The sequence below is a fragment of the Juglans microcarpa x Juglans regia genome, chromosome 3D (assembly GCF_004785595.1).
Source record: "Juglans microcarpa x Juglans regia isolate MS1-56 chromosome 3D, Jm3101_v1.0, whole genome shotgun sequence".
Classification (NCBI taxonomy): Eukaryota; Viridiplantae; Streptophyta; class Magnoliopsida; order Fagales; family Juglandaceae; genus Juglans; species Juglans microcarpa x Juglans regia.
The window spans coordinates 21054996-21118594 of NC_054598.1; the positions used below are offsets into that span (position 1 = coordinate 21054996).

Consider the following 63599-nt stretch of genomic DNA (forward strand, 5'->3'; position numbering starts at 1 on the left):
TCCCACATCACTCCAAGAAAGATTTGGAATTTTTTCATCTCAAATTGAATATCCACATGCATTGGAACACTGTCATCTTCTTCTTCTATTTTTTCTAAAATATAAAATTAAAGTGGATTATGAAATAAGAGTATATCATTACTCCACATTCTTCTTGCAACAATATCAAGTTCTTAGCATGCCAAGTCTCAGAAAAATGGTGAAAAATTATAATTATGATCATGCTGTCAAGATGTTCTCGCAAGTTATCAAAACTCTTGGAAGTTTTAGTTTAGCGTAGCAAATTTCAGACCCAATTAGTCTCAATAACAAGCAAAAAGGAATTAAAGAACTTAATAGAAGTCATGTCAAAAGTTTCTAATAATTAGGATGAAGAAAGTCCGCTATCAAGTCATTCTCAACAGAACCAATTATCTCTAGGTCTAGGCCTCTCTAGCCGAGGCCTCCCCTTCACTAGGTTTTCCTCTCCAACCAACACAATTACTCCAAGATGCTCAAGACCTACTTGATTTGGACTTTTCAGATTATGATCCATATCTTCCGCCATAAAACAAAAAACGAAGATGTAAGATTTTCAATTATGAAATGGTACAATTATTCAAGCTAGACATCAAGACAAGAATAGTTATCATTACTATTTCACCGTTTCTGCTGATATATTAAAACAAAACAACTTTTAGCAACCATTATCATATTAATGTTCAGCTTTTACTATTTTGCCGAGACATCAAAACAAAACAACTTTTGACAACCATTATCATGTTATTGTACACTTTGTACTGTTTTTGTCAGGTGCAATTATCAAATACACTATTAATATGCCTATAAAAAGAAGACTTGTCAAAGGAGAAGGGCATTTAGAAAACCTTCTCTTGAGCATCATTTTTTCCAAAAACATTCATTCCCTATCCTTGGTAATATCTTCTTCTTTATGTCTTCTATATAGTACGTACTCTAAGAATTCCTCTTCCAAGTATGTTTAGTTTAATAATAAACTTGTTTATCATTTATTATATTTATCATGTAGCTCTCCTTCTTACATTATTTATTTCTATATCTTTATACTTACCATTATTTTTTTATAAGCATTAAGGTAATAGATATGACAATTTCAATCATATGACTTTTATTTTTTAAGGCCTCGTTTGGTTGTCAGATTCAGCTGAGATCAATTTAGTTAAGACTAATTTTAAGCTGAGTTTAATATCTAAAATTATTAAATTTATCTCAATTTAAAATCTATTTATATATGAGATCTATAATTTTTTTAACTTCTCATAAATACATCTAAATTCATCTTAATATTTAAATATATTTAAATTTATCTTAGATAAATATTACAAAATTTATTCTATCATTTTAACTCATTATTATTTATAAAAAAATAAAATCAACTCAACATGCAAACATAGCCTAAATCACGCATACACGTAAGCGGTTTTAGAGTAAACATAACACCTGAAAACAAAGCGACAGAGAGAGACAGACGCAGACGAATCGAAGTCTGTTCTCCCTCCGCCCATAAAAGTAAAGGTCCATGATCATATTTCCCACAAAATTCACACCAATCTCATCATTCTTACCCCAATTTATCACCCCGTCATTTCGATGGTCTAACCTTAAACCCCTCCCGTAATATATACTCCCCTAATTCGCCGGAAAGGATTTACAAGATGGCGTCTCCGGCAACTCCGGAGTCGATCTTTCTGGAAGATTTCGGACAAAAGGTTGACCTGACCCGTCGAATAAGGGAGGTGCTGTTGAACTATCCGGAGGGGACCACGGTGCTCAAGGAACTCATTCAGAACGCTGACGATGCCGGCGCCACAACTGTCCGCCTCTGCCTTGACCGCCGGCTCCACGGCTCCAACTCGCTCTTGTCTGACACCCTGGCGCAGTGGCAGGGCCCTGCGCTTCTGGCTTACAATGACGCCGTTTTCACTGAGGATGATTTCGTTAGTATTTCCAGGATCGGTGGGAGTATTAAGCACGGGCAGGCGTGGAAGACCGGCCGATTCGGGTAATGTTTTTTAAATTTCACTCGCACGCGCGCGTGTATATGTGGGTTGGGTTTCTATATTTTTTTTGACAAGTAACTTGTGGGATGAAAGAACAACTTCTATACATATTATAGACACAGTGATTGCTTTCGTTGTTTGTTAGAAAATGTTTCAAGAATCTTTTTAGGTTTCTACTGTATGCGTCCATATGTTGAGTTAGTTTTCCTTTTATGCTAAGAAATTTGGATCCCAGTGAGCTTGAATTTTCAGAGAATTGTAGCCATCAGGTGCAGCTGCCTAGTTAATTGTAACACTCTTTCCGTAGGTCAGGAATGTTACGTACATTCATAACATAATGCCTGGCAAAGAGATTCAATCACATAAAATACACCATCTATTGGATCATAAAACTAACTTAGCATGACAGTCTTTCATTACATAAAAGCTGAAACATAAAGAAATGATCTAAACTAGTTCTCTGTCATGCTAACACTGCTTAAATGTCTAAATCATACTCTTAAGTCTCTGGAAATTTATTCTACTTTTGGCACTCCTGCTTTGTATCCACAAAATCATCATCTGGGATATTTAAACATAAAACAGCGAAACAAACAAATGAGTCGAAGACCCAGTAATAGCACATTATACTGTAAACTTAACTTAGTTTAACATTAGGCTTAATTTTGAAAACTTGCATAAATCATCACAATATACATCTAACTATAGATCATTCTTTAGCAACATAAGCGTAATCAAACATATCATGGCAATACATGTAACATGGATGCATGAATGACTGACTCCATGCATTTCCTATCATTCGAACATAACTTATTCATCTTGTCTTTCACTTACTTATTGGCCATCATAACATGTGTGCATTGGTCCAATTGTTGTTGACCGTATATAACATATCGTAACATGGGGTGAACCACGCTTGGGTTTGTGGCACCGTATAACATATCATAACATGTAGTGAAACACACTTAGGTTAGTGTTATCACATAACCTTTGGTGAACCATGCTTGAGTTCGTGGCACCACATATCATAACCTGTGGTGAAACACGCTTGAATCCGTGTCACCTCAAAACATCATAGCTTACATGTGGTGGACCACGCTTGAGTCCGTGACTCGCACATCCACCCATAACATGAGGCCAATCTTAAAGTTTGCTTCTCATTCATGTGTTTTCACACTAACTTTCATAATGCATGTGAACATGTTTGCCTTCATGAATTTACACGGCATGACACTCTTGTGCATAGCATAACATAAAACATGGTAACCCTAAGGGGTTGGGCCCAAGTGGTGAAGGCTTTGGTCTTGGGGTATCACTCCTTTCAAGGTCCAAGGTTCAACACCTCATAGGTGCAAACAATCCTTTGGGGCCACACCTCCTGGTGAAAAGCCAGCGATTTAACCAGTTCCGTATAGGGAAACTTTCGAGGGTGCGGTGCACGGGACCGGAGTTTGCTCTGCAGGGATGGGTTCGAAGGGCCCTGCCTTGGAGAGGTTCCTTGACATAAAAAAAGAAGAAGCATACCATAAAACATGGCATATTGTTATGAGTCTTACACAACATAGCATAGCATGGGCATGACATAACATGATCTAAACATTACATGAACATTACATGGCATACGTGTGATTTTCATAATATATCATCCATTCTAGCAACAATCCATATCAGCATAGCATACAAAGTCTCATTCACAAGCATATCATTGTAATTCATAGAGGTTTGTGAAAAGGGGCTAACCTTGAATTGGCTCGTATCGTAGCATAGGTAAACATCACATTTTTCATGCAAAGCAGAATATTTATAGCACACATAAAGTTATGATCATGCTATTTACCTTTTAGCGTTACTTTTTGGATCCTACTTCATAGCTCATTACTGAGAGAGAAGGAGAGGTGCGGTGGTGGAGGTGAGTCGAGTTCGACGGCGGCAACTGGAGGATCCCTCGGAATAGTGGGGATCCGACGGAATTTGGCTGGCAGGTAGTTTCTGGGCAGCGTGTATGGTGTTCTGATGTTCTTTGTGGTCGACGGTGGCCTGAGCAAAAACACGCAGGAGCTATCTGGTTATTGACAGGGGAGAGAAAGCAACGTAGAGGGGTTTTGGGCGTCGATGCACGTCGTGGAGGAAGGAGGGCTTACTGTCGGCGTGCTCTGAGGTGGTTTCCGGCGTGGTAGGTGATTGGTTTGCTGTGAGGAAGGCTACGGGGGAAGGCTATGGGGCTTTGCTGTGTAGAAGAAAATTAGAATTTATGTGGGGAAGGTTTCTGGCCGCAAGGATGCTGCTGGTTGATGGAGGAATATCGTGGGGAACAAGAATATATATATATATATATATGTATGCGCGGGTTTTTGATGTGCGAATTGGTTTCCAATTAGGAAACTATTCAAACTTGGGAAACCAACAGAGGAATATACAGGGTGTTGATAGTGGAAGAAACCCAATCAAATAAAATCTCTATTTTAAAACTGATCTGTTAAAATATTTACTAAAATAATAATAATAATAATAATAATAATTCTAAACCCTGATTTTTGACCCTTATGTTACATTAATGGTCAAGGGTTAACAGGGCTCTACTCACCGGTAGGGTCGTGTATATGTTCACTCTCCAGGTGTGTGTATAAAGAGCCCTGCATTGTGATAAAAAAGAAATTCAGAGAATTGTCAGAGGGGAGTTTATTCTTTTTTTGTTGATAAGTAAAGTAAAAATTTTATTGAATCAGTAAGGCATAGCCCAGGGAAATTTATTCTTTACATACACTCATATATGTAATATATATTGTTAGGGAAATTATTTTCTTTCAAACAACTCTTCCAACACTTTTATATGATCTGGACATTCTTCATTTCGCTATGTACCTTTTCAGAGTAATCAGGTATGCTTCATGGCTCCTACATATGCAAGGAGCAAGCCAAAACCAGCTGAAGTGTTGATGACGATGATTATGACAAGCTAAGGGGGCTGAGAGTTGCAAGAATCAAGAAGTCCATTGAACTGAATAGGGTGGGAAAGAGAGGTTCAGAAAATGATTGGATTAGCAAGGAGAAATTCAAGACCCACTGGGTGCTAATGTAAAATAAAAATTAAAAAATGGAAGATACGAAAGAATAAATAATAAAACCCATGTTGTTGTTGAAGGTGAAAATGAACCTTTTTGAGAAGGTTGCAGATGGTGTTTAGACTAATTCTTAGATTCGATGTAGGTTGTCTCATATGTCCCGGTCCTATTTCTTTTGTTAAGGTTATGTAGAGAGAGGTAGAGAGAAGATTTTGATTGTATATTCTTTTCTTTCCCACTTCTATTTGAGCAACGTTCAGTACTTGTATGAAGAGGAGGTGTTTGTAAAAGAGGAAGAGAAGTTGTTTTCTCAATGTAGTGAGGGTTGAGGTCAGCCTAGAGCTCTCCGCAACACAATTACATAACAAAAAACTACAACTGAAATGTCAATAAGAACTACCTAATTGATGCTGGATAAACCCTAAGGACGGTGTAGGACTGCATTCTTCAACCAAATAGAAGTACCTAGTCTCTATTCCGAGTTCTTCTCCGAAACCCATCATTCAAGATAGAAATTTGAACCCCATTCTTGAAATAACTATGGATGGTACTTGTGGTCTAAGCTCGTCAACTGAGGGCAAAATAAGGGTTTAGAATCGGGGTTTTATTTTGCAGGTTGATTATTTGTTAGAGAGGCAAAAGAAGAGCAAGATGGAGCCTTTTCTTTTTGAAGAAAGCAGGTTGCAGGAATTTACTGACAACAGCTGTTTGAAATGTTTTGGGTTGGATTTAAAGGATTACATAGCGGATAAATGCTGGAAAAAAAAAGAGGGTTTTGAGATTTTAAAAGTTGTGAGAGAGTGGGTATGGTCAGGGGTTATAAATAGAGAAGAAAAGGGAAGTTCAAGGATACTCAATAGTCCCTGTCAGAAATCTGAATCATTGGGGTACATTGAGTAGATATGTAGAGACTTAAATTGCATTTGGACACTTAAATTTGGCAAGTATACTGAAGACTACATGAAATCCAATAAATAGTATCAATAATAGGAAAAATTCTAGAATATCTAGATCCGAAGTATTTAGGAAAACAACCCGAAAAATATAGTTATTTGTAGAAATGTTATGTAATTATATGCTTTTGCACATAAAGATATCTTCAACTCTTAAACTAGTTATCCTAATTAATAACTATTTTAATTCCAAACACTTATTGACTGGATGTAAAAAACATACAAGACTCCTTTCAATCCAATGTTATACGTGAACCTCATGAGGAAAAGCTTAAGTCTCCAAGACTGAAAGCTACTCTAAATACAGAAACTAGAGTCCTAGACTCTATTCTATCGCTGCAGTCATTCCCTCAAGCAATGTTCTCTAACCTTACCTTTAGTTTCTCTCACTGCATCTCCTTTTCCAAACATCTCCTGTTTTTTTTATATAAGTATTATAGGAAGTGACAAAAAAAATTTATAATTGGAGTATTGTCAAAATTTGTTTATTTTTTATGCATATTCTTTTAAGCCTTTTATGAAGTATGTGAGTATTCTTGTGGTCTTAGATAGGACCAGGCAATTTGAATTCGATTGCAATTCCATTATAATATTGGTTTTTTTGAGCCAATATTACTTCATAATATTATTTTTACCAATGAAAAAAATATTATGAAATAATATTATATTATCTTATCGTGTTGTATCATTTCTGATGTAACGTCATAAAGTTACTAAATTATATATGTAATAATTTTCTATATTACTCTTAGTTCCAAACATAAGGTAGAGGATCTAATTAGACTACTGCTGTAAGTAGATATATAACATGTTCATTTCTGGAGTAAAGAACCAGTCCTGCTATTTATATTCTTTCTCCTCTTCTATATATATATATATAATATGTATATATGTATATATCATGCTGCAGTTTTTTGTTGGTGTAGTTTTCTGTGATTTCAATGCTTATTTTTCTGAATTTACTTTGTTAATTTGCCTTTTTAGGGTTGGGTTCAACTCGGTGTATCATTTGACTGATCTGCCCTCATTTGTGAGTGGCAAACATGTGGTATTATTTGATCCTCAGGGATTTTACCTTCCCAAGGTTTCTACAGCTAATCCTGGAAAGCGAATCGACTATGTTAGTTCGTCAGCCATCTCACTATATAAAGACCAATTCTTTCCGTATTGTGCTTTTGGTTGTGACATGAAAATTCCTTTCGCTGGAACTTTATTCCGTTTCCCTTTGAGGAATGCAGATCAGGGAGTCAGAAGTAAGCTCTCGAGGCAGGCGTACTTGGAAGATGACATATCTTCCATGTTTGTTCATCTTTACGAGGAAGGAGTGTTCACGCTACTCTTCCTAAAAAATGTTATGTCCATCGAAATGTATGTGTGGGATGTTGGAGAACTTGAGCCAAGGAAGCTTTATTCGTGCTCCGTGAGTTCGGCAAACAGTGACACTGTGTGGCATCGGCAGGCGCTACTGAGGTTATCAAAATCGATAAATTTTACTAATAACGAGATGGATACCTTTTCATTGGACTTTTTGAGTGAAGCCACAATCGGAACCCAATCTGAGAAGAGGGTAGATAGTTTTTATATTGTGCAAACAATGGCTTCGGCATCCAGTAGGATTGGTTCTTTTGCTGCTACCGCTTCCAAAGAATATGATATTAACTTGTTGCCATGGGCATCAGTTGCAGCATGCACATCAGATGATTCATCAAATGTAATTTTCAGTATTCAATTCTTTCATAGTGCAAGCATTGCTTTCGATCTCTCTCTCTCTCTCACTCACACACACACGCACGCACACACAGTGACTTACACAGCATTTCAGTTTGGTACATTTTGGCTATTTTTGTCGCTATATGTTTGAGCAATTTAAACTCAAAAGTATGAATTTTAATCTTAATTGTGATATTATAGGCATGTGCATATATATGGTAACCTGTACTTTAACTATTGTACACTGTTGCTTTTAGCAGTTGTTCTATCCAGTATGAAAGTCAAATTTAATGGATATTTTGAAACCTTTCAATTATATATTCTGTGCATTGTTACCATCTAATTGCCTCTAGATTGGTACTACAAGCTGTAGATAATGCTTTTAGTGCATCTTAAATAGATGTAATTAGCTGGCATGTCGTATATTTTTGCCCCTGTTAATTTGGATATTTAATTGCCATATAGGTTTTCCATTTGACTTTTGGTTTAGCGAGAGAGGCATTCGGTGAGCCTGCCATGTGAAACTTTAAAGGATGTTCGTTTATACATCTGCAATAACCTTGTGATGTTGTACTGTGGAAAAACACAGGAAACCAAATGAGACATTCTTTTCCTAGAAGTAATGGGTGGGGACCTAGGCCATGATTTCAATTCCTCTTGGTGTGTGAGTTGGCCATTACATAACTGTAAAAAAAGCAAGGGAAAAAAGGAAAAGGAAAAGATACAAAAAGAAAAGGACCATGTTATATATATATATATATATATATATATATATATAAAGTGTAGTTATTAGCTGTTTAAGATGGTTCTAAACATGGCTGTTTGTCTTAGAATGCATTTGATAGTGTTTAAGAGGTTTTTCATTTGGCTTTTGGTTTAGCAAGAAAGAGCATTCGGTGAGCCTGCCCTGTGAACTTCAGTTGCGACGTGCATGCTTTGTCAGCCTTGGATGTTAAATTTGATGGTGAACGTCATATTTGATCAATGCACGTTCATTTTTAAGGCCTTAAGTTACCAAATTGCTATCGCGTCAAGTCTCAAAAGGCAATATTAGAGGTGAAAGAAATTTGGTTATTGTAGTCCTTAAAAAAGGATGTGTGCTATATGTTACGAAAGTTTCTATCATACATCAAGGATCTGCTGATGGAGAGTCCATGTTGCTCCAGAAGCTTAGAATTAGGGTGCCAGGTGCCGAAACTGGTACTTTGGAGGTCTCATTACGAAAGAGGTAGTAGTTATGGGGCTTCAGTGTAAGTTTTCCAATCATTTATTGTTGGTGCTAATCCTGTTTGGTAGTGTAAATGAGCCATTGCTTTTTATGAAAAATCACTTTTAATGGACTTCATATTTCGGATTAGAGTTGATCCTCACAATTCAATTTGAACAACAATTTGGGAGAGATTTCAGAAGTCTCTTTCTAACCATTATCAAACATCTTGGCTGAGGTCTTTTAAAGCTCGTGGTTGGGGTGTTAAATTTAGACCTTCCACTTGGTTGTCTACATAATGCTAACGGTGCTGTTTTTTCTTGTTTTGCGGAGCAAGTGGTTGATGCTAGAGATTTCATATTGCTGGGTAGTTTGGTTATCTTGGTGTACGTTATGAATGATCTCTTCATGGACACGGAGAGGACAAGCTGCAGTGGATTTCGGATTTTGCTAAACTGTATCATGGGCCTGAAAACTTTATTTCTTTTTTCTGAAATGATGATACTGGTAGATGGGAAGCTAAGGTTGGGGAAGTAGGTACTTTTAGCAAGATATTTATAAAAAAGGAATCTCTGAGATCATGCAAACGCTAGTCTTTTATGCGGTTAAACCATATACCGATGGGACGTGGGCCCTAGAAATTGTTTGCAACCAAGGGTTTGAACCTTAGACCTGGAGGAAGCATACCCAAAGACCAAGGCCCTTACCAGTTAAGCCAACCCCTAGGGGCTTTGCAACAAATATAACAGAACATCCATTCCCTCATGTCTACTAATATAATCTTTGCAGCTATGGATGGTTTTTTTGCCCAGTGCATGCTTCACTAGGCTGATGTTTTTTGGGCCCACAAGTATTTGTTTCTAATGTTAATTTTTGTATGTTGTACTTCTTGTTTAGAAGATTTGTTTTGCTTGTTCTGTATCAGTGCTCATGTTGTTCTGTATGCATGTTTGTGAGGCTGACCTGCCGAGTACTCTTGAACAAATAAATTGCTGCTTTTAGTTGTGCATTCCCCTGTTTGAAATCTTTTTTTCCCATTTTTCTCACTATACCAAAAGATTCACATATTGTTACAATATGATTTATAACAGAATGATGTTCTTAAGCTTGGTCGGGCATTCTGTTTCCTTCCACTGCCTGTAAGAACTGGATTGACTGTCCAAGTTAATGGGTACTTTGAGGTGTCATCAAACCGTCGTGGCATTTGGTATGGGGCTGACATGGATAGAAGTGGAAAAATTCGTTCTATCTGGAACAGGCTTCTTTTAGAAGATGTTGTGGCTCCTACATTTACACAATTGCTGCTTGGTTTGCAAGGGTTGCTAGGTCCTACAAATATGTACTATTCCTTATGGCCCAATGGTTCTTTTGAAGAGCCGTGGAACATTTTAGTCAAGCAGATATACAGAAACATTCATAATGCCCCTGTTTTGTATTCAGAACTTGGAGGAGGAAAATGGGTTTCACCAGCTGAAGCTTTTCTTCATGACGAGGAATTTAGTAAAAGTAAGGAACTCAGTGAGGCTTTGGTGCAGCTAGGACTTCCTATTGTACATTTACCCAGTACTTTGTTTAATATGCTTCTTAAAGATGCTTCTGATTTTAAGCAGAATGTGGTCACTCCTGATATAGTACGCCATTTTCTTAGGGGATGTAAAGCTCTTGTTTCATCAAGTAAATCCTACAAGCTTGTACTGTTGGAATACTGCCTTGAAGACGTGATAGATGCTGAAGCAATTACACATGCATATAATCTGCCTTTGGTTCCTTTGGCAAATGGTGATTTCGGATTATTTTCGGAAGTTTCGAAAGGACTTTCTTATTTTGTCTGCACAGAGTTAGAGTACATGTTACTTCAACGTATTTCTGATAGAGTAATTGATCATGATATACCTCTCAACGTGCTGAATAGACTCTCTGGTATTGCAAAGTCATCAAGGTCAAATCTTGTTTTTTTCAATGTTCATTATTTCCTTCAGTTATTCCCTAAGTTTGTACCTGCTGACTGGAAATATAAAAGTAAAGTTTTCTGGGACCCAGGGTCTTGTCGTGATCATCCGACTTCGTCATGGCTTGTGTTACTGTGGCAATATCTTCAGAATCAGTGTGAGAAGTTATTGTTGTTTGGTGATTGGCCTATCTTGCCATCTACATCTAGTCATCTGTACAGAGTTTCCAGACAATCTAAACTAATCAACGCAGTAAAGCTTTCCATTAAGATGCAAAACATACTTGTTTCGATTGGATGCAAGATATTAAACCCCAACTATGGAGTTGAACACTCAGACTTATGTCACTATGTCTGTGATGGTGATGCTGCTGGTATTTTGGACTCCATTTATGATGTTGTCTCTTCAGATGGTGGCAGCTTAGTGGAAACTCTTCATATTTTGGGAGTGGAAGAGAGGGATGAGCTTCGTAGATTTTTTCTTGATCCAAAATGGTATATTGGAGATTGTATGGATGGTTCTAACATAAGAAATTGCCAGAAGCTGCCTATTTATAGAGTCTATGGTGGAGGATCTGCTCAAGAAATCCAATTTTCTGATCTAGAAAATCCTCGAAAATATTTACCACCATTAGATGTCCCTGAATACTTTTTGGGAGGCGAGTTCATTATTACCTCATTGACTAGTGAAGAAGAGATTCTGTTAAGGTATTATGGAATTGAGAGAATGGGGAAGGCATCTTTCTACAGACAGCAGGTTTTCAATAGAGTCGGGGAGTTACCACCTGAAATTCGTGACAGCATCATGCTCTCTGTTTTGCAAAACCTACCACAATTGTGTGTCGAGGACTCATCTCTCAGGCAATGCTTGAGAAGTTTGGAATTTGTCCCAACCCATAGTGGTGCTCTTAGGAGTCCTGACAGACTGTATGATCCTCGTAACGACGAATTATATGCATTACTAGAAGACTCTGATGATTTCCCTTATGGTCCTTTCCAAGAATCTGGAATTTTGGACATGCTACAAGGTTTGGGCCTGAGAACATCTGTATCTCCTGAGACAGTTATACAAAGTGCTCGACAGGTAGAACGATTAATGCATGAGGATCAACAAAAAGCATATTCAAGAGCCAAAATACTTCTCTCCTACTTAGAAGTTAATGCTATAAAGTGGCTACCTACTCCACCAAATGATGATCAAGGAACAGTGAATCGAATAATCTTACGAGCTGCAACTTCATTTAGACCTCGCAACCTTAAATCTGACCTTGATAAGTTCTGGAATGATCTCCGGATGATCTGCTGGTGTCCAGTTTTAGTTTCTTCTCCTTTCCAGACATTACCGTGGCCTGTTGTGTCATCCATGGTTGCTCCTCCCAAGCTCGTAAGGTTGCAAACAGACTTGTGGCTTGTTTCTGCGAGCATGCGAATACTGGATGGAGAATGCTCTTCCACAGCTCTATCACACGGCCTTTGTTGGTCTTCTCCACCAGGCGGAAGTTTGATTGCCGCACAACTACTTGAGCTTGGGAAAAATAATGAGATACTGAATGATCAGGTTCTTAGGCAGGAACTAGCCCTGTCAATGCCGAGGATGTACTCAATTCTGACCAGCTTGATTGGCTCAGATGAGATGGACATTGTAAAGGCTGTTCTTGAAGGTTGTCGGTGGATATGGGTGGGAGATGGATTCGCAACCGCAGATGAGGTGGTCCTTGATGGTCCACTTCATTTGGCTCCTTATATACGTGTTATACCCGTTGATTTAGCAGTTTTCAAGGATTTATTTTTAGAACTTGGCATTCGAGAATTCTTGAAGCCCACTGATTATGCTAATATTCTGTGTAGAATGGCTGCGGAAAAGGGTTCCTCCCCTCTTGATGCACCAGAAGTCAGGGCAGCCATACTAATTGTGCAGCATCTGGCCGAAGCTCATTTTGGTGACCGGCAAGTGAAGGTCTATTTACCCGATGTTTCGGGCAGACTCTTTCCTGCTGGTGACTTGGTTTATAATGATGCTCCCTGGTTACTTGGCTCAGAAGATTTTGATAGTTCATTTCATGCTTCCTCAAACCTGACATTGAATGTGAAGAGAGCAGTTCAAAAATTTGTACATGGGAACATATCCAATGATGTTGCTGAGAAACTTGGTGTCTGCTCGCTCCGTAGAACCTTGCTTGCTGAGAGTGCTGATTCGATGAATCTGAGTTTGTCTGGAGCTGCTGAAGCTTTTGGACAGCATGAAGCCTTGACAACGAGGCTTAAACATATACTTGAAATGTATGCAGATGGGCCTGGGATTCTATTTGAGCTGGTGCAAAATGCAGAGGATGCAGGAGCTTCTGAGGTGACCTTTCTTTTGGATAAAACTCAGTATGGGACTTCTTCTGTTCTCTCTCCTGAAATGGCAGATTGGCAAGGTCCTGCATTGTACTGTTTTAATGACTCTGTTTTCAGTCCTCAGGATCTTTATGCAATCTCGCGCATTGGTCAAGAAAGTAAACTAGAGAAGCCTTTTGCAATTGGAAGATTTGGGCTGGGTTTTAATTGTGTCTATCACTTTACAGATATTCCCACTTTTGTTTCAGGGGAACACATCGTTATGTTTGATCCTCATGCTTGCAATCTGCCCGGGATCTCTCCATCGCACCCTGGCCTGCGTATTAGATTTGTGGGTAGAAGGATCTTGGAACAATTTCCCGATCAATTTTCTCCATACTTGCACTTCGGGTGTGATTTGCAGCATCCATTTCCTGGAACCATATTCCGTTTCCCACTTAGGACTGAGACTGTTGCTTCTCGAAGCCAAATAAAGAAAGAAGGATATGCACCTGAAGATGTCCTTTCTCTTTTTGCTTCTTTCTCTGAGGTTGTGTCTGATTCTCTGCTTTTCCTACGCAGTGTGAAAACTATCTCTATTTTTGTGAAGGAGGGACCCGGACATCAAATGCAGCTTATACATCGTGTGGACAGGCATCGTATCAGTGAACCAGAATATGAATCCAATGCACTACAGGATATGTTTAGCTTTATTAATGGAAACCAACATAGTGGAATGGATAAGGATCAGTTCCTGAAGAAACTGAGAAAATCCATCGATGGTGGCCTGCCATATAAATGTCAAAAGATTATTACTACTGAGCATAGTACATCTGGTGATATATCACACTGTTGGATAACCACTGAATGTATAGGCACTGGGCAAGCTAAGAGCAACTCTGCAGCATGTAACGACAAATCTCATAATTTTGTACCGTGGGCATGCGTTGCTGCATATTTACATTCTGTCAAGCTTGATAAGAAATTAAATGACATCCCAAAGACAGAGGATTCTTTTGTAATTGGGCCTGATTTATTTCAGTTTCCTACAACTTCCACTCAAGAAAGGAAGGATTTTGAAGGCCGTGCCTTCTGCTTTTTACCACTGCCAATCAGCACTGGTCTTCCATTACATATTAATTCCTATTTTGAGTTGTCATCAAATCGTAGAGACATCTGGTTTGGTAATGACATGGCTGGTGGTGGGAAAAAACGCTCAGACTGGAATATATACATCCTTGAAGATGTTGTTGCCCCTGCTTACGCTCGTTTGCTCGAGAAAGTATCATTGGAGATTGGCCCCTGTGATTTATTCTTTTCATTATGGCCTACAACAACAGGATTAGAACCTTGGGCATCAGTAGTACGGAAACTCTATGCTTTTATTGCTGATTTTGGTCTTCGTGTATTATTTACAAAAGCTAGAGGGGGGCAGTGGATTTCAACGAAGCAATCTATTTTTCCTGATTTCACTTTCCACAAGGCACATGATCTTGTAGAAGCATTAGCAGATGCTGGTCTACCTCTTGTAACTGTTTCCCGGCAACTTGTAGAGAGATTCATGGAGTTCTGCCCTTCATTGCATTTCCTGACACCGCAGTTGTTAAGGACTTTGTTAATTCGGAGAAAACGTGGATTTAAGGACAGAAATGCAATGGTTTTGACCCTTGAATATTGCTTGATTGACTTAATAGTACCTGTTCAGTTTGATAGTCTGTGTGGTTTGCCGTTGTTACCTCTTGCTGATGGTTCATTTGCAACAATTGACAAAAAGGGTTTTGGCGAAAGAATCTATATTGCACAGGGGGACGAGTATGGTCTTCTCAAGGATTTAGTTCCGCATCAACTAGTAGATTGTGGGATCCCAGAAGAGGTTCATCAAAAGATTTGTGACATAGCCCATGGTGAGGACTCAAATATTTCTTTTCTGTCATGCAATTTGCTTGAGAAACTCTTTTTGAAGTTACTTCCAGCAGAGTGGCAGCTTGCAAAACAGGTGTCTTGGACTCCCGGTCATCAAGGCCATCCAAGTTTAGAATGGATAAGACTTCTGTGGTGCTATCTGAAGTCATCTTGTGAGAACCTTTCTGTGTTTTCCAAGTGGCCTATTTTACCTGCCGGGAATAATTTTCTCCTGCAACTAGTTGAAAACTCGAATGTGATTAAAGATGATGGGTGGAGTGAGAACATATCCTCTTTGTTGCTGAAAGTAGGGTGTCTATTTTTGAGGCGTGACTTGCCAATAGATCATCCACAGTTGGAAAACTTTGTGCAGCCACCAACAGCAACTGGTGTATTAAATGCATTTCTGGCAATTGCTGGTAAGCCAGAGAATATAGAGGGGCTTTTTCATGATGCATCAGAAGGGGAGCTGCATGAACTTCGAAGTTTTATTCTTCAGTCCAAATGGTTCTCCGAAGAGAAAATTGAAAACATGCATATTGACATCATCAAGCACCTACCTATATTTGAGTCATATCGAAGTAGAAAGCCAGTGAGTTTGAGTAAACCTATCAAATTGCTTAAACCTGATGGTGTACGTGAGGATCTTTTGAATGACGACTTTGTACGCATGGAATCAGAGAAGGAACGAATTATTTTAACAAGGTATTTGGAGATTACAGAACCCTCCAGGGTGGAACTCTACAAAGATTATGTGCTCAACCGCATGCCAGAGTTTGTTTCACAGCAGGAAGCTCTTTTAGCCATTCTACATGATGTGAAGCTTTTGATTGAGGAAGATATTTCTATCAAATCTGCACTGTCCACAACACCTTTTGTTTTGGCAGCTAATGGATCTTGGCAACAACCATGCAGGTATGGTTTTTCATTCTCTTGTTGCTGCTGCTGTTGCAATTAAAAAAAAACAACATTTGAATAAAGTGGGTTTTCTTGTTATGTACTTATAAACTAGTGGCACTCAATATTGGACATTTATGAGGAACCGCCTGGTTTAGGCCTCGTTTGGATGTTGAGCTGAGTTAAGTTCTTTATGAATAGTAGTGAGTTGAGATGGTGGAGTGAGTTTTGTGAAGTCTACCTAGGATGAGTTTAGATGTGTTTGGATGTTAAGATGAGTTTAGATGTATTTATGGGAAGTTGAAAAAGGTTGTGGGTCCCGCGTGTAAAAAAGTGTTGAGTTGAAAAAAGTTGTGGGTCCTACTGTAAAGAGGTTTTGAGTTGAGATGAGTTTAGTGATTTGAGAATTGAATGTTTGGATGTTAGACTCTGCATAAAATTAGACTGAACTCTCAGTTCAGTCCAAGTTTCAAACGGGGCCTTATTGTATTGTAACCAATATTCTATTAGATAGACCTCTATGCCTGTGGAAAATTTACAGGATTAGTTGATTTGAATTTGAATTAATTTTTGTCATGTCATCCTTAATTGTTTTTTGTAACCAATATTCTATTACATTTGCTAGCAAGTTAGGTTGCATATGGATGTGTGTAATGTCCAAATGGAAGGCCTAAATCACATGGTCTATACTCCAAAAAGACTAGTCAATGATACAATTGGAACTCCATTGGAACATTATAAAGAGCAAGAACTTCTCATTTCCAAACAATGTAGGATTCTATACACCACTTACTCTTATTTTTATCATATGGATATCACAATCTCCCCCCGCTTAAGGACGTCGAGCCCGTCTTTCGTAGGTGGCACGACTCAAGTCCCACATTTTTGGTTGGGGTAGGCTTTGATATCATTTGTAACGCTCCAATGGAAGGCCCAAACCACATGGCCTATACTCCAATGATACAATTTGAGCTCCATTGGAACATTATAAAGAGCTAGAACTTCTCTTTCCTAAGCAATGTGGGATCCCATACATTACTTACTCTTATCCTTATCATATGGGGTATCACAATGTGGGAGTTTTTCAATAAATGAACTGTTTAATGAAGTTTTAAGTTCTGTTTTTGAATAATTTTGTTTGGAATGTAGTATATAAATAAAATAGTTTATGATAGATTTTTTATGTAAGTAAAATAGTTTATGATAGATGTGCATATTTTTATATAAGGTTGGAGAAATTTCCTGATCACGTGTGCCCGTTCTTGCTTTTGTGGGTTCATCACTAAGCTATGACCTTTCTTTAGTTATTGCATGTAAACATTTAATTTTCCATTCTTAGTTTCAATTTCTCCTATTTTCTTAGAAGAAAGTGAAAGGATCTATTCTATTTACATTCTTCCTCACTTTTAAATTGACATTTTTGGGCCTGTTTGAGGCCATACTATTAAAAGATTTTTGAGGTAATTTGATGTATCTTTCCTTTTGAGGGTTCATTTTTGTTATTGATTCATTTTGTTTTCAAGATTGAGTCTAGATACATTCTAGGAGTCTGTAAGTTTGGTCTTGAATTGGGTTTTACTCAGACTGGAAATTGTGATATGAATTTGATTTAACTTGTTTGGTTAATAGGAACTTTGGGGTTGGTCTATGGAAAAAACATTTGAAGGGGTTCGGGTGAGTTTTCCCAGTCCACTTAATATGAGGTGGAGAGGGTCTCAAGATAAAGTTCAAGTACTGTAATACCCCCGGTGAATGGGATTCACATTACTTGGGATGATGAAGTTATTGTCCTTTATAATAATTTAAAGGACTCTTATTGTAACATATACTAACTAGTAAGAAGAAAAATTGCTAAAACTTCTTCAAGTAAGAAATACAAAAAGCAACACTATTTGGGCCATAATCCGATGAAAGAGGGTATTAATATAGAAAACTTGAGCCCCAACATTGATATCTTGTAATCGTTGAAACCATAGTCATTCTTTCCAAAGACAAACAATTAGCATGGAAAGGTCATCCTCCACAGCAGTGCACAATGATGGCTACCTAATTCCACTTTCCAACATGTTAAGAGATTCCCCACTTGAGAAGACATAACCCAATTTATTCTAAAGAGGCTAAGAACCATGTTCCACAAAAGGCTAGCAACTTCGCAATGCAGAAGAAGGTGATCCACTAATTCCTCAATCTTTTTATGCATATTTTTTTTATAAGTAAGAAGTAATTTTATTATAAACGAATGTATAGGCGAAACCCATGTACACTAGAAGTATACAAAAGAAAACATCTAAATTCATTCTAGGAAACAAATAGCGACACTAGAAAATCATGAACAGAAGCTCTGTGAATCACTAAAGCATGCACAAAGAAATTCCGGAGTTGCTCCAAAGTACACTGCTTGTCATTAAAACACCACTCATTCCTTTCCATCTAAATGCACCACATAAGACACAAAGGAACCATCTTCCAAGCCGCATCTACTTGAGAACAACTATGAAGCCTGTTCCAACATGCAAGAAGATCAACCACTCTCAAAGGCATTACCCAAACCAAGCCGATTCTACAAAAAATGCCATCCCACAACGCCCTTGCCACCTTACAATGCAAAAGTAGATGATCCACGGTTTCCACAGTCTTTTTACACATGAAACATCAATCCATAACTATAATACCCCGCTTCTTTACATTATCCAACGTTAAAATTTTCCCAAGAGAGGCAGTCCAAATGAAAATAGCAACTTTGGAAGGCACGTGAGACCTCCAAATACACTTCCAAGGAAAAGGAGGACTATTCTGAAAAGTCAGTAGCTTAGGAGATACTTGGGGAATGAGATAAGATGATAATTTTGTAAATAGTAGTAAGATAGTTTGAGTCGAGTATTTATTGGGTTTTGAGAAATGAGAGAAAAAGTTAAATAAAAAATATTAGAAAATTAAAATATTGTTAGAATATTATTTTGTTTTGGGATTTAAAAAAGTTGAATTGTTTTTTGTTTTTTATTTGAAAGTTTGAGAAAATTGTAATGATTAGTTTGAAAAAATTGTAATGATTAGTTTGAAAGTGTTTGTGTTTGAATGATGTTTGGGAAATAGATGAGATAGGATGAGATGAAATTTTTTTCCAAACATCCCCTAGTATGAACGAACAATGAACTTTTTACGCCCTTTGGACTTCCACAACATCCTATCCTCATCATTACCACCAAGTCTCAGAGTATAAAAAGCTAAAGAAAGCTGAAATTTCGTCAATGTCCCAATCCTGAACAGCTCTACTTAAGCAAATATACCACTGAATCAAGCCATTAGAATGACAAAGCAAATCAGATACAGCAACAAACTGATTGGAAGCCAAACAAAAGATAGCTGGAAACACACTATTGAGGGCTCGATCACCACACCAAATGTCAAACCAGAAACGGATCCTTGATCCCTCTCCAATAGCATAACTAACATGACTAACAAAACTCTCCCAGCCCTTTTTAATGAACTTTCAAAGACCCACACCATAAACCCCTTGAACTTCATTAGAACACCAACCTCGCCAAGCACTTTCATACTTCCGATCCATGACCTCCCTCCAAAGCGACTCTCCTTCCGATTGATATATCCATAGCCACTTCCCCAATAAAACTTTATTAAAGATCCTCAAATTGCCAACCCTCCAACCAAAATAGGAGAATAAACTTTATTCCAACTAAGAGCACTAGCATTGATTTCTTTATATGCATCTTCAAAATCATATCTTTTGAAGATTGATGTTGCATATCAAGAAAAACTCTTACATTGGATTATGCATTTTTGAACCAAATAATAATAAAATCTTATTATTTTTTTCTTAAAATTATTATTTTTATATATTTTACAATTAGCACCATGTGCTCAAAAATACCAATTCCATATATCTAAATATTACCAATTTCATATATCAAAATGACCAATTTTATCAATAAATATTAATATGTACTAAAAAACACTTTGTATCATCAACTTATACAAATTTTATATATCAAAATCATCTTAATAAAAATTCCACAAAGTTGATTTTAATGGGTAGGAGATAGAAAAAATAGTAAAATAATGTTTGGAGAGTGAATAATGTTTCTTCAATTTTGAAGAAATACTATTCATAGCTATGCAAAATTTTAAAGATGCATAATCCAATGTAGACCAATTGAGAGAGATATTATGCAAATATAAAGATGAATATGAAGATGCATAAGCCATTGCCAATACTCTTAACAAGATGAAATTTAGTTTCCTCTCCCATACCACCCAATAAAAAAGCACGAAACAACTTCTCAATTTGGTTGGCCACCCCCCATCGGTACCGTCTCCGACTTTCCAAGGTTCACCTTGAGGCCTAATACAGCTTCAAAACATAATAACATAGCCCTTAAGGCTTGAATCTAACCATGATCCGCATCACAGAAAATGAGAGTGTCATATGAAAAAAGAAGATGCGAAAGTGTGAATTAGGCTTGAAAAATCCGAATCGAGTTTGGAATTGGAAAATGAATGATTCAATGAATCGAACTCTTGGATAATGAAGACGCCCAATTCCAGGAATTTCTCAGAAATGGATCTCTGTTCGATTCATAACAATTTTGAGTCAGTTATTTCGATGTTGATAAAAAGAATTAAAAATCATATATAATGCAATTCAAGCATTTAATATCATGTATAAAAGAGTATTAAGTATAAATTCATTGACTAGTTTCAATAAGAATATGATATGAATCCAAATAGTTTCAATAAACATGTAATTTATGTGTTTAACCTCAATTGTCAACATTTTTTTGCCTTATATACGAAGAAAATAAAGATCATTAAGTTACAAGCACACGGAAAATGTAGTATTTTATGCACAACTACAAATTTAATACAAAATACTCATTCATCTTCAAATTCTTTTGTTCAACTAAAGAAAGGGAGGGGGGACTCTTTTTGCTCATGAAGCCTAAGATCCTCTCTTGGAACTAGCTGGAGCTTAATGATTGAAACAAGTACCTTTGCATAAAATCTTTATTGTGGACTTGGAAGATTGATATTGTGTGTTTTCAAGAAACAAAGTTGTGTTGTTGATAGAAGCATCATTCATAGTCTGTGGGGGTGTCCTTTTGCAGGTTGGTCCTATTTGGCTTCCTTGGGAGCTTCATGTGGTGTTCTTTTAATGTGGGATAGAAGAGTGGTGGAGTTGATTGAGGAGTGTATTGGGAATTTCTCAGTTGCTAGATTATTTAGAAATGTTGAGGATGAGTGGGAGTGGGCTTATGTAGGCATTTATAGGCCAAATATGGATAGTGATAGGAGAATGCTCTTATGTAGGCACTTATGGGCCAAATATGGATAGTGATAGGAAAATGCTGTGGGAGGAGCTGGCGGGGTTATATTATCTACGGGATGTGCTGTGGTGTATGTGTGGAGATGTCAATATTACCCGCTTTCCTAGTGAACAATCGGGGGAACATCGAACTTCCTTGAATATGGAAGAGTTCTCGGAGTTCATCTTTGATTTGGATCTTATAGACCTTCCTCTTGTTGGGGGCAAGTTCACGTGGTCCAATATCTGCGGTTGGTTGCGATTGGATAGGTTTCTCATCTCTCCTTCGTGAGAGGCTCACTTTCCGGAGTTGTGCTAGGAGCGTTTGCCTCGAGTTTGTTTAAATCACTTTCCTATTCTGTTGGATTGTGGAGATATTCATGGGGGACGCTAGTATTTTGAAGTTTGAAAATATGTGGTTAGCTGCTGATGGCTTTGTAGATAAGGTTAGATCTTGGTGGTCTTCTTATCAGTTCATGGGCACGCCTAGTTTCATTCTTGCTGGTAAACTCAAGGCTTTGAAACATGATTTAAAGAAGTGGAATTTGGAAGTATTTGGGAACGTCGACAGTCAGAAGACTTCACTTATGGAGGAGGAGCTGTAGGTTTTGGACAGTAGGGAGGTGATGGGAGATAACTATGAGGATGTATTGTTGAGGAAAAGTTCGGTTGTGATTGAGCTAGAGAGGGTGTTGTTGATGGATGAGACTTTGTGGCGACAAAAATCTCGGGCTCTTTGGTTAAAGGCCGAAATAACTTCTCAATCCTATTAGCCACCCCTACGGGCAAAGGAAATAAAGATAAAAAAATAAGTGGGGATGTTGGATAACGTACTCTTTATTAATGTGAGTCTACCCCCTCTATAAATACATTTGTTTCCAACCAGCCAACATTTTCTCTACTTTCTCAACAACCCCATCTCAAATGGCTCTAGCCTTAAATGTTGTCCCCAATGAAAGACCCAAATATTTCATAGGCAAGGAAGCCACTTTACAACCCAAGAAACTCGCCAAGCTGTTGATACTTGGCACCACACCCACCGGAACCATCTCGGACTTACCAAGGTTCACCTTGAGACCCGACACTGCTTCAAAGCATAACAAAAGTGCCCTTAAAGCTTGGCACCACACCCACTGAAACTATCTGGCCACGGTCCGCCTCACAAAAAAGAAGAGTATCATCAGCAAAAAGGAGATGAGAAATTATGATAGAACCCTTAATCCCATTTCCCACCGAAAATCCAGACAAAAAACCTCCCCCAATGGCACATTGATATATTCCACGGGAGGTCTAATGGCACATGGGGATGGGATGCAGTGGAGGTCTAATGGGACCAAGCGGTTTACAGTGAGATCATATTACAAGATGTTATGATCACATGGTAATGTTCCTTTCCTGTGGAAGAGTAGTTGGAGGTCTCGTGTGCCTTCCATAGTCTCTTGGGAAGATTTTGACCACGGACAATTTGAGGAAGTGGGATCTCATTGTTATGGATTAGTGTTATTTGTGCAAGAATAATAGAGAATCAGTGGATCACTTATTACTGCATTGTGAGGTGACAAGAGTGGTATGGGATGAGATATTTAGAAGAGTTGGTGTCGCTTGGGTTATGCCTTTAGGGTGGTGGATTTAATAGCTTGTTGGAAGGAGATTCAAGTCTGTTCCCAAGTGGCGGCAGTTTGGAAGATGATTCCTTTGTGCATTATGTGGTGTATTTGGATAGAAAGAAATGCTCGGTACTTTGAAGATAGGGAGCGTACAATGGAGGAACTTCAGAACTTTTTTGTACACACATTATTGCTATGGTTTTCAGCCATTGTGCTTAACGGAAATAGTATTCATAATTTTCTGTTCTTAATTTCTGGTTCCTAGAATGTTTTTAGTGACAGCAAGACCATCCTTATTTAGCTTTCCTAATCTGTATATATATACTTCCTTTAGGCAGATCATGTTCCTTACTTAGACAGATTATGTAAATAGTCCTAGTTTCCTTTTGCAGACAGATTTGATTGCTGTAAATTTGGCTTGATTCTAGCCTTGTATCATGCACACTTGTGTCTATATAATGAAAGGAAATCCTCACAAAGGAGGTATTCAATCCAATTTGACATGGTTTCAAAGCCATAACTTAGGAATATTTCTTGTTCTTTCTAGTGGAATTTTTTTTTGTTGGTGGGCGATAGTGTTGGCAATGTCGGCACTTTCTTCTTTAGGTGTTCTTTTGTATACTTCCTGTGTACACAGGCTTCGCCTACTTCATTTGTATCAAGAAAATTTTCATCTTACTTATAAAAAAAAAAAAAACTAAAGAAAATAATTACTACATATTTTATCTTTTAATTTTTTTGCGATTCCTATTGAATACAATGATGATGAAGTTAATATATGTTTAGTTTTATCGTATTTTTGTACAAGAAATTAAAAAGAAATTTAGTTAGACAACTTAAAAATAAATATAGTCTTGAATCGGTTAGATTCGGTCTAAAATCAGCTAGAATCGCCCTAAATCAGTTGATTGAAGAGGTTCAGCGAACGATTCAAAAGGTTCACTAAAATCGGTTCGGTTTTTGACCGATTCAATTTGAATCGGCTGAATCGGTTTGAATTGAATCCTTTTTTTGAGCCTTGAATGTAATAGACCCAATAATAGCATTACCAATGGAGAAATCTGAATGGCCTCCACCATTGGACTCAATGCCTCCTCCAACCACATGAGCTATGGAAAACCAGCAGGGTTACCAGTAATCAACACCGAGAATTGTGCAGTAGAAAGTTAGAAACACAATGCCTAATTCACGATCCCCAAAATTGCAGCTCCCAAGCATGTAGAAATGGAAGTCCCAATTCACATGATCAAATGCCTTTTTCATATTTAAGCTTACAAAGAACACCAGGAACACCCTCCTCATTTGACTGTCTAGACATTCATTAGCAATAACTACATCCATGGAAGAATATAGGGCGGAGTAAGGCTCCTTTTTTAGAGTAGTTTCTTTGCCGGGTGGGCTGCCTAATGAGAGATTCTTACCTTTTGTTAACTTAAAAAAAGTAGCTTGTTATAGTGATAGATTAATGTTTTATGTGGAAGAGAAGTGAGGAAACTTTTATCATCTTTTTCTTCATTGTGAGGTAGGTAGTGCCTTATGACGCTATTTTTTTGGGCTATATTGAATTATGCCTCAATGTGGTGCGGATCTCTGTTTACTGGAAAGGTTGGTTTGGCATTCATCATAGTTAAGCCTTGTGGAAAATGATTGCAACTTAGGCTGCGTTTGGATGTTGAACTGAGTTGAGTTGAGTTATGATGAAAGTTGAAAGTTGAATGAAATATTGTTAGAATATTATTTTTTAATATTATTATTATTTTGAAATTTGAAAAAGTTAAATTGTTTATTATATTTTGTGTTGGAATTTGGAAAAGTTTTAATGATTAGATAAGATGAGTTGAGATGAGTTGAGATGGGTTTAAGATCCAAACTGGCCCTTAATGTGGTACATTTGGAGAGAGAAATTATTGAAGTTTTTAAGATGGCGTTAAGGTAGCAGAGGCTCTTAAGCCTTTTATTTTTTAATCTCTTTACCACTAGATGGAGGCATGTGTTTTCTAATTTTTAGTTTCCAGAACTTCATCTTTTTACTTTTATTTTTCTGGTTAAGTGTCTCTTATATACTTTGTGTGTATTTGGGTAGTACCCTTTTTGGTCAGTGATAAATCCCAACTTACAAAAAACGTTTTTTGTTTTGCGCATTTAAGGTCTAAGATGACGTGTCTTTTATATATCATTCATTTTTTTATACAAAGATGATATGTGGCTTTTTAGGTTATTTGACACTGATTTTTGTTGATATTTATTTATTTTTTCGTAGGCATGGGTCATGCAACCCTTAATGCGAGCCCCCTTATTATGTTCTATGTTTTTGTCCTAACACGTGCCGTGGAAGGTGATCTTGTTAGGGACCCCGGTCTTGTCCCTAAACATTAAGTCCATGAGCTCGTCTTGGTGATGATGGTGACCGAGTGATCTTGCCAACTTGCTTGACCTTCAATAATGGGTAGGTGTTTGGGTGATGGAATGATAGTGGAATTGGGTAGGCTAAGTGTTTAGGGCTTGCAATTCAAAGTGGACGGCTAGGGTTTATTCCTTGAGTGTGGCGCCAAGTAGGTGGAGCTAGGGTTGATGAGTGGTAGTGAGGCTAGGGTTTCGGGTATGAGGCAATTGGGGTTGCCGAAATTGGCTAATGGGAATTAGGGTTGTCGCCCAAGGGGAATGGAGGCTAGGCTTTCGGATTGCAAGGCAACTAGTGTTGCCGAAAATGATGTTTTTAGTGAATTGTGGAAAGATTCCTAAGTGGTAGGAATCTTAGAGGATTCGGTGAAGCTAATTGGGAAAGTCAAAGTTGACTTGAGTGATTTAAGGGACGAGGGATTTAAGGGATTGAAGAGGATCAATTCCTTAAATCAAGGGATTTGAATTGGGGAAGTTAAGACTCCCAAAGGGAAAGTGTTTCCTTATGTAGAATTGAGGGTTTCGGCTAGGGCAAAAGGGGATGGAAGAAGGGCAAATATGGAAATTCCGTGTATGGAAGGAAAGGTTTGGCTAGGGTTATATAGAAGTGGCGGCAAGGCTATTTATGGAATGTGGATTAGGGCAAACACTATAGTGGGCGACACTAAGTGTTTAGATGGATCAAATGAGGCAATATGATGGTCACGACAATGAGCACAAGATGAACACAATTTAATCTCAAGAACACATCAAGACCAATGCACATAAATTAATAAGAACAATGAAGAGAAAATGGAAGACAAGAGAATGAATAAATAATACTCATAAGATTGATAAACCGAATCACACTTATTCACTAATTGCAAAGTGTGATTCTCTCCTTAGGGATTCACGAATTGCACCCCAAAGAGCCCAGGTGCTAAGCACCGAAATAGTTGATCTCAAGAACAAAGCCGTCCAAAAGGAATTTGTCAAAAGATGTAAAAGAAAAGACTAAGGGTCCTATTTATAAGAGTTACAAATTGGAAACCCCCAATAGGTCCATTGGAAATAAATAATAATAAAATAAATAAAAAAAAAAAAGATAGTGGCATGGACGAAGCTTGGTCGTGTCATGCATGGGCCCATGGTGAGCTAGAATGGTGCATGGTGGTCTTCGGGTTGGTCCATGGCTAGGTGGCACAACATGGCTTACTGATGGGCATGGCATGGTGCCATGCACAGGCCTGCTGATGGGCATGGCCTGGTGCCATGCAAGGCCTGCTGATGGTGAGCCATGTGTGCGTGCTGCATGGCCCAAGCTGGTGGCTTGGGTGCTAGGCTGCAAGGCATGGGCTGGAGCCAAGCGCTGGATGACATGCCACTGGCCTAACCTGCAAGGCACGAGCTGGAGCTGTCGCAGGCATGCCGCTAACCTCGTTGGCCTGCAGTGTGGGGCGCGTGCAAGGGCTTGTGCGTGGCTGCGCGCAGGCGAGCGCATAGGGGCGTGCGCGCAGGGGTTCACGCAAGAATGTGGACAAGGGCGCTCGCTGGGGCGTGTGCAAGGATGCTCGCAGGGGTGAGCGTAGGCGCGCGCGCAGGGCTGTGCGCCTGGGCATGCGCATGGGCTTGTGCATGCCAAGCTGCGCGCTGGCCTGCATGTTGGGCGCTACGTGCGGGCCAAGGCATGCATGCATGCTGGGCACCCCATGCGTGTCACAGCACGGGCCAAGGCATGCGTGTAGGTTGGCCATAGTGCTGCCCTTGCCTTCCAAGGGCAGTGTCGAGGCTTGTCCCGAGGCCACTTTTCTAGGGGTTTTAACAGATCTGTTGTAGCTTCATGATGTTTGGCTTCCCCACTCTTCATGTATCTACTTGCCTATAGAGATTTTATTTCTTATTCCAAATTTCCACATAAAATATAATAAACAATTCAACTTTTTTAAATCTCAAAACAATAATAATATTAAAAAAATAATATTCTAACAATATTTTTTTCAATTTTCATCTAAAACCATCTCATCTCATCTCTGAATCCAAACCAGCCCCAAGTCTTACTTGATATTTATGAATGTGCATAAGATTATGATGTCATTCTTCTTAGTAAGGGAAATTTAACAGTACATTTATAATTCAACATGGGAACCATATTTGCATTTTTTACTTTTCTCTCACGTTTTTCATTAGACTTTTGAGTTGCTGTTCTTGCTCATAATTTGGGGAGCTAATAATGTTTGCAATTGAGAACATGATAATTTGCACAATTAAACCCAATTAGGCAGCTACCCTTCTTATATTAGCATCACGAAAGCATTCAATGTGAATGTATTTGTAACTCTGGTAATTTTGCAGGCTTTATGATCCTCGTGTTCCTGGGCTACGAGAGATGTTGCACAGTGAAGTTTTCTTCCCTTCTGCCAGATTCTCAGATATGGAAACTTTGGAAACTTTAGTAAGCCTTGGACTTAGAAGAACACTAGGCTTTGCTGGTTTGCTTGATTGTGCTAGAACGGTTTCTCTAATGCAAGATGCTAGGGACTCAGAGACACAGAGTTATGGAAGGAAGTTGCTTGTCTGTTTAGATGCTCTGTCATTAAAGCTCTCGACTGATGGGGCTGGAAATTGTGATGAATTGGAGGATGCCATCTTATGTAATGACAAGAGTCTCATGGATGATAATTCTATGCATGTTGATTCTTACGAGAGAGAAGAGAACCATTGTATAGATGATCTTGACACTAGTTCATTTGTTGGTGTTGTGATTGAGGATAAACTGGAAGAAGAATTTTGGTCTGAAATTAAGACTATTGCTTGGTGTCCTATTTCTGCCGATCCACCTTTACAGGGACTCCCATGGTTAAAATCTTGTAATCAAGTAGCAGCCCCAAGCACAGTGAGACCTAAAACACAGATGTGGATGGTGTCTTGTTCAATGCATATACTTGATGGCGAATGCTACTCAACACACCTGCAACAAAAGCTTGGTTGGATGGATTCCCCAACCATAGATGTTTTATCCACACAGTTAATTGAGCTGTCCAAGTTCTATGGGCAGCTTAAGTTACAGTCTGTGGTGGAACCTGAATTGGATGCTGCTCTGCAAAAGGGAATGCCGTCACTTTATTTGAGATTGCAAGAATTTATTGGTTCTGAGCATTTGATGGTGCTAAAATCAGCTTTAAGTGGTGTTTCCTGGGTTTGGATTGGGGATGATTTTGTTTCTCCAAATGCACTTGCATTTGATTCTCCCGTGAAATTCTCTCCTTATTTGTATGTTGTTCCATCTGAATTATCAGCGTTTAGGGTTTTGCTTTTGGAATTAGGTGTGAGACTTAGTTTTGATGTTTGGGATTATTGTAGCGTATTACAGCGCTTGCATAATGATGTGAAAGGGTCCCCACTGTCCACAGATCATTTAAGTTTTGTCCACTGTGTCCTTGAAGCTCTTGCAGACTGTTGCTCAGACAAACCGTTGTTTGCGGTATCGGAGACTCCACTCTTAATCCCTGATTCTTCTGGAGTTCTGATGCGTGTGCAGGATCTTGTTTACAATGATGCACCATGGATGGAAAACCATACTCTTCCTGGGAAACATTTTACGCATCCAACTATCAGCAATGATCTGGCTAACAGGTTGGGCGTACAGTCGCTTCGCTGCCTCTCTTTGGTCGATGAAGAAATGACTAAAGATTTACCATGCATGGAGCATGGTAGAATAAATGAGCTTTTAGCATTGTATGGGAACAACGACTTCATGTTGTTTGACCTTCTTGAGTTGGCAGATTGCTGCAAGACCAAGAAGCTACACCTAATCTTTGACAAGAGGGAGCATCCTCGCCAGTCTTTGCTGCAGCACAATCTAGGTAACAATACAAAATCTGAAGGTTGTTTGTGCTTAAAATGTGTTAATGATATAGGAATGGTTGCTTAAAAATAATGACATACCTATAAGATTTTGGTTTGAAAAGAAATCTGTAGTTTTGGCTGCTGCTGTGATCATAGCCACATCAGATCGGCAAAGGTGACAGTGCATATTAGTTTATAAAATATCCTATCATGCTAGAACCCAGGTTCAACTCATGGGAATAAAGGTGGTTTTTACTTATGAAGTCATTGTCTCGCACAAGTCTTGTATGTTTTAATTTTTTTTTTTTTTTGATAAGTAAGAAATTTCGTTGATCAAAACTAGGCAAAGTCCATGTACACAGGAAGTATACAAAAGAGACACCTAGTTACATTCTAGAAAGCTGAAAATAAAGCAAAAACCCATGAACATACCCTCCCTTTAAAACTATAGTTGAAAGCCATTGAACCAAAGAAAGGACAAAAAAATTCCATAATTCCCCCCTAGCTCTCTCCCTATTGTTGAAGCACCTCTCATTTCTTTCCATCCATATACACCATAATAAGCACAAAGGAGCCATCCTCCACGTCGCAGCTAGTTGAGGGCTATGATGATGCCTATTCCAACAAGCTAAGAGCTCTGCCACACTCTTGGGCATAACCCAAGACAACCCGGCTCTACTAACTATGCCATCCCATAGGTCCCCTACCACCTTGCAATGTAGAAGAAGATGGTCAATCGATTCGTCATTGTTTTTGCACATATAACACCACTCCATGACGATCATCCCCCGTTTCCTTAAGTTGTCAGCCGTCAAAATCTTACCCAAGGCTGCTGTTCTAGTAAAAAAAACAACTTTGGGAGGCACAGGAACTCTCCAAATACCCTTCCATGGAAACACAATGGGCTGAAGATTTGACAGCACCTTAAAGAAGGATTTAACAGAACTTTTTACTCCCCGAAGGTTTCCACACCATTCTATCACACCCATTACCACTAACCCTCTTGGAATAAAGCAAGCTGAAAAAACCTGCTATCTCCTGGACTTCCCAATCCTGCGCATTTCTAGAAAAGATCATATTCCAATGCACTGAAGCGTTAGCTCGACACAACACATCTGAGACAACGGCCTGCTGATTTCCAGCCAATTTGAAAACACCTGGAAAAGCTGAAGAAAGTGCTCTCTCACCACACCATTCATCGAACCAGAATCTAACACTTGTACCCTCATCGACCTTAAAGTTAATTTGTGTTGCAAACACCATCCACCCCTTTCAGATAAATTTCCAAAGACTCACAACATACGACCCCCTACCCTTCTTGGAACACCAACCTCCCCAATCACAACCATACTTCTAATCCACAACCATTCTCCACAATGAAGTCCCTTCCAACTAGAATCTTCACAACCACTTCCCAAGAAGGGCTTTGTTAAAAGTGATCAAGTTACGCACCCCCAAACCTCCCGCTTCCTTTGGACTGCACACTTTTTGCCAATTCACAAGATGAATTTATGATCCTCACTCATGCCTCCCCACAAAAAGGCTCAAAATATCTTTTCAATCCGATTAGCCACCCCCCACTGGTATAGGAAATAAGAAAGAAAGTACGTGGAAAGATTGGAAAGGGTACTTTGAATGAGGGTCACTCTCCCTCCTTTTGAAAGATAGAGCCACTTCCAACCTAACAACCTTTTCTCTACCTTCTCTATGACTCTGTCCCAAATATTTTTTGCTTTAAAAGAAGCTCCCAAAGGTAGTCCTAGGTATTTCAAAGGAAGAGTAGCCACTTTGCATCCCAACAACTCAGCTAGAAGGTTGATATTTGCCACCTCACCCACGGGTACCAATTCCGACTTACCCAAGTTCACATTGAGTCCCGAAACAACTTCGAAACACAATAGAACAGCCCTTAGAGCTTGAATCTGTCCGCTGTCTGCATCGCAAAGAATAAGAGTATCATCCGCAAATAATAAATGAGAGATGGATAAAGCCTCATTATTGGCGTTATCCACTGCAAAACCAACAAGAAAACCCCCCTAACAGCGGCCTCCATCATACGACTTAGGGCCTCCATGACTACAACAAAGAGGAAAGGAGATAGAGGATCCCATTGTCTCAAACCCCTCAAACTCTGAAAAAAACACAAGGTTGGCCATTAACTAATACAGACGGTTGAAACACAATGTTTGATCCATTCACACCACCTGTCCCCGAAGCCGCATCTTCTCAACATATAAAGCAAAAAATCCCAGCTCATGTGGTCATATGCATTTTCCAAATCTAGCTTGCAAAGGACTCCCGGAGTGCCATCCCTCTACCAGCTGTCCAAAAACTTGTTTGCAATTAAAACTGAATCCAAGATTTGCCTACCCCTTACAAAAGCATTTTGAGATTTGGAGATAATTTTTTCCATCACCAAGCTCATAGGATTTGCTAAAACCTTTGAAATGATCTTATAAATCCCGCCAACCAAACTAATAGGACGAAATCTTTCAACTCAATGGCCCCTGCTATCTTCGGGATGAGGGCGATGAATGTAGCATTGAGGGACTTCTCAAACTTTTGACACAGATAGAACTCATGAAAAACCTGCATCACGTTATTCTTTACTATGTCGCAACACTCTTGAAAGAAGGCCAAAGAAAATCCATCCGAGCTCGAGGCTTTATCTTTGCACATAGCACTCACCACCTGTAGCACTTCAGCTTCCTCAAATGGTCTCTCCAACCAACTAGCCGCACTGGCATTCAGCTGATCAAAGAACAACCCATCCAGTTGACACCACACTGCTGTCTCTTTGAGGAGATCGTCATAATAGTTCACAACATGGTCTTGTATATCTGCCGGGGATTGGTACACCGTGTTACCTGATTGGATCACTTCAATCGCATTATTACGCCTATGAAAATTTTCCATTTTGTGGAAAAACTTGGTACATTTGTAGCCCTGCTTCAACCATGTCATCCTTGATTTTTGTCTCTAGGAAATTTCTTCCAACGACAAAACCTTCTCTAACTCAGACACCACCTCAAGCTTTCTCAACGCGGCCTCCTCGGTTACCACTGCTTCTTCTAAGGAATGTAACTTGTCCCAAAGAAGGTTTTTTTGTTCATCCGTGTGTCTAAAACCCTCCATGTTCCACTTCTTTAGGTCTAGCTTAAGGGCTTTAAGTTTACCAGCCACAATGAAACTAGGGGTACCGTGAAAAGAATAAGATGCCCACCAATCCCTCACCCTTTCCACAAAACCAACCGATTGCAGCCACATATTCTCAAATTTGAAATAACGTCTGCCACCATGAATGCCCCCACAATCTAATAAGATGGGAAAATGGTCAGAGTATACCCGTGGCAATCTCCTCTGGCTTAGGTCTGGATAATGTGTCTTCCAAGAAGTAGAAACTAAGAATCCATCCAACCTTGACCCCCCTCTACCATTCGACCACGTGAAACATCCCCAAATCAAAGGAAGATCAATCAAGTTTAGATCGAAAATCAGTTCTGAAAAGTCTTGCATTGACCTTGTTAAATAAGTAGCCCCCTCCCTCTCACACAGGAATCGAACAACATTAAAGTCCCTGCATAGAACCCAAGGAGAGTCCCATAGGTAATACATACCTACCAGTTCCTCCCACAAAGACCTCATTTCTCGATCTGCATTAGGACCATACACACCCGCAAGAGCCCACCTGCACCCATCCTCAATATTCTTGAAAGACCCAGCCATTGAATAATTCCCGATACAGTCCTCCACTAACTCCACTACTCTCGTATCCCACATAAGCAACACCCCTCCTGAGGCACCCAAAGAAGCTAGATGACTCCACCCCACATAAGAACATCCCCATAAGCTTCGAATAATATTTCTGTCAACATAGCCCAACTTAGTCTCTTGAAGACATACAATATTAGCTTTCCAACTACGAATGAGGGATCTAATGCGAAGTCGCTTGTTTACATCATTAATCCCCCGTACATTCCACGATAAGATTCTAGGCTTCATAAGATAAACTCCCCCGCCCCTTCAACCTTTCCCTCCCACTACTACTCTCCTTGTTATCATAATTAATAGAACATGTCAATCTTTTCTGCGCTCTATCTTTTTTAGTTGTTGACTTCATTGCCGATGGTCTACCTGCCTCAATAGCAATTAAGAGGTTCGGCCTTAAATTGCTCTTCATAACCTTCGCAAGAAATCCCCACAAACCCCTGTAACTCTGCCACATTTTTCAGCACCCAATCCGACGATGTGGGAATAGGTGGAATAACACAAAGTAGGGTAGGACTACCCAGCTTGTTCTTATCACCCCTATCTCACAGGCCACTATCTATAAGCCATTTGAGAAACCAACTAACTGCATAGCCTCTGTGACACTGCCAACTGGAAAGCCACCTATATTCGGCTCTTCAAAGCCATCTGAAAGTGACACTGCATACTATAAACTGCATACTTTGGTTAACGCTTCCAGCATTGCATACTGTAAACTCCCCGAGCCTTCCACTACCTCGCCATCCACAAGAGGCTGGTCACCCACCCATGTAACAAGCTCCGACGAGGGTGCCTCCACCGTCGGGATGGGCTCCTTTGAGAACACCCTACACTCTCTGTCTATCACGTACCCAACATCACATTCTACAAAAACAGCCTCATCCTCCTGCCGATGTGGTGGCTGTGTCGACTCACCAAGAAGGTCGTCAGCGACCGTTGGTAGTTTTGTACTGGGACTGGGTACTTGGCAGGCTTGCCTTCTTTGCAGGCTTCGTGGCTCAAGGTAGTGCCTTCTGCCCTAGGAGAGCCTCACTGTAAGACCGAGGAGTTGTGTGGTGCGCCATCGACGCTGTTGAGAACAGCCGTGGAGGACCACCTCCTTTGCCAAGCTCCTTCGAGTTCCCTGCCTGATTCTGCCATCCCTGGCCACCTCTGGTTCTAACTTCCTCGCCCACACTAGAGGATGAAGAAAGTTCTTTTAAGGTATCACCGAAGTTCCTCCATCCCTCCCCTTCCAACCTTCCGACACCACTACCAAGCCTCGCTTCTTCTCATGGCCAAACTCCGATATGGAAAGGAAGCTGCCATGGAAGTTTTTTCCCCTCTGAACCAAAAGCACCTGATTCCCTTTCCTACAAGTTCTGAGGAACTCAGAAGAGCCCACTGAACCCACACAATCCTTCACCGTAGAAGCCAACCACAAAAGAGCATCATGGTCGAGAGAGATATACTTTACCACACGGCGACTGCACTCTGTTATCCTCCACCACTTCACACTATCTTTCTTGAACACAAAAGACTTATGATCAAGAATTACTTCTCTGCAAGACCCCATCGCGATCACCAAGATGACAAACTAATACGAATGAAATGCTAACACTAACCACCACCAAAGAAAACCTACACCACGACCTCCATGGTATCAATGAAGAAACTCCCTCTCTACGTGATTTTTTGCATGTGTACGGAGAGAAAAAGATTAGGAGAGAGAGTTTTTTAGTTACCGGGCCGAAAAGAAACTCCACCACCAAAGAAGTTTTTTGCATATGTTTTAAATTAGTATTATTAGTTAGGTGGGGGCGTTTTTTTAGCATTGTCATAAATTGGAGCATTATTCTGAATCTTGTTTATTTACTTGTACAGGTGAATTTCAAGGGCCTGCCCTAGTAGCCATTTTGGAAGGGGTCAGCTTGAGTAGAGAGGAAGTAAGTAGCCTCCAGCTTCTCCCTCCATGGAGACTACGAGGCAATACTCTTAATTATGGTTTGGGACTGCTTAGCTGTTATTTTGTCTGTGACCTCCTTTCAATTGTTTCTGGTGGCTACTTCTACATGTTTGATCCTTGTGGTCTAGTGCTAGCTGTACCTTCAACTTGTGCTCCCACGGCAAAAATGTTTTCACTGACAGGTATGTTGCTCAATGCTATTCAAGGTACCAGTGATTCACTACTTTCCCACTATATTGCTTCCTTCATAGTTGACCTGGCAAGGCCTCCTTGTTCTCAATATTCTGCACGTTGCTCCTAGTGAAATTGTTGTGGTTTTACTTAACTGTGTATCGTGATATATAGCTTCAGTGGGAACAGCACTTTTGAGAATCTTGGAGGAGCCGGCTTTTCTGATGCCAGATAGAACTTCTTAACGAACTTGTCTCCGTCCATTTATATTGTGTGTGCGTTTGAGTGTGTAGGCTTGCTGATTTGTGACCACAAAAGCTTGTAGATTTCCAAAGAATAGGAAGTAGCATTTCCTGCCACCAGACACAACTATAGATTTCTGAAGTAGCATTTTCACTGAAATTTCTCATAAATTTCCCTGTAGTGACATTATTTTGTATAATATGTTCAGCTGAAGCTGGAGAAATAGATGAAATTTAAGGCATGAGGCTGTAATTTGGTTTGTTGGTGACAGGATTTTAGTCAGAAACACTTGCCAAGGGTGTTAGCCACAAGCAATATTCTGAGTGTTAATTGCTGGAAGCAAATCTGAAATGAGTAATCAAGGGGATTTTTTGAGAAATGTTTTGGGACCACTTAAGAATTTTGAGATTGTTAAGAATGACTAATAGTCGGTGGACATGGTGAGAGCAAGAGAACAAGTACACTGGGAGTCTACCTCAGATCCCAAGTAGAAAAGAAAAGAAAACAAGAAAAGCCTGGAGTCTAAAGCTATAGAAAAATAAATGAGCAACCATCCAATAGTAAAGTGTATTGAAGAAAAAAGCCTTGAGGTCCTCTAATTTCCTTGAGCTGTCTTTAAAGTTGCTTCAATTAAACAATATAGAAAGCTGAAATCCTGATTGTTTATTAATTTGATCATTCTAAACTGAATTTTCAAAGGGTTATGAAGCAGTTTATATTCAACTATCATTGGAACTAAAAGGATTGAACTATGCCAAGGAACGCGTTGCTAGGAGTACTATATTTTGGTCCTGATAAAGGCACAGGGCAAACCATACAAGCTTATTTAGTTTTATGTTTTGAGTTGGTACAGCTTTTTCTGGATGGTTGGTGTGTTGGTTCTTGATTTCCTATCTTGAACCAAATTACAGTTGATCCCCTAAAAGCAAACTAAAGAATGGTGGACATTGTTGGAGCTGTTTTTGGTAATATTTCTGATGGGCTGGCACTAGGATTTGGCTGTTGGAAAATAGGCTTACAGAAAGAGATAAAGATGGATAATCGAGGCACCACACCTTTTTTTGGTGAGCCAAAAAGGATAGGAGGGGGCAATCGGAGGTGGCTTCAGTAGGCTTGACCATAGTAGCACCATATGACAAGAGTGGCTTAGATGGTGGGATGCCGCAGGCTTGACCTCAAGTCGAGTTTTAGTCATACCTAGACCCCAGCCCCACTAGGGAATTCATTGAATCCTCAGGCGGCTAATACTAATAGTCTAAGGTGAATCAATATTTGAATTTGAACCTAGGATCTAGTGTATGCCAAACAGCTTGGGAGTAACCTAAGAACCATTGAGCCACCACCCTTGGTGGTTGAGGCACCACACGTTAGTTAGAACAAGAAGCATCTCATCTTTGGATTCCAGGCTCCTGTGGAATCTCAGCACAAAAGGGGTCTATGGAATCTGGCAAAACTGCATCCGCCCCCAAAGCACCACAGCTAGTCAAAGTACACTCTTCAGCTTCAAATCCAAACTAAAGAGTTAGAAACTGGTGCATGGCATCTCACTAAGCAGGATATATCTTTCCTCGCAAAGCAGTAGAGCTACTAAAAAAAATGCTTATCAACTATTAGATTTGCTGCACTCTATATATCTTCACTATGCACGTTACTTCTTGGTTAATGAAGTAGCTAAACATAGAGGACTGAGGAAGTCGCTTAAATGTGTTGTACACTGCAGGTCTAGGAATCCTATTCAATTGGCAAGCTTCTGATTAAGGTGCTAGGATTTCTAGACTTAGCACGAAGTATGCCCGTGTGCCGAAACATTTGACGACTTGAAAGAATTTAAGTTGAATTACGTGAGGTGTACTTGCAGGAAAATTTCCCTTGAATTACCCGAGGTGTACTTGCGGGAAACTCCTTGCTGAGGGCCTATGCACCCCCGGGATTAGTGGAGACTTTGTTCTCAAACACCCGGTGCCAATAAAAAAAAGAATGGTTTAGAATAATTTTTTTATAGAAGTAAACGGTTTACAATAGATTAGGATTTGTTCATCAAAATAAAGGGAGGGTTGTAGTATTTTACCGCTTTATATATGAAAGAACAACTGCCTGTGAGATAATAAATGGTTGAATAGATTCACGTTAATCTGAAAAAGTTAGTGGGCGTTCAACACCTGGGATTTGTATGTGTTTTATGGCACCGAAACACTAAATCCTATTTTCAATCCATTATTGTGCTGCTGAGGTGCTGTGGTGTTTAGTACTTGGTTGGTGTTGTGTGATCAGTTGTAGACAAGTTAGCAGACTTGATTGGGTGGCTTGGAGGATAAAACTTGTGTGATTTGGAATGTCGTCCTGTTGTGTCTGATGTGGTGCTTTAGAGTGAGTGTCATGGTTTGACTTATGACTGTACAAAGCCTCCACTGTACAACCTTTAGCTTTTTTGCTACATGGGTTTTTGTTTGTATGGCTGTGTAACGCACGTTTGTTTTTGTTGTTTTCTTCCCATTTTGAGAAATTAGTTTTTTTCTTCTAAGGGTCCATAATTGTGCACACCATGTACTTGGGCTGTGTCCTATGCTTTTTATTTATTTTTTATGTTAAGGGAAAATTTGTTAATATCAGTAGGCGTAGCCAAGGACACTAGATGCATACAAGAGAAAACACCTAGTTTTGAAGAAGAAATGGATACAAGGAAATCATGAACATTAACGGCATGTTGGATGCTTAAAGTATCTCAACATTTTATGAATAGTAGTAAAATGATTTGAGTAAATATGTGAAAGTGATAGATAAAGCTATAAAATTGTTTGAATGTAATTTTTTAATATTTTTTTTGTTTTGAAGTTTGTAAAAGTTGTACTGATTTTTGTGTTTGAGTAATGATTAGATGAAAAAGTTGAAAATTTGAAATTGAAAAGTGTTTTGTGTTTGAGTGATGTTTGGGAATGAAGTTGAGAGAAATTTTGGGAATTTTGGGAGTGTTTCATGTTTGCCAAACATGCCCTTACCATTAAAATCTAAAGCTATTGCCCAGAAAAGTGTGTTGCAAAAGAATCTTCAGAGTTCGACCGGCAAGCGTTCTTTATCGAATGAACAGATGGTGAATTTCCCTTTCTTAGACGTGCTACATGACATCTTATTGCTTCTTGATTCCTTGTTTTAGTAGAGTATAATAAACAGAAGAATATGTAAGAACCCCAACTTCCCAAACAGAAGAAAGGCTCACTTTTAAGCCCAACACAGCCTCGAAGCGTAGAAGTACCCTTGAAATATGGATTTGATTTTGGGCCACATCGCAGAATATCAACATATCATCAGCAAACAAAAACTAAGGAATGTTAAGAAAACCTCGGTTAGGATTCCCCCCTAGAAACCCCTCACAAAGCCACCCTGGTAGGAACCCATGTGTTGTGGTCCATGGCCAAGCCACTAGCCACGTCGAGACAAGGCTGGACAGCCCCAAAACAGCCCCATGGGCATGCCATGGACCCTGCCTTGACATGCCCAGGATGCCCAAGGAGGCTGGTGACCAAGCTAGCCCGTTCAGCATGGCCAGCGCGCGCAGCCTAGCGCGCCGCCAGCGCCCAGACCAGCCCAGGGCCATGTCAGCCACATGCCAACAGCCATGCCCATGGCCCATGCCATGGGCTAGCCTAGCCCACCCATGGGCTCATGCATGCCATGGGTCAACTTGGCCCATGTCAACTATGTTATTTTTTATTATTTATTTTTATTTAATTATTTATTTTCCAAGGGACCTATTGGGGGTTTCCAAGTTGTAATCTTTATAAATAGGACCCTTAGTCTTGACATTTTCATCTTTTGGCAAATTCCCTAGTGGGTAGACTATTTTGTTCTTGAGATCACCATTCGGTGCTAAGGCATTTGGGCTCTTTGGGGTGCAATACGTGAATCCCTTAAGAGAGGATCACACCTTGCAATTCGTGAATAGGTGTGGTTCAATCTATATTGTTCTAGCAACTTGGTGCAATTCGTGAATCCAAATTGTTCTCTTTGCTATTTTCAAGTTCATCAATAAAGAGGTTTATTTCATCTATGTGCAATTCGTGAATCATAGTTGAATTGTCAATCTTTTGTTTGCTTTGTTCTTGATTATTTATCACTTGTTCATTGTATTCTTCATTTATTCTTGGTGTTCATCCATTCCATTGCTCATTTGATCCATTCCATACCACATACTTGACCACCATATTGTTTGTCATCCATTCCATAAGTTTGTCACTTTCCATAATTGGTTTGCCTCATCAAACTATGCCCTAGCCGAAACACATAACCCTTACCAAGTCCCACTCAATTTCGGCAACTACTTGCCATATTGGGAGTGACCTAGCCGCCCACTATACTTGCCATACTAGTGTTCCTATAATTTAGGAACCCTAGTTGACTCAAATCAAATCCCCATAGCTGCCCATTCCACTTTCCAAATCCAACCACACCAAAGTCGCCCATCCATTAAACCCTAGCCCTATACAACTCTTACTATATTCAAATTCAAATTCAAAATTCAAAGTTCAAATTCCAATTCAAATTCAAAATTCAAAATTCAAATTCGAATTCAAATTCAAATTCAAATCCCTTAATTTAAGGAATTGCAAATCCTCTTCAATTCCTTAAATCTCTCTAAGTCAACTATTGACTTGTCATCTTAATTCAAATTCAAATTCCCCTCTTCACTCAAAGATTCCTTCCATCTTACAAACTTCCCATATCCACTCTTAAACCAACCAAATCTAGCCATTCTTCTTAAGACCAAGTCAATCCCAATCCTCCCACCTTAGTCACCAAACCCTAGCCTCACTGTTCCATCTCATTCCCAAACACTAGCATCATCCTAAACTCCAACCCTAAGCCAACTCTTGCAAATCTCGAAATCCATCCTAGCCACCCCACAAAACCCTAGCTACACTACACCATATCTACCCTCATCACCATCCAAGTGACCCAAACATCAAGGGCAACCCTTAAGCCATTCCCATTGCATCAAACACCCATAATCCTAAGCCATTTTTCCAAGACCACGCCTACCCTAATCCCACCATAGTCCACGGCAACCCTAGTTGCCTCCACCCCGAACCCTAACCTCATCTCATCATTTAACCCTAGCCTCCATCATCTTGGCACTTCACTTAAGAACAAGTCTAGCCACCCACATTGATTTGCCTTAGCCTAAACATTTAGCCTATCCAAGTGCATCATCATTCCATCACTTAAACACCATCCTTTTGTGGAAGGCCAAGCAAGTTGGCAAGATCACTCGGTCGTCATCTTCACCAAGGCAAGCTCGTGGACCTTAGTGTTAGGGACAAGACCGGGGTCCCTAACACACCCCCCACCATCGCTGTCAACAATCTACTAAAAGCTTCCATGAAGATGACAAATAGTAGAGGAGATAATGGGTCATTCTGCCTCAATCCATGTGAACTATTAAAGAAGCCAAATAGAGTGTCATTCACCATTATAGAGAACTGAATAAGGGAGACACAATACATAATCCAAGAAATCCATTGTTCCTGAATCCATCCCTCCTAAGAAAATAATGCAAAAATCCCAAGTTGACATGATCATAAGCCTTCTCCATGTCTAGTTTGCATAAACTCCTTGATTCATTAGATTTATTCAGATCTCCAAGCATTCATTGGCAATGAACGCTGAGTCTAAGATTTGTCTGCCTTTGACAAGAGTATATGGAGGCTTCTATATAATCTTCCCCAAAGCTTCACTCAGATAATTAGCAAGACCTTGGACATAATCTTATACACCCCATGCACTAGACTGATAGAGCGTTAGTCCTTAATATCCAATGCCCTTGGTTTCTTAGGATGAGCGCAATAAAGGTGGCATTGTGGCTTTTTTCGAACCAACCATAAGTGTAAATTTGTGGAAGACCTTCATATTGTCCTCATTTTACCATATCATTCTTAACGTTTACTTATATAAAAAAAAAATCTCAACATGATTGGAAAAGTGTCATGTTGAATCCATCTAGACCTTGTCGTTTGCAATCTTCCTTACCACTTCATATGCCTTGTTGTTTTCAAACGGTCTCTCCAACCATGTAGATCTCTTTTGCTCTATGGCCTTGAATGCTAGCCCATCAAGTTTTGGCCTCCAATCAACTTGTTCTGTGAGCAATTCTTAGTAGAACCCGGCAATGTGATCCTTAATCTCGGAGTGGTCCAAAGGAAAATGTTGTCGATTTTGAGTTGCTCAATGGCGTTGTTTCTTCTATTTGAGTTGGCCACTCGATGAAAGAACTTATTAGATTTGTCCCCCTCCCTTAACCTTAAAGTCCTAGATTTTTGTCTCCATGATATCTCTTCCATCAAAGTGGTCCTCTCAAGTTTCAATACTATTTGGCCTTTACGTAATTTTTCCTCTTTAGAAAGAGCTCTACCCTTCTCCTCGACCTTAAAAGCTTGCAACTCCTCTAGTAAGGAATGATTTTGACATTTCACATTGCCAAAGACTTGATCATTCCAAATCTTCTTCAAAATTTTCAACATACTTGCCATTATGAAGCTTGGGGTGCCTTTAGTCTGATAGGTGGACCACCATTATATGATTTTGTCTACAACACCTACCTTTAGCCACATGTTTTCAAATTTGACGTATCTTTGACCCCCTTGAATATCTCTGCGATCTAACATGACAGGGAAAAGATCCGAACATAGCCGAGATAATCTTTTTTGGCTTAGCTTAGAAAAATGTGCTTGTCAAGAGGGAGAAACTATAAGTCTATCCAATCTAGACCAAGCCTGGTTGTTTGACCACGTGAATGATCCTCTCACAAGAGGAATATTCATAAGATCCAGCTCAAACATGAACTTTGAGACCTCCACCATAAATGGTCAAAGACTTGCCTTCCCTAATCTTTTGCTTGGGAACTGGGTAATGTTGATCACCACCAATGCACAAAAGTCCCACCAACTATGTAGACTAGTGATCTCTTCCCAAAGAAAGCATCAATCACTGTCTAGGTTTGGCCCATAAACTCCCACAAAGGCCCACTCGAAATTATCTACCATATTTTCAGAAGAGTAAGCCACTGTGTATTTCCTCAATACACTCTTCAACTCTTTCCACCACCCTTATATCCCAAATAACTAATACTCCACCTGAAGCTCCCTTAGAAGCTAAATAGGATCATCCTACATATTGGCAACTCCACAAAATCTGAATAATCCTTTAAGAAATATATTCCATTTTCGTTGCTTGCAAACACAATGTTTGGAGACGCTTATTAATCTCGTTCAATCCCCTGACATTCCAGAATAAAATTGGTCCTGCCCTCCCTCGACTTGGACTCCCTTCCCTTTGCGTTGTAGTTGATTGCCTAAGTAAGACGTTTTAGCTCCTTGCTTATCTTTGAGCCCAATTTTGTTAAGCGGAAATGACCCTTCTCAATGGTGGTAAGTAATGCTATGAATTGGTCTTCAATTACCTCAAATGTAATGCCAACACTCTACTACATCTCCTTAACCTTTTGCAAAACCCAATCCGATGTTGAGCGACTATGTTGTTGATTGAAGGAAGAGATATCAAGGGCACAAACTCATCCCCAGCCTCAGTTCCAAACTGTGCACTAGGCACTATATATTCTTCTTCACAAGGCTCCAATGGCAACCCCATCAGCTCAGCAACACCATCTCTTGCATATTGTGCCGCACCTTCTCGACAGCCCCATTTTTGCTATCAATGCATAATGGTTCCCTCCATCGTGGGACATTCTGGGTTGACGGCAAACCCAGAAATTCTCCGAAGCATTAGTGTTATGTCATTTTCCTTCAACTCCGTTGTGGGTGCCAGTGTGTCATCGAAGAGAACATTGGCCAGGGTGTGCCTCTCACTGGCAATCCTTTCTATGTCACCCCTGGTGGAGCGAAGCATGTTTCGGCTATCTCTACGCTGATACCCGACATAGAACCCACTACGAAAATAGATTACCTGAGCTTTCTTTTGACCCATCACTCTCTCCTAGACCAGGTTATGGAAACCGGGCCAATCCCAATTTTCTTTTTTCCTTTATCCGGCTTTACAGGATTCAGCTCATCTCTTATCACACCCAGCCCATACCTATGTAAAATTGAAATGTTTTGGGTCTATCTTGTGCAAGAAATGCTTCTTGAGTTTTTAGTGGAGTCAGACCCCTTCTGCCTTGGAATATGTCCTTGCATGATCTGCAGAGGAGTCAGACCACCTTCCTTGTTCCCCTTTTCTGCCCCTAGTGTCAAATTGAGTCATCGAAGGATGACCCATTTTCAGGGCTGCGGCATATGGTCTCCTCACCACCATGAATGCCCTTGCTTTGGCCCCATTTGGTGGTTCTCATGACCAAATGGGTTATTCTGATTCTTGCCCATGACCCATCATCATTACTTCAGAAAAACAGAGCAGATACTCTGCTTAACTCGACAACAAATTTCTCCCAACTCAGACGTTCTTACCCTTCTGAAATGACTAGAACACCCTGCTGACCTCCTCCACCATATTCAGTAGTAGTCAAATATCTACTGTGGACATTGGAGCAGCATTAAGCCAACAAAGCTTTGTTCCTTCGCGCATGTGTTTTATGAATTCCAGCTCTCTCTGCCTGGAACACTTCTTCCACCATAGCCACCAGCCACCCTATACCACTACAACTCAGAACTACAGACCTCAATACCCCTCTGCTCTTCTCCACAAGTTTGACCGAGGATCTCCATGCTTCCATTGAGAACTTGAAAGCCTTCGATTCCACTTAAAAGCAAACTAATTGACCCATAGTAATCTGAAATCTAATGTATGAAATGAAACGGAAGGAGTCAAAAACTAACAGTGTCATCTCACCCAAAAGCACTTCTAAGGGATAAAACTTCAGGAGGTTTGTACCATCATCAAACCCTTTAAGCTTGATTTAGTTACCAGTATAGAAGAATCATTATTTAAGATGTTTTTGTTGCTAGTTTGGGGTGGCAAAGTTGAGGGCTTTTCATGGGACAGGTCTTATGATTTGTTTCAAAGTAGAAAATATTATGCCCTTATGTTGTTCCCAACAATCGTAACAGTTATGATTTTTTTTCACTTACATTTTCACCGATGCAGTTCCCACTTGCGGTGCCTTGTCTTTCTGCATCTTATTTTGTCCCATTAGATAAATGTTCTGGAGTATGCTCCTCTTTCCATTAAATTTTGGATAAATTGCTCCTTTCTATCCCAACTCTGGTAAACCTCAGGTAAATTATGACATAATGGATTGCGGATGCATGACTTGAATGACCGTGGCACCCACCACCAGATCATGCAAAATTATAATCTTTCCTTCTAAGTGTCTCAAAAAATACTCTATTTTTCCTATTTTGTAGGACACTAAAAGGTTGAAAGTATAATTTGACACGATTTGGCAGTAGTTTCATGCTCTGTGTTGCTTCCTCGTCACTCAGTTTTGGATTGAAGGGGATATTACATATGATCTGATAGTCTAGGAGTGAAAACTTTCAATTTTTTCCCAAATTTTCTTGGATGGTTGATTTTCTAATGTTTTAGATCTTTATAGTCAGTGTCCTGCTTGAGTAAAATTGAAGATTTGAAATGATTTTTTTGTGCTGGGGGATTTCAGGCACTAATTTGACCCAGCGGTTTTGTGATCAATTTATCCCCATGATGATTGGTCAAAATATGTCATGGTCATCATCAGATGCTACCATTATCCGCATGCCTCTGTCTTCTGAATGCTTGAAAGATGGACTGGAGATTGGATTAAAGAGAATAAAACAGATAACTGATAGATTTTTGGAGCATGCATCTAGAACACTTCTTTTCTTGAAGTCAGTTGTACAGGTATGAACAGTTCCACTTATAATGAAGGTATTGCATGTTTGTAGCTATTGGTACAACATAAAATGTTTGGACATATCTCCCATATATTTTTTTTTCAAGAAATAAAAATGAGGAATTTTTAACTGAGAATTAGATAAGGCTGCAATTGCCAACATCTTGAGTTCAAGTGGGATATCAAATTACCTTTTTATTTTATTGAAAATGCTACTTCTAAGATCCTATAAGCCGGAGCACTTGTAATATGTTTCTTAGAATATCCAAATGTAATAGAAAGGCGGATGAATCACTTAGTCCTCCATTCTCCCAAATATATCAGAAAGATGGTTACACAATTGACAGATGATGGGACACCTCATCTGAGGAAACGTCATGTAATGGTGTTGGACTAGTGTTGCATGTGTAAGAAGAATGGGGAATCAGTAGATCACCTGTTTTTACATTGTGAGGTGGCCAAGACCATGTGGGATGATTTTTTTGCGGGAATTGGATTCTCATGGGTCATGCCTCAAAAGCTGGTGGAATTTCTAGCCAGCTGGGGACGCCTCCAAGGTAATCCACGAGTGTTAGCAATCTGGAAAACGGCTCCTATATGTATGTGTTGGTACATTTGGCTGGAGAGAAATGATAGAAGCTTCGAGGACCGCGGGAGGACAATGGATGAGCTTAAAGTTCTCTTTCTTAAAACCTTGTTCTTATGGGCGGGGGGTCATTGATTTTAATGGACTAAATGTCCATGATTTTCTATAGTCGGTTGTAAAACCTAGTTAGGTACTTCTCACGTATACTTCCTGTGTACTTGGGCTATGCCTTCTCTTATGAATAAAAAATCTTGATTACCTATCAAAAAAAATTATAAAAAAAATGTCAAAGGAGCCGAATTAGTTTTTCTAATTTATCATGTTTTCTTGGAGTGTGTGCATTATATCTGGAAAGCTGAATTTGTCATGATCATTTAATAATCTCTATCAACAATTTCTTTATTATTTTCTTGTAATGTTGTCTCATAAATTTAATATTTAAACAGGTATCATTATCAACATGGGTGGAGGGAAATCCACAGCCATGCCTGGACCATTCGGTTTGTGTTGATTCATCATCTGCTCATCTGAGAAATCCTTTCTCGGAAAAGAAGTGGAGGAAGTTCCAAATATCAAGGCTTTTTGGTAGCTCAAGTGCGGCAATAAAATTGCAAGTGATTGATGTGATAATTTTACAAGCAGAGACTAGATTTGTTGATCGATGGCTTGTTGTGCTTAGCCTCGGTTCTGGGCAAACAAGAAATATGGCACTTGATAGGTATGTTGGAGAGATAAGTGTGTATAGGAGATTTCCTTTTAACATGCCACTACACTTGTAAAGTTGAAAGATGAAAGTACGTTTGTTTTTAGGTTAATTATAGCTATCCTCCCTAAATAGAGGATCATTTTCACAAACACTCTAATGTGAAAATTATAAATTGATAGAAACTAATGTGTTAGTTTCAACATATTAGTGCACCTGCAACCCAAACAGCCCACTAATTTGTTAATTTTGACATTATTTTTTGTTGGTGAGGTGGAAATTGCTATTTAATCTCGAGTTACAATGTTGATTTTTAGAACTTGTAGTTTAGGGGGGACATTGAAAATGTCGCCATAGATTTGGGACGATAAACTACAATTAAAACTAATTTCTTTTTTATGATATAATAGAATATGTTAGTGTTTCTATATTAGAGGACTCGGCCAAAAAAAAAAGTTTATATATTAGAGGATTTCCCTGAAATTAACTAACTCTTTGCTGGCAGACGTTTGCTCATAGGGAGCATTTGTATCGTTTATAATGCAAAATTCTCAAATTCGTATTTATAGTAATAAACATTAGCTCATTACTGTGAATTGCAGGTGCCCTAGCTTAACGCACGAATGCTTTTTTATTTTTTGTTCCCTTTGCACAGTTTTTTCAGTAACAAAATTTTGACTGAGCATAATTAGATGACTGATTAATATCTGGTATTTTTCCTTCTGTTCCTGAGCAGTATGTTCCTTGTTGATCTTGAGACATGATATTACCTTTATGCCAAAGTTTTCACAAAAAAGCTTTTTGGAGTAAATTGTTTGACTGGAAATGTTCTTATCCTTTGATTTGGAATGTACTTTATGGGAATGAAGGAAGTATTTATATTGTCATATCTCTGTGTGGTGATGATCTTCTAACTTACTTCTGGATGTTATAACCAGTCTATTAGTCATTAAATTTTCATGAAGGATATATTTCTTGACTCGGGAGATTTTTAGTAGTTTAGTAACTAGTTACTTAGAAACCAAGATTGACATGTTTGCTTTATGTCTACAATGTATGCTTCTGGTCTAAATTATGATAAACAATAATTTATGGAAATTGTTCGTAGATTTAAATAAATTATGGTGCTGGCTCTCAGTTTTGTGTCCCCTCCCCTATTTCTTAAATTTCTACCATCTGAACTTTGATCCAGCTTCTAACTGAGCCAAAAGTAACTAAGTGTGATGATATATCCTTCCCTTCCATGTTTCCCCAAAAAACTTCTGCTGATTTCTCTGAATCGACATGTTGGATGGCATCATTTCATCATTGCAGGCGGTATCTGGCATACAACTTGACACCTGTTGCTGGCGTTGCAGCACATATTTCCCGAGATGGCCATCCAGCTGATACTTATTTAACAAGCTCAATGATGTCCCCTCTTCCTTTGTCTGGTGTGGCAGATTTCCCTGTCACTGTTTTTGGATGTTTCCTTGTGTGTCACAATGGAGGTCGTTTCCTTTTCAAATACCAAGACCAAGAAGCTTTGTTAGGAGTGCAGCCCGATGCTGGAAATCACTTAATTGAAACTTGGAACAGAGAACTGATGTCATGTGTTCGTGATTCCTACATTGAAATGATACTGGAAATCCAAAAGTTGAGGAGAGATCCTGTGAGTTCTTCAGTTGAGTCAAATGCTGGTCATGCAGTTAGTCTGTCTTTGAAGGCCTATGGAGATCGGATTTATTCCTTTTGGCCAAGGTCTAGCAAGCACACTTTGATTGGTGAAACTAGCTATGAAAAAGTTTCAGTTCCAACAGAAGTGCTTAAAGCAGATTGGGGATGCCTAGTAGAGCAGGTAATAAAGCCTTTCTATGCTCATGTTATACACCTTCCTGTGTGGCAGCTGTACTCAGGAAATTTAGTTAAGGCTGAAGAGGGGATGTTTCTCTCACAACCAGGGAATGGGGTAGGTGGTAATTTGCTTCCAGCTACAGTTTGCAGCTTTGTGAAAGAGCATTATCCGGTATTTTCAGTACCATGGGAGTTAGTGACTGAGATCCAAGCCACGGGGGCTACAGTTCGTGAAATTAAACCTAAAATGGTTCGAGATCTTCTCAGGGTTTCTTCAACATCTATTGTTCTTCGATCAGTTGACACTTATGTTGATGTCCTTGAGTATTGCATGTCTGATATTCAGCTCCCAGTGTCGTCTAGTTCTAATGAAGATGATGCATCACTTAACCCCATTAATGCAATTTCAACTTATAGAGCATCTAATTTTGTGGGCAGTAGTTCTACTTCTGTTTCAGTCCCTTATGTGCCCTTTCCAGGGTTGTCTGCTGAGAGTGCAGCCAGCTCTGGAGATGCTCTTGAAATGATGACAAGTTTGGGGAAGGCTATATTTGATTTCGGTCGGGGAGTTGTTGAAGATATTGGTAGGACTGGAGGGCCGTTAGTTCAAAGGAATATAATTGGTAGTAGCAGTAGTTGGAGCAGTGGAAATTTGGACCAGAAGCTTTTATCAATAGCTGCTGAGATCAAAGGCTTACCATGTCCAACTGCAACGAATCATCTCTCAAAGCTGGGGGTTACTGAATTGTGGTATGGAAACAAGGAGCAGCAGGCACTAATGAGTCCCTTGGCCGCAAAGTTTGTCCATTTCAAGATATTAGATAGATCAATCTTGGCTGATATTTTTTCAATTCCTTCTTTTCAGACATTATTAAAGCTACAAAATTTCTCTGTTCACTTGCTGGCTAGTCATATGAGGCAACTTTTCCATGCCAATTGGGTGAGTCATGTAATGGCTTCAAATATGGCTCCTTGGTTTTCTTGGGAGAAAACATCAAGTTCCGGTGGTGAAGGTGGCCCTTCCCCTGAATGGATAAGACTCTTTTGGGAAAGTTCCAGTTGGCCACCAGAAGACCTCTCTCTATTTTCCGATTGGCCCCTAATTCCCGCCTTTCTTGGTAGGCCAGTCTTATGCCGTGTAAGGGAGCGTCATTTGGTCTTCATTCCACCCCCAGTAACTGATCCGGCCACTGAAGATGGTATCTTGGAAATGGGTGCTACAGGAATAAGTCCAGCTGTCATACCAATGAATCTGACTTCTGAGCCTGGATTAGTTCAATCTTATGTTTTGGCTTTTGAAGTAGTAAGGACCAAATACCCTTGTTTGTTGTCACTTTTGAACAACTGTAACATACCCATTTATGATGTAACTTTCATGGACTGTGCTGCTCCATGCAATTGTCTTCCTATTCCTTTTCAGTCTTTAGGGCAAGTTATTGCTTCTAAGCTTGTTGCAGCTAAACATGATGGCTACTTTCCTGAAGTTGTGTCTCTTTCGACTTCAGATCGAGATGAACTTTTTACCTTTTTTGCCATTGATTTATTTTCTAATGGCTCTAATTACAGAATTGAAGAACGTGAAGTCTTACGTTCCCTTCCTATATATAAAACGGTGGTGGGATCATACACACGCTTGCATAGTGAAGATCAATGTATGATCTCTTCAGATTCATTCCTTAAACCATATGATGAGCGTTGCCTTTCTTATTCAAATTCAATTGAGTGTTCATTACTTAGAGCACTTGGAATCTCTGAGTTGCATGATCGACAGATTTTGATCAGTTTTGGATTGCCTGGGTTTGAGGAGAAATCTCAGTCTGAACAGGAGGATATCTTAATTTATCTTTACACGAACTGGCAAGATCTTCAGGTTGATTCTTCTTTGGTTGACACTTTGAAGGACACTAAATTTGTGAGGAATGCTGATGAGTTTTCCACAGATCTGTTTAGATCCAAGGATCTGTTTGATCCCACTGATGCTTTACTAACATCTGTTTTCTCTGGTGAGAGAAAAAAGTTTCCAGGAGAAAGGTTCAGTGCTGATGGGTGGCTTCACATTTTGAGGAAAATCGGCCTTCGAACTGCAACTGAAGCAGATATAATACTTGAATGCGCTAAAAGAGTAGAATTTCTTGGACGTGAATGCATGAAATCAGGCAATTTGGATGAGTTTGACTTGGACATAACCATTTCTCAGAATGAAGTTTCTATGGAAATATGGTCATTAGCTGGATCTGTTGTTGAAGCTATTTTCACAAACTTCGCTGTGCTTTACGGAAACAACTTCTGTAATCTCCTTGGCAAGACTGCATTCATACCTGCTGAACTGGGCTTACCAAATTTTGGAGGCAAAAAAGGTGGCAAGAGAGTGCTCACTTCATATAGTGAAGCTATTCTGTCAAAAGATTGGCCTCTGGCCTGGAGTTCTGTGCCCATTCTCTCGAAACAAGCTGTTGTTCCTCCAGAGTACTCATGGGGAGCACTCCACCTGAAAAGCCCCCCGGCTTTTTCTACTGTTCTAAAACATTTGCAGGTCTGGTGCTCAACTTCCTTCTATATTGCTTAGAGATTACAATAGATCCGAATAAATGTCTAGCTAATACATATATGCTTCAGATTATTGGAAGAAATGGCGGCGAAGACACTCTTACTCACTGGCCAACTACATCTGGAGTGATGACTATTGATGAAGCCTGTTGTGAGGTTTTTAAATATCTGGATAAGGTTTGGGGTTCCCTTTCTTCTTCAGGTAAGATATCTTCTTCTTCTTTTTTTCTTTTTTACTGAAGAGATTTGAAGGGGTGGTATCCCTTCAAGATTGGTGAGGCTTCATCCATTTTCACATATAGTAATCGGTCTTTTGACAATTTAGGCACTTTTCCTCTTATACAAGAGATGATAAGGTAAAATAAGATAAACTAAGGGCCCGTTTGGATACTGAGAACATCTTAGTAGATTTGTGAATAGTAGTTAAATGATTTGAGTTAAGATCTTTTATTGGGTTTTAGGAAAGGAGAGAGAGAGTTGAATAAAAACATTATTAAGTTAAAAAATTGTTTGAATATAATTTTTTTGTTTGGGAGTTTGGGAAAGTTGTAATGCTTAGGTAATGATTAGATGAAAAAGTTGAAGATTTGAAATTGAAAAGTATTTGTGTTTGATTGATGTTTGGGAAGGAAATATCTGAGAATATCTTAAAATACTTGAGAACAGTTGTGTTGCCAAACGGACCCTATCTTTCTTTTACTGTCTCCAACTTGCATATGCAATACACTTCACCATTCAAATACATGCAAAGTGATATATCATTCTGATTTACTCATTTAGGCAAACTTTAGACTATGTCCATCATAGTTTGTAAATTTATGTGGATGATTTGGATCTATAAATTATCTCACTGTTGGATGTAAAAGAGGTGAGGCCCTGACAATCACAATTTGGCCGTGCCCTATTGTCTAGTCAGGGAATGGTTTTCTTCTTGTTTAATTAATTGCTTAAATATCAATAGTCTGTTTTTTGGCCATTGATTTGATGCTGGAGTACTTGTTAATTAAATTTGTTTAGTGTGGCTGTGTTATAAAAGTTGAATTGTAAAATTGAAAATAGTGGGAAAAAAGAGAGGAATCAAAGAGAATGTGAAAAGGTAAGGTTTTTGGACTGACCATATACAAGTCCTTTCACCATATTTATAGTTGGTTTATTCTTAAGATGGTGAGAACGACTAGGTTTTGGACTGTATATGTATAAGTCCTTTCACCACATATTTATATTTGGTAATTGCTTAAGAACGTGTATAAGTCTTTCAAATGAGATCTAAGAGGCTTCCTCCTGTGTAACATAATTGCAATAATATCCTTAAGCTGTAAGAGTAACAAGCTAATATAAAATATAACTTTTATCGCTACCCCCTCAACCTAGGGCATTTAAATCAAGCATATACCCAACTTTTTGGACAATTGCTGAAAGGAGGCACAAGGTAATGGTTTGGTGAGAATATCACCCAGTTGATCTTTGGAGCAAACATAAAGAGTGACAATCTGTTTGTGCATCAAATTAATCCTGAATAAAATAATGGTAAACCTTGATGTGTTTGGTACACTTAGGGAAAACAGGATTGTTAGCAATAAACAGAGTGGCTTGATTGTCGCAGTCGATCGTTTGCCCCCAAGAGTAGCAGTTCCCAATCTGATTGTGTACTCATTTTCTCATCATAATATAATTCCGTCCAGATGAAGCCAAAGTCCACTTATAAGATGAAAGAATGGAGATAGAGGATAGGGCACATACAAAGGAATTTTAACACCGCAATGGAAGGCCTAAACCACATGGCCTATACTCCAAAAGAACTAGCCAATGATACAATTGGAGCCCCATTAGAACCTTATAAAGAGCAAGAACTTCTCCTTCTCAAGCAATGCGAGATCCCATATACCACCTACCCTTATCTTTATCATATGGGGTGTTACAGGAATGCAAGAGGAAATAGGATGGTAGGAAACAAAACAAGCAATAGGAGTACAAGTACGCATACCTCATTGTAAAGCAATAGGTAAATCATTGGTATTTAAGGGAGAGAAGAATGGAACAAGGACCTCAAACAAAGAAGATGCAATGTCGGGGATTTAAGAAAGAACGCATCAATCTTGAGATCGTTGATAAACTTGCAATGTAGGATTAAGAAGAGACATTGAGGAGGGAGAAGAGAGGAAGATAAAGGTAGCAGAAGATTAGGGGAAGATAATGACTCCCCTCACTACTAGAGATGGGGTCAGATCACACACTTCGACCGAATTTGACCAGGTGAGGAGAAGGAGTTGGACTCAAAGAAGGTAACATTAACACTCACAAAGTATCTACTAGACTCAAGACTGTAACATTGATAGCCTTTTTTAATAAGAGAGTACCCAAGGAAACACAAGTCTAGGGCGATAACTTATCTAGATGAGAAAGAAGGATATGAACAAAGGAGACACACCCAAATAGGCATGGAGTAAGAGGAAAAGGTGCGTGATTAGGATATAAAAGAGAAACTAGGACAACATTAATAAGATGCAAGTGGTGAGAACAATGTCACCCCAAAAATGTTTATTTACCTACGTATTGAATGTCAATGTGCTTGCAATATCCAATAAATGATGATGCTCACACTCAGCAACACTATTTTGTTGAGAAGTATGAGCAGAATTACTTTCATGAATAATAACATGATCACCACAAAACAGATCTCATAACAAACCAAGTTTATTCTAATGTGTCATCAGATTGACAACTGACTACTAATCGAGATGGAACTCCAATGATGTTTCCCTAACTGACATGAATAGTTTACTTGAGTTTTGCGAAGGCCTAAGAACAGGTGTTCCATTACATATCAAAAAAAGAGTTTGGCCCAGGATGGGTAACCCGAACAAAAATGCCACTGGAGAGGAGATTAGAAATGAATCGTTTTCAATGCATATGAATCATATATGCTATAACAATTTTATGATGGGGTTAGGGATAATGCTGATGTATCTTGTTTCCAATGTGAAGTGCGCTCATTTTCTCATCCAGGATAGTTTTCTTAACTCGTTCTCTTGCATATATTTATGCCAATTCGTCCAAGATTCTTTGTTTTGCTTAGCTATGGAGAGTATAGGATTGATCAGAAAAATAAGTCGTCTTGCATTAGAATCTCAGATTTAGAAAATCAGGTCACGAAATAGCTCAAGTTCTAATCAGTTTTTATTTATTTTTTTCAACAATAAAATCATCACAAATTCTGAGTTTCTTGTATATTTGTTTTTCACACAGATGTAAAGGAGTTGCAGAAAGTGGCATTTCTGCCTGCTGCAAATGGAACACGTTTGGTGACTGCAAGCTCTCTTTTTGTGCGTCTGACAATTAACTTGTCTCCATTTGCATTTGAACTTCCTTCTTTATATCTCCCTTTTGTGAAGATTCTCAAGGACTTGGGACTTCAGGAAGTTCTATCAGTTGTTTCTGCGAAGGATATACTTCTAAATCTCCAGAAAGCTTGTGGATATCAACGTTTAAATCCAAATGAACTCCGTGCCGTGATGGAAATTTTGTATTTTGTCTGTGATGAGACTGTCGAGTCTGATAGGTCCATTTTGAAATCAGAAGCAATAATCCCAGATGATGGTTGCAGACTTGTTCATGGGAAATCCTGTGTGTATATTGATGCTTTTGGCTCCCGATATATCAAATGCATTGACACTTCAAGATTAAGATTCGTTCACCCTCATCTTCCAGAGAGAATATGTGTAGTCCTCGGTATCAAAAAGCTATCTGATGCAGTCATAGAGGTAGCTTGACATTCTGAAAGTCCTTTTCCTGTATTTTTATTTTTCTCTTTTTTGTTTTTAGTTTTACTTGAATATGGCGAATGTATGCTTTTCTGATGACTGGGAAAAATCTGCATCTGTTTTCAGGAACTAGATCCTGGAGAGCGTTTACAGCCCATGGAATGCATTGGATCAGTTCCACTTGGAGCCATCAAGGAGAAGCTTTCAAGCAGATCACTTCAGGGTGCTGTACATACCATTCTAAATAGTATGCCGAGTCGCATTCCTGCAGTTCGTAATCTAGCTTTAGAAAATGTACAATTTGTTCTAGAATCTGTTGCAGAGAAGTTGCAGTTTGTTAAGTGCCTCCATACTCGTCTTTTAATGCTTCCAAACTCTGTAGACATTACACGTGCAGCTAAGAATTCCCTTATTCCAGAATGGGAGGATGGATCCCAACACCGAACTCTTTACTTTGTTAGCAAGTCAAATGCCTGTTTTCTAGTTGCTGAACCACCATCCTATATTTCTGTTTCTGATGTTATTGCAATTGCCGTGAGCCAGGTTTTAGGCTCTCCAACACCATTACCAATAGGATCTTTATTTTCCTGTCCTGAAGGCTGCGAGACTGCAATTATTGACATTTTTAAGCTTTGTACTGACAAAAGAGAACCCACAGATGGAAGCACTAGTGTGCTAGGCACAGAAATATTGCCTCAAGATGCTCTACAAGTACAATTTCACCCGTTAAGGCCCTTTTATGCGGGAGAAATAGTTGCTTGGCGGTCTCAGAATGGAGAAAAGCTGAAATATGGTAGGGTACCAGAGGATGTTAGACCATTTGCCGGCCAAGCACTGTATAGATTCAAAGTGGAAATTGCTCCAGGACGGACTCAGCCACTTATTTCTTCACAAGTTTTCTCGTTCAGGAGCATATCAAGTGGCAATGAAGCTTCCATGGCAACTTTTGTGGATAATATTCACCCCGCAGTTGATGGCAGCATACATGTTGAGGTGCCTGAAAGTTCTGGTGGGGACAAAACAAGATCTTCTCAGGTTTGGTCCTCTGTGTTTTTACTACTACATATTAATGGTTCATTTATTGCTTTGTTTTCCTTCCATCTTTTGGGGAAAAAATTGAACTGCAATTTGAAAGAAAGATACTTGTCCTGATAATTCTGCCATGTTGTTATCTTCCACCGTCTTTGTTTTCTTTTAATTCTAGTTCAGGACGGATGCATTGATTTCTACCAGTCGTGGTGTAATGGGGAAAAGTTGACTTCCATTTAGGTGTCTCCCTTGCAGATAGTTTTTGTTTGTTTTTTGGGTTTTCGGCCTACCTGTTGACCTATTTTTAAATTTGTTCTATATGTTAACTGTAGTCAATTTCCAATATCTCATTACCATTCTTGTATATCTTCAATATTTTCTTAACCACTCATTGCTGTAGAAAACATTGAGACTTTATGGGACATGGACTGGAACTCTTTCTTCATTTCCTTCAAGTGAATTTCCAGTACTTGAAAAAAAAAAAAAAAAAATTGTGGAATATGGAGTTCAGATAGGACTTTCCTAACTGCCAAATGCTTAACATGACATTCTCATGTTATTGCACTCACAGCTAGCGCACTTTCCAGTATTGTGTGATTGTCCGGCAGTGTCCTATGCATTGTGCAGTCACGCCTTAAACTGAAGGCTTTCTTTGTGGACAGCTGCAGCCTGGTAAAGAGCTTCAATATGGCAGAGTCTCGGCTGCAGAATTGGTGCAAGCGGTTCATGAGATTCTTTCTTCAGCTGGGATCAATATGGATATGGAGCAGCAGTCCCTACTAGGGAGAGCTGTAACCTTGCAAGAACAGCTACAGGAGTCCCAGGCAGCACTTTTGCTTGAGCAGGTTTGTAACTCGAAGTTTTGAATTGTATCATTTCTCATTCGCTAGTTCAACTCTACTTTGGTAAGGGGGCATACTTTCCAATATCGAATTACATGATTCGATGGATGGAGGGAGGGTCAGGTATCTTTTACAAAATGATGTGCAATTAAGATATCAGGGAGTAGCAACTTGTGGGTTTTTATAAAATTCAATGTGGTGGATCAACTTTCAAATCCCGTTGCTTTTTCCCCGTGGGCTGATTAGAATCATTTTTTTTAATTTTCCGCATCTTTGCACATATATATGTGCATACTGAGTAAAACTTTTTTCGATATTCCTGCTTATTGAAGAAAAATTACTCTTTTTCAACTTTGCCTTGACACGTATGGGGTCTTCTTGGGGCTACGAAATGGGATTCCGGACATGAACTACCTTAGCCTGAATGTTCAGACACTGATGGGAAGAAACACAAAATATTTGCGTATCTCTGAAAAATAAAATTGCAGGCCAATGATTTTGAGTGGCTCAAAAACAGTTTTTAAGTTGCATATCAAGAAGATTTTAAAATATAGAGGCCACTGATTGTCAAATCTTATGATAGCTCAATTCTACTGAAGTGTATGTTTTGGAATAAAATTGCAGGAAAAGGCTGATGTTGCCACAAAAGAAGCTGAGACAGCAAAGGCAGCATGGCTTTGTCGTGTCTGTTTGAGTGCCGAAGTCGATATGACAATTGTTCCTTGTGGCCACATACTTTGTCGCAGATGCTCTTCTGCTGTTTCCAGTTGTCCCTTTTGTCGGTTCCAGGTCAAAAGATTTATGAGGATTTATCGGCCATGAGAACTGATGCTTTGAAAGGGGAGTAGATTGTTGGTTAGTACTTGTTTACATTAGTAAATACATTTCTAGATGAGTGAAATCTTCTCACTTTGGTGACGAAAAATAAAGGAATCTTCTTGCTTAGTTTTAAGTAGAAGGGGCGAAATTGTTGGAGGTAGTTGTTTTTGGAAGAAAATGAAAGGAGGGAAATTTATAGGGGGTGTTTTCTAGAATTATTAGTTCACCCTCCCCCCCCCCCCCCCCCCCCCCCCCCCCCCCCCCCCCCCCCCCCCCCCCCCCTTGCGTATGCTTAATTTGTCAATGTACAGAGAAAAACTGTAAATTGATTGTTGTACAGTTATATTTATCCTGATATTTTGTTATTTTATTTTCTATTTATTGGTAGTATCAGCTTCAGTCACCAGGTAATATAAGATGCATGGCAGCCAACCTGTAGAGGCTCCCCTTTTTAAATTGTGCCAGAATCCTTTTAGTGGAAGGGAAGCGAACTAAACAATTCCAAAGTCAATACACAAGGAGTTCTCAGGACCAGATTTCTTCATTTGGAGAGAGGCTTTGAAAAGCCTGCACTTCCTCATGCAAGGATGGATCCGTAACGACGCCTCCTGGTGTTGGGAAGGAATCATGCAAACGAGGAATCTCCTTTGTAAAGGGCCTTTCCTTCTCGGTCAGAAATGAGAACTCTGATTATTAAATAAAATAAAAAATTATACCCATCATCTTTACACCACCACACTTGCCAAGGATGGCGTAGAGATGATGAATAGAAGAACTCTTAAATAAATGATTGAGCCGCGATCATGCTTTATAGCCCCCTTTTTGTTACCATGACTTTGGAGAAAACTTTAACCAAGAATTTTATGGGATTTTGTAAAAGTAGCGAGACCGATTAAAGTATGTTTTTAAAGATCAATCTATCTAGGCATGGTTAGGGGATAACCAATCTATTTCAAGAATGACAGTAACTCGTGGTAAACAAATAGATTTGTTTTGAGGGTTTATCCTGTCCTTTTTTATCAAGCAATAATCAACAACATATCAACAAAAGGGCAAAGCTTCCTGTTGGAGTAGACATTAAGTTTCTGTTTTAATGAAAATTTTCTGTTCCATAAGGATTCACAAAGCTTGAGATATGAAAGAATGTGGAGCCCGGGAATTGAATAGATTACTACATGCCCAAAAAAGGTAGTGCACGGTACAAGTGACCACGTTTGACTTTTCCTTTGCTTTGCTTCCTTGATTGGTTCCACGGGCAAGCAGTGGTAAGGCTAGAAGTCTTCCTTGTCAAGTGGTCCTTGCAATTAGGTTTTCTAGATGAAAAATGCTAAACGTAACCGGCTGGGGGAATCGCGGTGTAATCGCCGCCCACATGGCATGAATGAAACGGTGGTGTTTCATGCTTCCCTCGAAATCCCCTTCTCCAATACTACATTTTGTTCATTCCCACAAAATCCCCTTTACCCCATCGTTCTACTTTCTCAAAATCCCCTACCCCATCTTGATCTGGGCATGCCTCTGTTCGTGACTTTTGCAGCAGTGCTTCCTCGCCATCTTCCTTGCCTCCGCCACTGTCTTCCTCCAATCTAGGCCTAGCCCTTTTCTTTCTGATACTGTACCCTTTGTTCAGAACTTCTGCAGTGGCTCAAAGATGCTCTCCAGTGACAATGACGTCCGGATCTCCATGCCCACCTTTCACTTCCCCGCCTTCCTTCCCTTTCCCGTCCTCCGCCGATTGCGGCCATCCTTCCTTTCAAATCAAATGTTCAACTCCCACTCTACCATATCCACTAATGACCTGTCTTTCTTGCTTGTCTATTATGAACCCAACTCCTTCACTCTCACATTGGCCCCGAGCGCCTAAACCAATTCTTCCTCTTTCACTACTTCTCTTACTTTAATGGAATTGCTTTGTTCATATTTGTTACCATGGACTAGGGTTGCGGGCAATCAAGATCCATTTTTTTTTAATATATCAACTAAAGCCACATCAGTCGATTACCCGACAGTTCCCCACTGTTGATTGTACGTAACATAACTGTTTCTGGACTTTCTCGTGAATAATGCCCTAGCATGTGACACATAGCAAAGGGGTCTGCCATCTCAACAATCACCAACGTGGGCCTATTGTCATGCTCTGTTCTAAGATCATGCATCACTCCACCAGCTCCGTGTGACCCATAATCGTAGGCCACATATGTGGTCATGAACTTGAGGATTCATTCTCTTCAAATCTCACAGCCTTCTATTCCTTGATCGAATACAAACAATTTTAAAATTTTGGTTTCATAGTCTTACCGTTATAGGCCACAAATCATAAACATGCAATCCTTTTCACAATCATTTATCAGTTTTATTTTAAATGAATCATTTTTGTAAAATAATTTATAAAAGTAACATCATATATTGAAATATCCTCAATTTAAAATAGAAAAATTCTATTCGTAAGCCTCACAAACCACACACCATCCTTTTTGTTATTTTTTTTAATTTTTTTCTCTTTTCAAATGTGTGGTATATGGATGATGAGTAGATGAATTCAATTGTTTTAAGAAAAATAAAACAAAATTAAATTAAAAAAAAATTATGGTGTGTGGTATATGAGGCTTATGAATAGCAAAGCGCTTTAAAATATAGTTGTATAAAAATGGGTGTACATGTGTATTATTACCCATTTTCTAACATTACAAAAAAAAAAATTACTATATTAAGCCTCTCTATAATTTCAACATAAAAAATAGAATAATGCTATTTTCATTCTAAATCTTGTAGTCATCAATCATATTTATTAATGCGATATATTTTAAATAGTTTTATATATCAACTACTTAAACAGTAACCATTAAAATATGACACCTAAAAAATGTGATTTGAGATGACAAAATTTAGGATAAAGAAAAATGTTTCAAATGATAGAGATGCAATTTTGTAAAACAATTTATAGTTTGCTAGAGTGTTGGATCTGAAATGAATTAGGGTTCAGTTTATTGGAAGCCCATTACTAGAGATAAAAGGAAAGTTGACTCCCAAAAGTGATATAAGACAAGCATGACTTAGTTACTCAAATAATGAAGAAAACCTCTATAAAATAAAGGGACCACTATGAACGAGGGGATTGGATAACTCAAACTATTGAGTTTTTTTTTTTTTTTTAATATGTAATTTTATTTTATGAAAATATTAATTTCCTTAATATATTATTGGTTTGGACAATGATGATAAAATACTTTATCATGAATCTAATTGTAATTGTAAATGACTTTATATAATTATTGTGGCACCCTTTTTCTCGGTAAAGAGCGTGGTGATGATTCATGGTGCCAAGGGATGCCAACTAGTCGGCAATAACCTAGTGTTACTCTCTGATCTAGGTGTGTAATCATGGGTCGGATACACGGTAAGTAAAGTAAGTCGCAGCGGAATAAGTAGAGGTTTAGTTAGAGACTAAATGCTAATTGTACCAGAGGTCTAAAGCAATGAAAGGTTCGCCCATTAAGAATAAAAATATCCATGTCATTGTTATTTCCCAAATAATGTTATATAGCACCAACTGTTCATCACTTACATCTAGGTACAACAAATTGAACACGGGTTGTCGCCTCACAGTTACCATTGTAATATATATGAAATTATATTAATTGGGTAAAAAATGAATATACGGGTTAGCTCGACCAATTTATATGAAAAAGGTTGAACGTGTTGAAATTGGTTAAAATGGTGGAAACAGGTTAAATGGGTCATGTCCAGAATTACTTAATGGGTTAAACGGGTGTTGTATCACCCATTATTTAAATGGATCGTGTTAGGATTTTAGGGTCTGACCCGTTTAATTGAATGAGTTGTGTTCAAGTTGAGCCATATAATCTAATACTTATGACTTAACACGACTCGCGAACCCGAGTTGTCATCCCTAATTAAAAGCTATGAAAGGTCATGAGAGACAATAAGACCATATAATATAGTGGATTTTGCCACCAAACAACCAAAGGACATAGGTTTATATGCCAAACCACATAAATTTCTTTCTTTATTTACACTCCATATGTTTTATTTACTATTTATTTCTTATATAGCATCCAAGCACTATATCAACGTCAAAGCCATCATCATGGGCCATTCAACCATATTGCTAGACTCTGACCCTGTTGAAAATATGTATTAACTATTTAGAGCCATATGTAAAATTCGACAACTCACTCTCAAAACAATTGCATGACCCAAAAAAACCTAGCTCAACGCAAAGGAGGTGCTACACTCAATGTAGTGTTATAGCGGGAAAGGAGGAATAAAGTCCCATTCATTTCCTAGCTCGTCCACTAGAGACTGGTCCACACATTGTAAGAAGCTAGGGCCACCGCGAACAAACTCTGTTCACTACCCAGGAGCTCCACCATAAACAACCAACAAAAGCCACTAAACTCATTTATTTTATGGAACTCGAAACAGAGCAAATTTGATACCCCATGCTGCCCTATTACTCCCAACTACCTCACATTGCCAGTGCTGTCATCTCACTCAGAGGCTGTCAAATCGCGCTCCCCACCACCAGACGTCAAGACCCACCTAGCAAGCCACCATCTTACAAAGATAGACATAGTTTTTTAGATTAACAACCGAAACAGAGCAAGCTTTCTTGTTCATCCATTGTGGATGCAACCCAGTCCACACCGAGCACCTTCATCCAAGAAGCTCCCAACACCTCAAAACTAGTCGCACCGCAACCCCTATTTTACATGGCAAAAACAGATAAGTCTGACTGGTATTTCTCTTTATCTTTCATCTTCGTTCATGCTTATTCATTAATTGGGAATCTCAGGCCATCGTTTGGAACACCTGAGCAATCTCTTGGAAAATCCTGGGTGAGCAATGCAACTCACCTAGGACAAAAGCCTTGTGGGTACCAACCACTTCAGTCTCAAACCTCCTAGTCAAGCACTCAAACCATTCTAGGCAAGCCCAGGAAAAAAGCCTGGTGCTTGCCCGCACACTCAAGGCAAGTAATCATGAAGCTCACCTGGACTCCAAATGCTTAGCCCACCCTTGCAATGATTAGTGAAGGCAAGCAGTTAGCCAAACCCAAGCATAGAAAGTTTTGGGCAAGCAATGAGCCTGCTCGACGAACAACCAAGATGAGCAACGATAATGCTCGCTTCAGCTATAAACGTTTAGCCCGCTCTCACAAGTATTAGCAAAGGCAAGCAAGGCGGGCACTTAATATGTTCACATAGGAGCATTTTGGGCAAGCAATGAAGCTCCATTTCTCGTCCGTATCATGGCAAGCACTAAAACTCGCCCTGAGAGTCAAGACACATACCTGGCAAGGTAGGGCATTTGCCTAGCCAACCAAATATTGGACAACAAAAGCATAACAATGAAACTCACACCAGCGTGGCGAGCAATGAAGCTCACCCAAGTATGGCGGGTAAAAAAAGAACTTGTACAAGCAACAAACACTCTGAGCAATTTGAGTAATGTAGTTAGCCATGGTTTGCTTGCCCCAAGCACGAGATTTAACTTGAGTAATGTAGCTTGCCATTGAACTTTGGATGTTCTCCCCATAAAGTTCCTCAGTTTTCTACAAGACTCTTAAAGAAACACAGAATGAAAGTCAATAAGCATATCAAAAGGTAGGTAACAAACTTGGGTCGCGGGCATACAACATGCAAGCACCTCGCTCATCCCGTGGGCAAACACTATAAGTCGCCACCAATGCTCGGAACACCATGACTAGCATTGGAGCCTCCCACCAAACACAAAGCAACTTAAGCACTTAAGCTTACCCAAGAGGGGAGCAATGGCGGATAAATGGCGAGCAATCCAGCCCTCCCCCGAGCAACCTGTTAGCCAGGCAACATGCAATAAAACTCGCCCTCACCCAGGGCTCTAAAAGAGAATGAATAAACAAAACACATGTAATTGACAAAAGAGATAAGTGTGCCCAACCCAAGCTTCAGAGCAACAAAGACCTCCCACGCAACAAGCGCATCCCAAGCTCCGAGCAACAAAGCTTGCCCCAAGAAAGAAAGGTCTCCCCGAGCAACAATGCTCTCCCAAGCTACACAAGGCTCTCTCAAGCAATAAGCTTCTCCTGAGCAACAATGTTGCTTCAACCAAAAACTCTCCTCCCTAGCAATGAAGCTCTCCTGAGTAAGAATAATCTCTCGAGACATAAAAAAACTCACCAAACAATGATGCTTGCCCTAAGCAACAAAGGACTGTGTTACTTGGGCACCTCAGCTTCCTATCTTTGTCATAACAAATAGCCCTAGAGCAGTCATTCGGGTGCACCAGATCTTCATTATCAAACAGGGCCGCCCTCGAGCCTCACCTCGGTGCCTCGAGCCCTCACTACACTCTAGCAAAA

General features: G+C 39.3%; 1 protein-coding gene across 3 annotated transcripts; it reads left to right on the plus strand.

Annotated features, from left to right (window-relative positions):
• Nucleotides 1–1468: 1468 nt before the first annotated feature.
• LOC121255645 (sacsin) lies at nt 1469–57341 on the plus strand. 3 transcript variants are annotated; one of them, XM_041156064.1, is made up of 13 exons: nt 1469–2020; nt 7021–7747; nt 10045–16037; nt 27678–29188; nt 34803–35066; nt 44903–45123; nt 46148–46419; nt 47719–50770; nt 50854–50986; nt 54031–54545; nt 54672–55580; nt 56243–56419; nt 57041–57341. In XM_041156064.1, the coding sequence occupies exons 1-13, from the start codon at nt 1674–1676 to the stop codon at nt 57236–57238; spliced, it is 14319 nt and encodes a 4772-aa protein (XP_041011998.1). In that variant the 5' UTR covers nt 1469–1673; the 3' UTR covers nt 57239–57341. The 3 variants fall into 3 exon arrangements, with proteins under 3 accessions (XP_041011998.1, XP_041011997.1, XP_041011999.1); XM_041156063.1 differs by having other exon boundaries at nt 1470–2020; nt 56237–56419; XM_041156065.1 differs by lacking the exon at nt 7021–7747 and having other exon boundaries at nt 1882–2020; nt 56237–56419.
• Nucleotides 57342–63599: the final 6258 nt, after the last annotated feature.

Coding starts and splice junctions, on each gene's coding strand:
- LOC121255645 (XM_041156063.1), top strand. CDS start 1,674: ATGGCGTCTCCGGCAACTCCGGAGTCGATCTTTCTGGAAGATTTCGGA. Junction 29,189..34,802: donor TTTGCTGCAGCACAATCTAG/GTAACAATACAA, acceptor TTACTTGTACAG/GTGAATTTCAAGGGCCTGCC. Junction 46,420..47,718: donor AGAAATATGGCACTTGATAG/GTATGTTGGAGA, acceptor TCATCATTGCAG/GCGGTATCTGGCATACAACT.